The sequence below is a fragment of the Watersipora subatra genome, chromosome 8, assembly GCF_963576615.1.
Source record: "Watersipora subatra chromosome 8, tzWatSuba1.1, whole genome shotgun sequence".
Classification (NCBI taxonomy): domain Eukaryota; kingdom Metazoa; phylum Bryozoa; class Gymnolaemata; order Cheilostomatida; family Watersiporidae; genus Watersipora; species Watersipora subatra.
In genome coordinates, this window is record NC_088715.1 from 23338753 (window position 1) to 23407050 (window position 68298).

A 68298-nucleotide genomic window follows, 5' to 3' on the forward strand; every position below is an offset into this window, starting at 1 on the left:
TTGAGGGAGCACGACTCTAAAAAGGCGCAACAGAAATGTAACAGAAATAAATATTAATAAAATAAATAATTAACCATTTCAAACTTATGTTTTACAATAATAAAATAAATATTAATTCAAGCTGTAGACTCAAACTACTGTACGTAATTTAAATAACAACAGCAATAATGATATATGTTTATTATATCTCTTATTATATTGAAATGCAATATTAAAAGTAAATGGCAAGCTGCCGTGTAATATACAATTTGAAAGTTGTTTGGTGGTTAAAATAAATATTAATTCAAGCTGTAGACCTAAATTACTGTAAGTAATTAAACTAACAACAGCAATAATCAAATATGTTTATTACATATCTGAAATGCAATGTTAAAAGTAAAATATATTGTAATATACAGTTTGAAAGTTGGTTGTGTTGAATGTAGAACGGTTTTGACAGCGATATGTAACAGAAATAAATATTAATAAAATAAATATTTAACTATCTCAAACTTATGTTTTACAATCATAAAATAAACATTAATTCAAGCCGTAGACCTAACCTACTGTACGTAATTTAACTAACAACAATGCCAACAATAAAGAAATATGTTTATTATATCTCTGCAAATGTAAATCTAAATCCAATATTAAACGGCAAACTGATGTGTAATATACAGTTTGAAAGTTGGTTGTGTTGCGATGAATGTAGAATGGTTTTGACAGCGATATGTAACAGAGAGCAAGCGTTGGCATTTACGCGTCTGGAAGTTTTATGCAAACTGGAGTGAAATAAAGAAATATTCTTGTCATCAAAGGGCGTTGTAGTAACGCCCTACCTTTTAGATAAGATGTAAAGAAATCTGGCGGATGTTCTAAATAATTTGAAAAACCTTCGGTAATTGGACAAAACCGTAGGCTGATAAACGGTGTACCACATTTTCGTACCTGTAAATCGGTCTACGCCTCTAACAGTAGACAAACAGTACACAGTAAACAGTTCTACTATCTGTCGCACGGCTTTTTTGGCGTTTCGTAGGTCGGTCGAAACTATTAATAAACCAAGCTGTTCAAGCGTTTTGTGGCGATTTGTGGCAAGACTTTATCGTTCTATTCTCTGTCGCTCGGCATTTCAATTTCCGGTCTTAACTTTTATTAAACGAAGATTTTCAAGCGTTTTGTGACGATTTTCGTCCTAATAAATCTGTCTATTTATGTATAATCCGATCAGATGGGTTAGTTTTAGGTATTTGCGTCAACCTTTCAAAGGCTTGGTAACATATTTAAATAGGTTTATATGCGTTTTGTATCATTATTATACTTAAACGACTTTACTGAAAAATAGGTAAATTTGTTGATAGGATTTCGTTGCAAGGGTTTGGTGACGGCCGTTAACGGATAATTTTTTGGGAGTTGTGTGCACATGTGCATTTATCATAATTCTCCCAATCAATCGTTTCACTCTTGTTTGGTCGTGGGATAATTATAGATTGGAATTTGAACCGAGTACTTACCGTGCTCAAAATGAGAATCATATCCTACAACAGCAAGCTATCAAATAATGCTAACAAGACTTCACTTTTTAATGATAGCTCCGAAGCATCAATGTGTGTATTAAAACACACTTTCATATTTTTGTTTAAAAAGGTTGGTAGGCCAAACAGAATTTGAACCCAGAAACACTTGCACCCTAAATGAAAAAAACAAATATTTAGACCGTCATACCAGTAATGATGTAGTCAAACAGCTGTTTCTTTGTTCTTTCAATGAAGCTGCAAGCATTTTTTTAAATTGTTTCATAATTTTTGCTGTAGAAAGTACTAAAGCCTACATCAAAATTATTTTTGAAACCGCAAATAGATGATGAACCTGTATGTGTTGTGACTTGTAATGTAAATTCAGTTTATACGCAAGTGTTACCTACAGCATTGCTATTAGGTCATTATTAATGCTTGTTGTTTGAAACAAATTAACCAATAAAGTGTATTAGTATGGAAACATACTCCAATCTGCAACTACATTGTATTTTAACAAGTAGTTTAACTTCTGCACAAATTACCTTCATAAATAAAAGTTGGGTTATGCATGTAGACCATGTAGACCAGCCCATAAAAGCGAGCAAGTTCTAGTTTATAGGCTAAAGAGAAAAAACTGTACGCCAGTCGACCATTTTTTTACAAAAAGTACCAAAAGTTTAGAAGAACTTAAAAATACGAAAAAACTCAGTAAAACTAATAACAAAATACATAACAAAATCAACAAAATAATTAAATTTTACACTTACAAAATGGAAAAAAATATTTTTTCATTTATTTTATTCTAAAGTACATACATTATGAGTTTTGCTCATGAAACCTGCTGTCGGATTCCACGCACATTTGTGTATACGTTTAGAATTCAGTGACATATATTTCACATTTACAGGAGGAACGCAGTAGCTTAACCCTGTCTGTGTTTTGCAGTGATAAATGTTGAGCAACAAAGATGAGCTAGGTAGGATATTAAAATCACTTATGTATGACATGTGTAATTGATTTCAAATTTGGACTAAATGTTGCAAGTTCAAACCCTGTGGCGGACAATCTTTTTTCACTCTGTTCCAGTTGCTTCACACAGACGGACAGATGCGGCTCTTGTTATAGTAAAAACCAGCTAAAATATGTCATATGGTGATGTTAAACTTTATAACATCTGAACTGGTTAATTCAAGTAACAAGACTGGTACTTAAAGATGAACTCACACAAAATTTTAGTAAATTTTATAAGAAAGTATCAGTCATTTTCTATTGCTTGCAATTGTTTTAATGTTTGAAACCAGCTAAAATATGTCATATGGTTATGCTATATTTTATAACATCAAAAGTTGCAGCCGACAAAAAACGATTGAATGAAAAGAAGTGGAGAATTTCAAGAATGATTAATTCATACAGGAAGTCAGCATAAAGAACTGCCACTTAACCTACTCAATTGTCAGCCTGGCACCTGCTTTTCTATAAAAAATACTAGCACATGCCTATCTTAAAAATATTGTAAATTAGTAAGCTGTTTGTAAAACGACAAGCCTGTTTTCTCACTCACATAGTGAATGACAAGTGTGAAAATTTCTAGCACAGGTGGTGACAACTTCTGAAAGTATAATCTTTCAGATCTATACAGGCAACAGACATTTACTAAAGTTACTACTTAATATGCCAATTGATTTCCATATCAGTTATTAAAGTAATTTGTAGATAAACAGATGAAACCATTTGGTTAAAATTCCAGAACATTCTTTGGTGAGTTGAAAAGTCGTTGCTCATTGATGCAGATGACCATGAGCGAGAGTACATTGAAATCAAACAACAAATTATTGCTTGCCTTCAGGATAGCTTCAGCACTATAACATAATTACTTCAAAAAAGTATTACCAGCATTTAATTTGTAGGAAACTTGTGATATTTGGTTAGCAGTTGATATTGAGTCAGCCATCAATTGTATGAATTATAATTTTAACTCACAAATAAAACAATGACGTTCGATGAGATTGGAGATATGAAGAATTAAAAGTTACATCGTGACTCCCTAACACTAAGTTTGATCAATAGCCACAAGTCACTAAAAATTCTCTATATATGTATTGGACATAATATGCCCAGTACATATATTACGAGTTTTGCTCATAAACCTGCTGTCGGATTCCACGCACATTTGTGTATACGTTTAGAATTCAGTGACATATATTTGACATTTACAGGAGGAACGCAGTAGCTTAACCCTGTCTGTGTTTTGCAGTGATAAATGTTGAGCAACAAAGATGAGCTAGGTAAGATAATAAAATCAATAATGTATGACATGTTGTGTAATTAATTTCAAAAGTTACTTTTAATAATTATTACGAGCAATATTTTTTGGTGAGCTTTCATGCCCCACCGGTATCTAATTTCATTTATAAAAGGAATGCCATTATAAAAAAAAACTGTGCATGTGTAATACGCCTACCAAAGTGAAATGCCTAAGTGAGCTACAAAAATTTTCCTACTGAATCAATTATATTAGGAGATAATGCCTGATTACTAAATCAATTATATTAGGAGATCATGCCTGATTACTAAATCAATTATATTAGGAGATCATGCCTGATTACTAAATCAATTATATTAGGAGATCATGCCTGATTACTAAATCAATTATATTAGGAGATCATGCCTGACTACTGAATCAATTATATTAGGAGATCATGCCTGATTACTAAATCAATTATATTAGGAGATCATGCCTGATTACTAAATCAATTATATTAGGAGATCATGCCTGATTACTAAATCAGTTATATTAGGAGATCATGCCTGATTACTAAATCAATTATATTAGGAGATCATGCCTGATTACTAAATCAATTATATTAGGAGATCATGCCTGATTACTAAATCAGTTATATTAGGAGATCATGCCTGATTACTAAATCAATTATATTAAGAGATCATGCCTGATTACTAAATCAATTATATTAGGAGATCATGCCTGATTACTAAATCAATTATATTAGGAGATCATGCCTGATTACTAAATCAATTATATTAGGAGATCATGCCTGATTACTAAATCAATTATATTAGGAGATCATGCCTGATTACTAAATCAATTATATTAGGAGATCATGCCTGATTACTAAATCAATTATATTAGGAGATCATGCCTGATTACTAAATCAATTATATTAGGAGATCATGCCTGATTACTAAATCAATTATATTAGGAGATCATGCCTGATTACTAAATCAATTATATTAGGAGGTCATGCCTGATTACTAAATCAATTATATTAGGAGATCATGCCTGATTACTAAATCAATTATATTAGGAGATCATGCCTGATTACTAAATCAATTATATTAGGAGGTCATGCCTGATTACTAAATCAATTATATTAGGAGGTCATGCCTGATTACTAAATCAATTATATTAGGAGGTCATGCCTGATTACTAAATCAATTATATTAGGAGGTCATGCCTGATTACTAAATCAATTATATTAGGAGATCATGCCTGATTACTAAATCAATTATATTAGGAGATCATGCCTGATTACTAAATCAATTATATTAGGAGATCATGCCTGATTACTAAATCAATTATATTAGGAGATCATGCCTGATTACTAAATCAATTATATTAGGAGGTCATGCCTGATTACTAAATCAATTATATTAGGAGATCATGCCTGATTACTAAATCAATTATATTAGGAGATCATGCCTGATTACTAAATCAATTATATTAGGAGATCATGCCTGATTACTAAATCAATTATATTAGGAGATCATGCCTGATTACTAAATCAATTATATTAGGAGATCATGCCTGATTACTAAATCAATTATATTAGGAGGTCATGCCTGATTACAATATAATGTAGCAACATATTTCATAGAAATTCCTTTCTGACGTGAGGAAATCTACTTTATTGAAGAAGGTGGTAATGAGGAAACAAGCATAGGAAAAGCAAATTTTTGTTTGCACTTTTACCAAATAACAACATAGGCATAGATTTAGAATAGCTTCAAAGACTATAACATAATTGCTTCAAAGGAAACATTAACAAACTATAGCATCGATAACAAGTAGTGATGTCCTTTCGCACTCGTTATATTTTTAATGTTTTAACCGAGATCAAGTTTTGTCTACAACGCATCTTGAAACATCCTGGCAGTCAGATCACCTCAAATATCAAAACAAACACAAAGGGTAGAAAAATACTGCTACTTTCTGATAAAAGTTACTAAAATTTTGTGTGAGTTCATGTTAAGTACCAGTCTTGTTACTTGGATTAACATCAGTTTCAGGTGCTGAATGTCTTAATGATGAACTTTTACACAATTTCAATAAAGTTTGTCAGAAAAAATGTCGGTATTCTTTTATTATTTGCGATTGTTTTTTAAAAATACAATCAACCAAATTTGATCATGGTAAAAATGCCCAAAAACAATCGCAAAGGGTAGACAACTACCGATACTTTCAGATAAAATCTAATCAAGTAGGTGCAAGTTCAGCTCTAAGTACCAGTTTTGTTACTTGGATTAACCAGCTCAGATGTTATAAAGTTTAACATCACCATATGATATATTTTAGCTGGTTTTTGCTATAACAAGTGATGTGTCCGTTCGGCTGTCTCAAGCAACAGAAAGAGAGTGCAAAAAAGATTGCACGACGCAGGATTTCAACTTCCAACAATTAGTTTACACAATTACCTCGGCTAAACACTCACCTTGCAGAATTTTGGAATACTTATGACTTGCATATTCGTTGAGCTTTATCGACACACTTGACAATCTGTTATGGCACACTGGACTGCCAGGGTATTAGTCTTTACTATAATAAGAGTCATGGCCGTCTTTTGAAATCATGTTTTGAGGCTGCGCAGAAGATTGCTTTGTTCAGGAATAAAACCAGCGACATTTGGCATATCCACCTGTCATACTCTTGTCTGCCGTAATCATTCACTTACCATATTTATAATTACTAAATCCACTAGGAGTCTGGTGTGCCACAAGTTATCAACAGGTGTAATAATTAAATGTACAACTATTATGGAATGCCAGCGGGTTGTCGATTTGCTCAGCTGTTAGTGTCAGTCTTCCATGCTGAAAATTACATGTTTGATTCCTGCACAATGCTACGTTTTTCCTAACCTCCTTCAGCGGCAGACTTCAACTTCTAGACAGTAGCTTTGGATAGAGGTTGGAGAAATCGGTGAAGTGGTTAGTATGTCTAACTACAAAGCTGATGGCTGGGAGTTCAAGGCCCCATTCCAACATATTTTAGCATCAGAATCATGAGCCAAGATGTTCTCAAAGCCTTCATAGCATCCCCGCGTGTGATCTCCACATACTGTGTGTCTATGGGACAGATTAGAAGTCTATTATTAAACTGAGTCTATTTCAGCAATCAATCAATTTTGGCCGATGTATAAAAACATCAAGCCATTGGATAATTGAGCTTGCGATGGCCAGTTGTTTATACCGAATGAAATATTTGGTATTTCAAAAAATCAGTTATTTAATACTAACATTAAGCTGGCGTTGTCTAGAATAGTTTTCATTTTTAATCTGACAAACTGCAGCACGCAACTAGATTTAAAAAACAAACAGATATGCTGCTTTCAGGACAACAATCCATGAATGCCTCCCTTGGGATCAATTGTCCTTAATGCATGTAAATACACATTCTTGAATTTATAATCAGGTGGGTGCTTAAGAAGCTGGTTTTCAGAAACCAGGCAAAGTTTTACAATCAAATATAAATCTTTGGACCCGATAGAAGGCACAGACCACAAATATAAAGATTAGATAAAATTGGCCAAAAGTGTGGAAATGCACAGATTAATACACACGCTACATAGATTATGTAAAAAAATAGTTCATAAAATTGATCATTTCAAAGTTGTTTACTCTTGAAAGATTGACAAAATATAACAACATGCAAGAATCATTAAAAAAAAGGAATGTTAATGTGAAAGGCAGACCCAGATGTATTTTGAGCCTGTTATGTGAACTTAGGAGCTAACGGGTGCTACACATCACTTGACATCTCTAACAGGTATAAAAAATTAGATCAATCAAAGATATACCAGGATGTCATGATGAAAGCCGTTAGGGTAAAATATTTAATGGATTTCTCTGGTGACATCATAAATCGATGCTACCGATGTATACATCAATGTCTGTGGTATTGTCATCTATTGACTTCCCAGTAGTAACATTAATTAATCGCTAGAACCTGCTTTTAACACTTGCTAAATACTTTCTATTACAAATAATATAATTAGTATTTATAATAATACATGTAATTTTATATTGATATAATTAATATAAATATTGTAATAATTATCTGCGTAGTGGTTCCAGCAAAGAGCAAAACCAACGATTAGCACATATGATAGCATGGCGGCTTACGAACCCAGATGTCACGAGTTTGAATCCCAGACAATGAAATTATTTTTCAACTATCTAACCACAGTTTTTATTGAAGTAAAGATTCAGTATAATAAGGTATTTATTCTCAAAATATTATTTATGATAGAGTTGGTTGGCTACATTGATTTCCTACAACAAAATCTTCATGTCCTCGAGTAAAATTACAAAATAACTATTATTACTAATTTTGTAAAACAATTTTATTTTATTTGTCTATTTTTTTCTAAATTTATTTATCAATTTTTTTTATGTTGTAACCAAATTTAGAGTTGCTGCCCTTGCTCCTAAAAACCTTTTGGCTTCCGCCTTGCTCTTAAAAACAACTTTATTCAACATGTTTTTTTTACGTAGAACCCAGCATTTTATAGCGAGCAACGATGTCAACATAACATATATTAGTAATAAACAAAACGATAATAATATATATTTTGCTGAGAGTGGTATGCTGGCATCAGACTAATCAGAAAGATTTTTACTTATCTATGTATATAAAATGCTAGTCTTTTTGGTAAACCCAGTCTCCAAGTGTAGCAAGTAAAATCTAGCAATTAAAATTTACATGGCGCTATATTTCATCTCGGGACCTCCAGATGGCAAACTTAATCATTAAGCAACACGGAATACAATGGAGTCATTGGGCAAATAGTCATTACATTGGTTAAGATACTCACGCTTAAAGCGCTTGCTTGGAGTTAATAACTAGCTATGTTGACCATTACACGTAATGTTTGTTAAGGCGGCCCAGAATGCAGGTATTGTTTTAGTGAAGATTTTAGTAAAGATCTAGTTTTCTAGGTAAGTTACTAAAATTTGTTAGGTAATTGTTCTATTACCTGTGCAATGCCGGGCATTCACTTATTTACCTATAAATAATACATGTACAGCAAAAACAGATCAATGTGTATAAATTACACGCATAAATCATTGTTTAATGAAAGATTAAATCTTAAACCTTTAAAGTGATATTCAAAAACCCTCAAAAGTTGCAAAAAGCTTGACAAAATTTAAACGTGTCTGATGCTGCAGACATTGATACAGGTTTTTGTAACTATCATTTGTTAAATAGAGACACAACTCCGAGAAGACTTGATATTTTTAATATTTTTGTAAAAAAATCATTTCTCACTTTGTTTCAGACAAACGACACACAACTCTTCATAATAAATCCTAAATCTAAAGCTATAAAAAAGGCAACTCAGAAAATGTAGGTTCTAGAAATGTACCCATAAAATTATTTATTTTAAAATTTCAATAGAATGCTTTGACAACACAGGGTGGTTGGTTGCAAAAACATCCGAGGCAAGCAATAATCTCAAGCAATGAATGGTGATACGAAAGAAACATATGGGTGAACTGAGTTGAGATAAGTGTTCCATCTTGAATAGAAATTGATATTTGAGTTGCCGAAAAAGAAATAGTAACTCCCCCTGCATAAGACGAGTTTCCTTCGAGTTTGACCAGTAATCCAAGCTACTACAACTTTTCTAACGCCTAAGGGAAAAGTTACATAGTAAACAATTAAAGAAGCATGGCTTATACTTGCATATTTTAGCGCAAGTAAAATTAAACTTTTTGAGAGCACTCTTGTGCAACTAATTTGGCAGCCTACGAAAACCAGCAGACAAAAGATTAAATAAAAAGCCACAGAGCAAACTTTGCAGAATAATCACAGTAACAGTGAAATAATAATTTTATTTATAATTTTTCTTTAGTATAATAAAGGACTATTATAAACAGTTCTAACTAGAAACAAGTTAAGCAGCCCCAAGTCTATCAGGGGTGTAGATTAACTCGTTGCGAATATAAAAGGTGGTCAGCTGAATGTGATCAAAAAACTTTAGTCTAGCGGCAGGACTAATTTTAATAACTTTGTGATTTGACAATTTATGATATCTTTAAATTTACTTTGAGAACAAAATTGGACTTGTCTTCCCTTGGTTTGCTCGCATTTGATAACATTACATAACATTACATAACATTTGCTTGTTTTGCTATTAGCGTTATACTTGCTCTTTTGTGTTTTAGCATTATTGTATTTCATAAATTATGCTGATAGAAATTCTCACTGGATAGCAAGAATAGCACGAGTAATTCTTAGCCTGAGATCCCTGCCATGAGCAACAAGAGCTAATGAACAAGAATGGCCATTAGGCAGTGGCTGCTCTCTGTTCGCTACGATTTCTCTATACGCTCTGCTTTCCTAAGTTTTACACATTTCTCACATACAATGGTAGCGTCCTATTGAGAAATTTATATTGACACCATGAAAACTTCTGAGTGAACACAGTACAGTCAGACCTCAACACGCTAGCATCCTGTGTTCTGATACTGACCTCGTATGTCAGTTCTCTTCTATCTCAAAGCAATTCGTACTAGGTAAAATATATAAATTTTAATTATATTATTGAAACTGTTATTATTTTAAAATTATCGTTACTGTGAATTCATATAATGAAATCAGTCCGTTCCTACCCACTGAACAAAACCATCTATAATAATACTATGCGAGTTGTAAAAAGTGCCGGCTTTCAGCACACATACGACATACCCGTGGCCTTGCCTCTTTTTGCGTTGCTTTTGATTTCCTTTTGTTTTCATTTTTAGCCTGTCTATAACTCTTCAAACTGGCTCAGCAAGAAAACCGAACGATGCTATTTTTGCAAGTGGCTTCTCCTTTGATAAGTGGCCAACTAGAAGCCACGTAGAGAACCACCTCGTCCGCTCGTATTTCACATTTGTATCATATCTATTATCAAATATTTGTTAGAAATCTTTGTCATGCCTCAATATTCTCGTATGTTGGGAGACTCATATGACGAGGTATAACTGTAGCATTACACATGAGAAAACCATAGAGCATCCCTTAACATATACATCTATGAATATTTGCATGTCACAATGAGACTAAAACTTAAAAACAGGGGCATAAGTTTAAGAAAGTTCAAAAATTCGAGAGTTCTAATCAATTTTTATATATTGAATGATTGATGATTTCCCTGCAAAATAGGTTGAAAATTGCATGAACCTATTAGATATTGTGACGCACTTACACGTTCCATGTATCTGTGTGTCTTGTTACTTTCTGGATGGTTAGTCACCCTCCGCTTGTCCAGCCACTGTCTCCTTGGCTAGCCATCTTGTTCATGTTCAGCAACTTGTTTAACCAGTTTGACTTCTTCTTAACAATTCATTTGCAGTACTAAACACTAACTTGGACAACCTATATCAATAAGACAACATGGCCTTAGCCAAGGAGACAAAGGATTAAATGTTGAGTATTTAATTAGCAGCCATTATGCCGGGCTACACACTCCAATCAAATGCATATTAAACCTTAAGTGTTAGATAGCTGCAGTCAGGACACACCAATGCTAGTAAGCACAGCATCGCACCAAAGAATCAAATACAAAAGATGTATAGGCCTTTTTTGCTAAATTGGCCATTTTTATTGAAGGCCAGTAGTATGTAATATGGGGGTTCTGGCTCAGAATTTTCGCCCTGGCATTTTTTGTCTAAAGATGTCTAAAAATCCTAGAATTTTAGAAAGTTTTCAAAATCCTTGGGATTTTAAAAAAATGGATATTAGAAATTTGTACGGAGAGAAGGTACGGCTGCCAAAGAGCACGCGACTGCAGGACCTAAGTGCTGGTCACGCTTGCCATTTGTACCTCCTTTATTATACAAAATTCTTTAAACCTACATAAATCGATTTGACTAACGTTTAAAGCTTTGTAATAATAAATGGATATTAGAAATTTGTATGGAGAGGGGAGTATGAGCTGGCTTCGACAGGATGCCAAGCGAAGCGGTATTAAAGGATACAGCAAAATGAGCAAAGCGGAGCTAGCGTATCGTGCTGGTGATCGATCCAAAGTGATTGGTAAAACTAGTAAGGGTATACCAATAGTGGTAGACGGTACTTACAAAAAGCCACACCCGGATGATGCCCTCCGCAATGTGAGAAACCTGTATGGAGACTCTACCTCCAGTCAGATGAGGGAGGAGGCGAAGCGTATGGGGTTTGGGAATACAGCAAAGCTGAGAAAAGCCGAGTTAAAGGATATTGTCGATGGCAAGAAACGTCTTACAGTGGATGACTTGAGTATGAAAGATCTAAAATCTTTAGCTCGAGCCAGAGATATAACAGTTGGGCCGCGTATGAAAAAAGCGGACTTGGTGGACGCATTGAGAGGTGTTGACAGAGCGCCACGGGTGGAGATAAGAACCACTTTTGTAGACGAGGTCACCAACAAATCTACTATAGATGTATCCAGTTATCAATCAGCCAACATAGACTTTGTATGGAATCACGCCAAACCCGTCATTATAGGTAGGATTAATGATGCGTTTAACCGAACTAAAAAACTTCGCGTAAGTGCTGAAGTTGCATTCTCCCATCTGGAGCGTGGTACTATAATCACTCGATTCTGGGGTACCCCTAGAGAAGGCGCCGTACCAATCCTAGCATCAACCAATCTGGATGAAGAATTAAACAGACAGCTAGCGAATATAATCAGAAAAATTGATGAATTTACGAACAACGGTTCGGGGTGGATTTTGGAGCGAGTATCTAGATTTTATTTGGAAATTTATCGGTGGAAACCTCTAAGAGGTGGAACGTACAAACCAACCCCTAAAGCTTTAGCGAACAAAAATGCCGTCATAAACGTCAACAATGGAGGTGCCAAAACGATGGTATATATAAAACGGATTGCAAAATCTCTGGACATTGCTTTTACTACCAAAACAAAAAAGTCAGAATTTGTTAAAAAAATAAAAGAAATAGATCCAGAGGCTTTGGATGACAACAAGTGCTTCTTGTGGGCGATACTCTCATGCCTATACCCACCAAGCGACAATGCTGACAGGTTATCAAATTACACGCCGTATCAATACAGCCTGAATACTAAAATGTTAAAGTACCCGGTCACCATAGACCAGATTCAAAAGTTTGCTAACAAGAACAAACTTGTGATTAATGTGTTTGAGTGGAAAGACGGTGGGTTGGAGATTATCCACACGGATGATCGGTTGTATACAGATGGTGCAAAAGGTTTACCAGAGGTGAATTTAATTCTTTATAAAGATCACTACATGTGGATCAAGAGTATGTCAGCGCTAATGTATGCCCAGACAGAGCACAAGGAGTCTAAGTATACCTGCCTACGCTGCCTTCATCATTCCACTTGTGAGAGAACATTTAAGGACCACATCAAAGGGTGCCTAGCCGCTCACGATGGTACTTGCGTCGTCAAGATGCCTGAACCTGGCTCGGTCATGAAGTTTAAGAACATTAAAAATATGGAAAAGGTCTCGATCCGTGTCACTACATCTCAGCACCCTCATTGTCATGGGATGCATTGCTTAAAATAACAAAACAAGAACTGGAGCTCATCAGTGATGTAGACATGTACAATTTTGTAGAGAGTGGTATAAGAGGTGGTGTGTCTACATGCGGAGGCTTGCGATACGCCAAGGCCAACAATCCTTATGTGGAAGGGTATGATAAAAAGAAACCAGCTACCTACCTGATGTACTTGGATGAGAATAACCTGTACGGGTGGGCCATGTCGCAAAAGCTACCGACTGGTGGTTTCGAATGGGTGAAATCGAAAGGGCTGCCAGACATTAATGATGATGAGGGCTACATGGCGGAGGTAGATCTAGAATACCCAAACAAGCTCCACGACGAACACAATGATTATCCGCTGGCACCCGAATCAATGAAACCTGATCAGTGGTCAGAGTATATGCGCGATGTGGGAGAGCTTGGCAAGCTTCGAGAGCCGTGCTATGCAAAAGTTCCTAAGCTGGTGCCAAACCTTCGAGATAAGCGCAAGTACGTCGTACATCACAGTATCTTAAAGTATTATTTGAAAAAGGGTCTGCATTTGACTAAAGTACACCGAGTTCTCAAGTTTAAAGAAAGTGCATGGATGGAGCCGTACATTCGACTAAACACCGATCTTCGAAAGCAAGCTAAGACTGATTTTGAGAAAGATTTTTTCAAGCTCATGAACAATGCGGTATTCGGGAAATCGATGGAGAATGTTCGCAAACGGATAGATGTAGAGTTGACTACTAAAATGAATCGCAAACAAAAGCTCATAAATAAGCCGCGATTCAAGTGTAAGAAAGAGTTTAATGACAACTTGGCGGCCATTCTCATGAGCAAATCTACAGTGGCCCTAAGCAAACCTATTTACGTCGGTCAGGCCATTTTAGATCTGTCCAAACTGCTCATGTACGAATTCTTTTACGATGACATACGACAGCGATACCCCGATGCTAGAATGATGTACACTGACACGGACAGCTTAGTGTTATTAATCGAGACAGAAGATTTTTATAAGGAAATGCCGCTCGAAAAGTATGATACGAGCAACTACCCTAAAGATCATCCGTGCTACAGCGAGAAAAACAAGAAAGTGATAGGTCTGCCCAAGGATGAAGGTGGTGGCAAACCGATAGTGGAGTTTGTGGCTTTGCGAGCCAAGTCATACTGCACCGAGGGTGAGGGTTGGGGGCTGACAAAATGCAAAGGAGTGAAAAAGTGTATAACCAAAAACCTAAAGATTGATACCTACAAACAATGCCTGGATAGTGGAGATCCGGCTCCGAATGCCACCATGACGACACTCCAGTCCAAACTACACGAGATAAAAAATTGGACATTCAGCAAAAAGACTCTGTCGGCCTTTGACGACAAACGCTATTACCTAGATTCAATAAATAGCTTGGCACACGGACATTACAGAATAAATGACATTAACAATGCCGCACTTCTTGAATAGTAAACCAAAAGAAAGTTTGAGTCAAAGATGGATCAATTCGATGGAGTTGTTTGATCTCGTCCGACCCCCTGTGTATGACGAATATAAGGAGTCAACGGAAAGATATACAGTTCGAGGTAGACCCATACCTAGGTATGAGAATAGAATGCCACCAGAACTGTGCGTTAACTTACCCGAACTCAAAAAGCTGGCCAAGGCAAAAGATATACCCGGGTACAAAACGATGAAAAAGGCGGCTCTACAAGCCGCATTGTCATAATTTTATACGACTGTATAAAATTACATCATGGAATAAGCTATACCCACGATGACTATAGTGCCGCCAATTAACAATTTATTTCCTTCGTGAACGTTGCCCTCGGGCGGTGACAATTCTGTTGATGGCTTTACAGAAGGGGCAGGTTTTGGTGAAAATAATTCTGTAGGAAATATAGATGGCTTTACAGAAGGAGTTGATTTTAGTGTCGGTGCTGGAGGCTGCTTTAGTGGTGCAGGTTTCGGTGGCTGTTGTAGTGGCACAGGTTGCGCAGGTTTTGGCTGTTGCGCGGGTTTTGGTGCAGGTTGCGCAGGTTTTGGCTGTTGCGCGGGTTTTGATGAAGGCTTTAGCGGTGTGGGTTTTGGTTTCGGTGGTGGAGGTTTTATTCCTACGCTATCAAACGCTTGGGCTATTTTAATTTTATCGTTAAATCCTTTTACGCTTTGTCCTAAAGCGTTCAAGTTCAAGTCTGACGGTATCATGTACAGACCTTTGGCTATAACATAATTTGTTTGCCCGCGAGTTTTAGTGAGGGCGTCCTCAAAGTTTGATATAGAATCTTGGAGAGATTGCTTTTTCATGATCAAGTCATTGACCAGAACTAAAAATTCTTGTTGAGACTCGAGGGAGGAACCCGCTTGTCTAGCTTGCACCTGAGCTCCCAGTAAACAGTAGACGTAAGCTCTAATACTATCATTAAGTCTAACTATTCCGGGGGATGTGAATGACTTACTATGATCGGGTACTACCCTTTTATAGTCAAATGGGTCTTGAGTTACCGAAACCATTTTAGTACCCACACTCGAATTCCTCTCCGGAAACTGGTAATAAGTACCCCAACCATTGGCACCATTCCGATGCACATCCATATCCGTCTTATCTTTACTGCTTGATGGATATTTTGGATACGGTTTGTGATGCCTGCCTAGATCAGCCATCTGTTTTTCTAAAGAACCTACTTTACTACCACCGTCTTGTATGATAAATCCGAGACCTCTGGCTGGTTGATCAATCTCAGGAATATCTTTAGCGGTTACTCTAAACTCATTGAGCAATTTGCAGTACTCGGTTTTGTTGTAAGGATTGTTGTACGGATCAAAATCTCGATCTCCGGGATTTCTAATCTCCATTTGCGCCAACATCTTTTTAGTTTGGTACATAACGTGAAAGTTTAAAATAGCTTTTGTAAGAGGTCGACCTCGTGTCAGCTGATCTTTACTGACACCGCACAAAGCAGTCGCGCAGTATAAGGCAAACTTATATTGCTGAAAATAATATAACATGGGGTCATCATACCATCGATTGACATCATCAAAGCTTTTAACCACTACCGGTGCTGGTGAGATATCGACAAACTTTTTGACAAAGCTATACGATATTTTGTTATGTTCGTCTATCGCTACGACGACAGTTAAGTTGTAAAAATCTATGGGATAACCGCTAGATAGTTGTCCAGTCATTTATTAATAAATGACCTCTTTGACAATAAACAAAACCGGTCGCATTGAGCTCGATCGATCCATGAAGGCAACTGGTATTAGCCTTAAGACAATTACGTTATATTTATCTTTTTACAATTTGACCGAGGTGACCAGTTACACGTACAACGGTAGAACGACTACTATTCAGCCGGGGTATTACACGTATGAGCAGCTCCTTTCCAAATTACCAGGCTCATTTAAAGTTCATCAAAACACTTTAAAGGTTAGTACTGATGCGACGATTACGGGTGGACTAGCCAAACTGATAGAGAATGAATATTTATATCTGACCCCATTGTGTTTGTATTTATACATCGATGGAATAGACACGTCTAAAAATTTATGGAACGGTAAACGATCAAATCTCCTTTCAATTATTCCCATAGGCAGAACTGATGTGGGAGAAATAATACAACACCATCCTACTAATAATTACAAATCCATGCTCATTGGCGAGCTCAACAGCTTAAACGTGTCAATCTCGGATGAACGAGGTAACGCTTATCCCGGAAAATTTATTGCGGAGCTCGAGTTATCGTAGAATAAATGTATGGCAGTAAATCAAAATCTGTAAATGTGCATCAAGTCAAGCTAGATCGGGCGAGGCTTCATGATGGTAAATCCTTGTTTATGTCAGTTATTCCTCGAGGTGGAACTATTAAGGATATTATTCTCTACCGGCCGTACACACCCGGAGTGGAATTGGATATACAATTTTTTAATGACGAGTCCGAGGATGTAGGAACGTATTCCGGGTTGTTAACTAATAAACTTCACGCGATCAATCTTCGGGTAGAGGGAATTGTGACCTGTCTCATATCCAGTCCTAATATAAAAGAGCTTATAGTATTTTATGAGATATAATAAATGGCTAGTATCGCGATTATGGTAGTGGGAGCCGTCGTAAACTCTTTAGCGTTCGCCGGTGGAAATTATCTTTTTTCAAAGATTGATAAAAATGGAGCTCAGGAAGAAGCCAAGAGACATAATGCGGCGTTAGAAAAGCTAAACGCTGAACAAGCGGATTACAACATTAAAAGAGCCAAAAACCAAGATTGGCTAAACGAGCAAAATGCTCGAAAGCAGGAGGCTACCGATGAAATATACTCGGTAAATTCGGCCTTTGATACTTATGAAAAGCTCTACGGTAAAAAGCCTACACTACCTCACCCTGATATAAAAGCGCCTTCTTTAGATTACACCCCTAGCTCTGAACAAAAAAAATATGAGCGAGTTTTTGTAGGCGCTGCCACGGCTGCGAGTTGAGGAGGTTTTGCGCTAATACAATAAGGTAAAAATCTTCGCAAACCTAAACAACAATTTTTGTAAACATTTTTGTAACAATCTTTGTAACAATCTTCGCAAACCTAAACAACAATCTTCGCAAACCTAAACAACAATCTTTGTAACAATCTTTTATTTAAGTGCACGGGTTGCACGGCCGGCACGGGTGGCACGGGCGACACGGGTAAAAAAGACTACTCTCAGGATTTTTATTTACAAATTTTATACCAATCGGCACAGATAATGGCTATATTTCTTTTTGTTTAAATAAAGCTGAGGTAATTTTATACTAGGCAGTATAAAATTTGTAAATAAAAATCCTGAGAGTAGTCTTTTTTACCCGTGTCGCCCGTGCCACCCGTGCCGACCGTGCACTTAAATAAAAGATTTATCTGTGCTTATTTATTTCATACGCTAACAAAGTTAATGCCGCGGCGATGATTATCCACAAGTTGCTTTCGAGATAATCTACAGCATTTTCCATCATGTGCCAAAATGCTTGTACTGCGCCGGAAGTGTTTAGATATCTGTCATGAAAGTACGCGGCCAAGTCTTCCAGATTTTTCTTGATAATTTTGCCAATGCCGCTTTCGATAATATCCTTCGGATCGGTAGATTTAGGAATAAGATCTTTTACCGCATCAGATCCCAACGCATTCGCTACCGCTTCGAATATGGCCGTTAAAATTCCTCCAGCGGCTAACCCACCACCAATACCTAAAATTAGGTTGCGCTGCTTTCGCATCTTTGCTGTATTATCCGAAAGGTCACCTTTTAGATCACTGATTAAACCGTTTTGCGCATCCAACTCTTCTTTTAGTTGTTGCAACTTTGCGAGTTCATTAGGAGATTTGTCCTCTTTAGCATCGAGTTGTTGTATCTGCTCTGTCAGGTTCGCAGCTTTTGACACAGCCACTGATATTTGTCCTTCTATAGTTTGAAATCTCTGATCAATAGCTACTAACTCTCGTTCCGGTAACCTTCCCCCTATATCACTCATATCACTCATATCAAATTCTTCGCGATAATTAAACTCTGATGTTTTTCTGTTACTTTTGAGCCGATCTATGAAATTTTTTGCTCGGTCTTTCACCGTGTCTCCCTGTTTAGATAGCCATGACTTGAAGTCAGTCAAATTGCCTTGATCCGCATCCACTTCTTCATCCACCGGAGCGATGGTTCTAGCATTGGCTTTTTCTACTCTTTTCGTGTATTCATCTTTGTTCAAGCCAAAAAGTCCTTGATATTCCACGGTTGGGATCTTTGGATTCTTGACAAAAAGCTCAGGGTTACGCACATAAGTCAACATTTGCGAGCCTTGGCTCGTTTTTATCGCGAGGCCACCGTCATCCATCAGAACAAACTTGGAATGATCTATACCAGAGTATATATCCAGCTTGGATAGTTTTACACCGATTGTATTTTGCGTGTGTGTGTCTACACCAGGCGTATTAACGGGAGGATTAGGTACACTATCTATAGAAGAGGCGAGATAGCTATCAATTTCTTCTCGCGTAAGAAACCTTTTACTAACAAAGTCATCATAAGTACCTCCGCGTCGCGAGTATTCGTCATAAATATTTATAGCCGCATTTATTCCATCAACATCTCGGGGTTTTACGACTTCAACAATAGCCGAAAACAATCGTTTATCTACAACCCTACCTTTCCCCTTTTTTAAAATTATTTCATCAATGCTGGGCAAGTCAGCTTGAGCGAGCCAATTATTCGCCTTGGATATCGCATCATTTTGTTCATGAATGCGCGGCTCGGTAAATGATGATGCGGGCTCGATAAATGATGGTTCTCCCGGGATTTCATCGATATCGGGGTTAAAGTCTTTACCTTCCAATTCCATATTTATTTATTATAATAAATGTATACAGGAGAATTAAACCATAACCTGTCCGCGAGAGACAGGCAGGGTCTAAAAGAGCACAAGATGCGCGCGCGAGTCGTGCACAATCCATCTACAGCGAGTCCTAGCGATGAGCTAGTAATTAAAATGCCCCAGCTAACGCCCAATGCAGTTCTTTACCCCAAATCGCTTAATCTAACCTACAATTTCAAACTAGCCAGCGATGGAACTGAAGCGGACATTCCCGATCACCTTACATCGGCGATCGTAAAAAAGTTTAAGATGACCATAAATGGTCAAACTATATCCGACATATCCAATTACGCTCATCTAGCGATATATAGAGAGTTTTGGCATTCGAAGCAAAAGTATACTTACGATCTTACGCATAGAGGTATTCAGTCTACAGCGACTAAAAAGAAACGACATTCAATAAACGGCGCGGCTGAAGACATTCTCGCAAAGATTCACGGTGAGAGATATTCTTTTCACCTAGGATCATTTTTGACTTACGCCGCCTTTACTCCGCAGGCGATCCAAAACAATGTAGAGTTTCATATCAAATTCGCCGCGGGTAAGTATACGCTGACCAACCTCTGCTTAGAATATGACTACATTTTAGAACCCAGTTTGGCTGAAGATATTAAACAAAAATATTCTAATCATAGTCACATTATCAACGATTACAAATCTCACACGATCAAGGATATACAAAAAGAAGAGTCCGAGTTTGAAATAAACATAAACGCGAGCTATGAAAGTCTTCGAGCGATCTTGGTGTTTTTCAAGAAGGATAACTCTGTTGACACTACATTTTGGAATCCGATGCTAAAAGATGTCGGACTAGATATAGACGGCGCAACAAACCAGCAATTTACATCAAATTACTTAGCTCCCTACTCGTATGAGAACGCGGTCAAGTACTTTGGTGATGGAGAAGCGTTCATCAACCAAGAAAAATTTTACACGGACAAGTTTTGTTTAATTATAGATATGAGGACTTTGAATGATGAAAGATCGAGTGGGACGGGTCGACAGATCAAAGACTATGTCAAGCTTAAGCTATCAAAAGATGTAACGCAAGACGATGGCAAAGCGTTTGTATTTCTAGTGACTGACAAACGCGTATCTTTTGTAAATAACCAACTGAGTAATATTGAACAATAAATAGACAATCAGAGGTTTAAATAATTTTGTATAATAAATGGACAATTTACTTCCAAAGCATCCACACAACGCAATCATTTGCGGACGAACAAACTCGGGTAAGACTTATCACGCGCTAAATGTAATTGAAAGGTATTACTTTCATGCTTTTGGTCACATTTTTATCATCTGTCCCACATTCCATGACAACAAGACTTACAATCGTCCTTGGCTGAATAGGTGCATAGTTTTGTGCAACGGTAACTTGGTTGACAACCTAGAAAGCCTAATCAAGCGACACTCCAAAGGCGGCCAACTGTCGGGTAAAAAGTCGCTCATCATCATTGACGACTGCAGCGCGGAAAAGGACCTTGAAAAACACCGCACATCACTCAGCAAGATCGCTTTTAGCGGGCGCCATTCCAACCTAACCACTTGGTTCATAACGCAGCGCTACCTTTCGGCTCCCAAAGATTTTAGAGAAAATATTGATTGGGTCTTGGTAACCAAAAACACTTGTAAAAAGTCTTTTGAGACTCTTACCAGCGAGAATGACTTTATCCCGTCAAAGCGCCACGCTGAAATAAAGGCTGGACTAGTAAATACTTTTATGCTGTTTATCAACACTGACGTTGCACAGTATTTGATCCTTAGCAAATGATTGAACAAATATTCTACGCGACGGGTTCACTCTTCTTTTCTCTGGGAAGCTTTGTAATCATCAAGTGCTACCTGACATGGAAACGGTTGTATAATAAAATGGAACCAACAATTTCACTACCGGAGCAGGCTGAAGAGACATCAGTACATGATGTCAACTATCGAAAAAGGCTGGTAAAGGCACGCGTCAAGACGGAAGAAGACCTTGCCAAAATGTCAGAGAATGAAGTTAAAAAGTTATATCTCAAACACGAGCAGAGCATCATTGACAACGTTGCCGGTAACGTATCCCAGGTGTTCGCCAAACTCTGGACAAAATCTGTGTCTAGAGTCGTGTCTGTAGATGAGGTGGAACTGGAAGCTGAACTAAAAAAAGACGTCTTTGTCGAGGCATTCCTCAAAGAATATTTCCCGCCATTCTACTACGACTACGGAATGTATTTGGCCCCGTTCTCAGTACTGCTCACTACTGCCAACCACATCGACTACAAGTGGGTAGGAAATTCTCTAGAAATAAATGACAACGGTCAAGAAGAACCCCAAGAGGATGACGCCGATGCAGACTCCTCTAGAACCTCTGAGTGACATTAACGATGAGCTCTCCGCGATAACCCAGCAAACTGAACATCCCGAAGAAACTGAACATCCCAAAGAAACTGAACACGCGTGGATAACCGTCGGTCTCGGTATAGCTCTACTGTTGATAGGTTGGCAATGGTACACAAAGCCACTAGCACTAACGTCTACACCAACTCCCACACCAAAGCCTACACCAACTCCCACACCAAAGCCTACACCAACGCCCGCTGTAAAAGCGAGAATATTCTAGTATAATAAATGGCGCAGATGAACAACACTCTCAAGGATATTGGTAACGCGCTGTACCAAGGCGCTTTGTTAGCTACAGGGTTAGTAGTCACTAGAAAAGCGGTTAAGGAACTGGGTTTCAAGGACAGACCCGTCGAAATGAAGGTCAAGAGTCTTGGCATGTTGTCCGCAGAAATTGCAACGGCTAGCTTTGTTCTGAAGAAACTACAGGACGCCGGACTGCCCGCAAACGTATTTAAATAAAAATTTTATACTCTCGAGTATAAAATTTTGCGAGGTTTACTGTGCAGTTTCTTTTGTGCCAGGCATACGCTGAAGCAGCTGCTGAGTTAGCTCTTCTTTAGCCTCCGCTCTTATTTTGTCAACGTCAAAAGACTCGAGCTCGCGACGTCCGGCATTGTATTCATTCACAATGTCCTCAAACTCCGCGTCATTAATAAAGTTATCATCCAGCACGCGTGAGATCTTTTTGTTTAGCACAGATATGCCAGTGCACAGAATGGCGTGCTTCTTGGCATGCTTGACCTTTTTCTTGGCGCAGTGCTTCGCTATGGGTGTCAGTACCGCAGCCATCAGCCCTGACGCAACACCTAGACCCGTTAGTACCACACCAATGGGCAGCCCTACTATAGTAAGGGATGTAGCGATACCAGCTGTCGATTCCACGGCGGCCAGTGACGATAGAGTTATTTGAGCATTCTGTAGACCACTTACCGCCTTGCTGTATTTCTTGTAATAACCATTCCGATTGTCTCTCAGAACCTGCAGCTCATTGCGAATGTCGCGCACTCTGTTGTACCGCTCAAAACCTCCATCCGGAGGCGCTGTCGGCAGTTTGGGATATATTTTTTCCGTCATTTATTGTATATCTAATCCCTCCAAATCGGGTGGTACAACTTGCAGCTGCTCTGCAGTAAACGTTCGGTCATCAATGCCTTGGAGCGCGTACACGGATGGTTGATTCTCAGCTGAACGAATCTCATCTATGGTGTATACATCTACTGACCAAATGGCATCAGTGGCTCTGTACCGCGTGTCATTGTGCTCTTCTCCGGGTTTGTACAAATACCGCACCAATGAGTCTATCGGCAAGTCTTCAGTGACCTCGTCATACTCGGGTTGTGTTACACTGTCAAGTTTTATAGCATCCACCGGTTTCATATTTATCATACTAGTTTCTTCATCATTTATCGCAGCCACTACACTCGGCAACCTCTTTACCCACTCTCGGTTGGTCTTATCAGTTTTAATTTCCTCAGCGTACTGGTGAGCAAACAACCTTTCAGACAACGTTCTATTAAAACGCTCTACAAACACTACCTTTTTCTTATTAAGGCTTCTAGATATTTTTATGCCTTTCTCGTTCATCAGCTCTGTGAAAGTTCCCATAAACTCACGCCCCTTGTCAGACATTATTTCTTTTGGATATTCCAGTGGTGACCTATTATATATACGTTTAATAGCCTCAACCGTATCAGCCGCTGTTTTCTTTTTGAGTGGCTCCGCCTCTTTGTACCTAGAAGCGATGTCCACCACTGTGAGCGCGTACTTGTACCCCTTGTCAGTGGGAAGGCTCAGCAGATCAATTTGGTGAGTATGGTTTGGTTTGTCTTGGCTGTAGTGGGGAAATTTTATACGCTTTGGCTTTGCCTTGTAAATCTGGTAGATGGGTTGACGGTCAAGCCAGTTTTGAATCTGACTTCGTTTCAACTCAGGGATTTTTTCATGCAGCTTCCTAGCAGCTGTCTTACCACGCTGATAGCCAGACGGTGAATAATATAGTTTCTTTAGCTTGTCCATTTATTTAACGTTGACGGATTATTTTTTATGTCGACAGATTTTATTTTATGTCGACGGATTTTATTTTATGTCGACGGATTTTAAAATTGGTTGACGGATTTTATTTTATGTCGACGGATTTTATTTTATGTCGACGGATTTTAAAATTGGTTGACGGATTTTATTTTATGTCGACGGATTTTATTTTATGTCGACGAAAATTTGAATGATTAAGGGTTAAACATTTTGTATAATAAATGGAAAGGAGAAATAGACAACAACAAATAGAGCAGAAAGCAAGAGAATTGACTATAGAAGGCTATCAGGGTATGAGCAACAATGAGCTAGGAAAATCAATACAGCGAGCTCACTGTGAAGGTCAAGCGAGAAAGTTTGAAATAGAAGGCTATCAGCAAATGGATAAAAAAGAGCTAAGAAATGCTACAAAAAAAGCTAAGAAAAAAGCTAGAAAAGCAAGAAGATTGCGAGCACAGTTTGAGAGTGATATGGAAGAATTGAATTTACAAGACTACCAACAAATGAGCATTGATGATATAAGAAATATTTACATAAGAGCATGGCGTGATTATTGGCAGTATTATGGAAAATATGCACTAAGACCTGTGATATTATCTCATCCAAGCTTGCGAGTGTACTGTGAACAGCAAGCACAGAGACTAAACATACTAGACTATCAAAATATAAGCGATGAAACTCTAGGAAGTGTTATATCGCAAGCACTGCTTCAAGAAGAAAGAGGAATAGCATACCGTAATTTTTTAGATGCCGTAACTTACCGTGTACGGAATGAGCGTGCAATAGAACCTATAGTACTTACCTCTGCAGAAGCAAAAGATCCATGCTCTATATGCTTAGCTGATATTTCAGAAGCGGTGGGTACACTTTGCAAGCATATATTTCATAAAGAATGCATAGAGGAATGGGCTAAAAACTCAAGCATATGTCCAATGTGTAGACAATCATTGCATTAGTTTTTATATGCAAGAATTGTCAGTCGCACTGGTTTTGCAAGCATGCAAAACATCTAAGCGCATAAGAAATCAATCACCCTTTCTTTATTCATCGTAACCGAATCTTTACTAAACTCTAACCCATTAGATTTCATACCATCCAGCTTATGAAATGAATTGATGTAGGCTTAAAGAATTTTGTATAATAAATAGGCGCAAAAAGCAAGCGTGACCAGCACCGAAAGGTCCTGCAGTCGCGTGTCACCTAGGTGACAGCCGTGCCTGTTTCTAACTCTATTTTCCATTTTATTTTTGAATTTCTAATATCCATTTTTCAAAATCATTGCTGATTTTGAAAACTTTGTAAAATTCTAGGATTTTTAGACATCTTTAGACAAAAAATGCCAGGGCGAAAATTCTGAGCCAGAACCCCCATATTACATACTACTAAGGCCAATTAAGCCATTAACTGGGGAAACGACCAAAATGTCATTTAACTGTTGCGAGGGGAAACAACTTTTATGTAGTTTTCGGTAGACATTGATAAAGCTGTCGCCAGTAACATTAATTGAACAAAATATATGAACGCTAATAAAATTTTAAAATATCATCAACAGGATATTAAGCGATGAATTACAAGATGAAACGATTATCTGAGAGACGTTGCCTCGTGCTAAAAGCCATAGAAATCACAAATTCGTTGCCAAAATGGAAGTTGAAAAAACCAGTCAACATACGGCTCGAAATTCAAAGCGATAAAATAAAAAAATTATTTGATCTTGCGATGGTTTGTGATCTTTTTTCTGATCAGTACAAAAAATAATTCAGATGATGGATAGGATATAAACTTTTCAAACTTTGGAATATACAGAGAAAATTTATCGTTATGGTTGCTCGCAAGGTTACGCTGTAGTGTTGGAGTCTACCGAAAAGAATGCTGCTAAGCATTTCATAGAGGGACAATTGTACATATTTGTAGCTTTTTGTAGTAGTACATAGTATGTAAATGAATGTTTACGACCAAAATATTTTTTAATAAAAATAAATTTCAGTTTGATCTATGCATGTTCATAGAATAAAGATTTTATTGAATTTTCAGAAATAAATTACAGGATTTTCTGCTGATTTGCAGGGCTTTAACCTAGCCAAAAGCTTAAATCTTAACCGGGTCTGCCTCAACAAAGGTATATTTATTACGCACACAGTGGTAAAAATTAAGGTGCTGGTGTTTTTGTTGACATGTGTCATAAGTGTCCCCAACAACATCGCCCCAACTTTGCTAACTAACAAATTCTTTGCTAACTAGCGAATTCTTTGCAAACTAGCAAATTCTTTGCAAACTAGCAAATTCTCTGCTAACTAGCAAATTCTTTGCAAACTAGCAAATTCTCTGCTAACTAGCAAAGTTGCCAACTAGAAGTGGCTAACTAGCAAATTCTTTGCTAGTTAGCAACTTCTTCGTTAGCTAGCAAATAATTTGCTAATTAGCAAAAACATTGCTAATTAGCAAAGGGGTTGCTAATTCGCAAGTCATTTGCTGACTTAACTTCTACTACTACAGGGATTTTAACCAACAACCCAGAGGTTGTGGGTTCAAATCCCTAGCGAGTCAATTTTTTTTTACCTTCCAACCATGACATTGAACAGGCACGGCTTATATTGTAGTAATGAAGATTATAGAAAATATTCAGCTAAATAGGAGTTGCTCTCACATGACTATTCATGATTGAATTTCCTTTTATTCCCACAACAAAGAATTCATGTCGTTAAGTTTACAGAATACCCATTTTAACGAATTTTACTTGGTTAAAGAAAGCTGGGATAGTTATGAGTTACTCGCCGGCAACTGGAAAAATTCAAATCAAGGCAAATCACTAGCGAGAAAGTTTAATTATTTTTAATGTTTAATAAACTTCATTTAATTCAATAGGTGAAACTTTCCTTTTAAACTAGGTTGAAAATTACATAAACCTATCAGATATTGAGAAGCACTCACACGCCCCATGTCTCTGTGTGTCTTGTTACTTTCTGGATGGCTAGTCACCCTCCGCTTGTCCAGCCACTGTCTCCTTGACTAGCCATATTGTTCATGTTCAGCTACTTGTTGTTCAACCAGTTTCACGTCTTCTTGACATGCCTAATCACCTTCTACCAATCCGTTAGCACTATTAAACACTAACTTAACACTAACTAAACCAGGAACCAGTCTTAACTTAAGCCTGGTTCCTGGTTTATCGATTGCGAGACTCCGGCGGTAACTTGCGCAGCAAAACTCTAGGCTCGGCGGCATATGTTAACATATAAGCTGCATCGCTTAACATAATCGCGTAATCAAATAAAATGTTCGCTCGTCATGCCGTTTCTATAATGGTGACCTTCACCCGTACAGTGCATTTTGGAAAGGTTTTGCCTCCAACCTTTTGCAAAAAATTGAACAGTGCTAAACTGTTGCATTGCCGCCGGTAGTTGACAACTACCGGCGGTCCTCGGCGTGTAGGTTCCCATTTCATTGCAAATAGCCTGCGGTGCTGTCACCGGTGCTTTGCGACGTATATGAGAACCAGGCTTAAAACAATCTATTTCAGCAAGTCAGCATAGCCTTAGCTGTCAAGCAAACGGATTAAATGTTGAGTATTAAAATAGCGGCCATTAGGCCAGGCTACACACTCCAATCAAATGCATAGTGAAGCTGAAGGGGTAGACAGCTGCAGCCAGGACACACCAATGCTAGCAAGCACAGCACTGCGCCAAAGAACCGAAAGGAAACTGAGCGATGACTTTGACCTTACAAAGATCCTGACACTTTGGTTGGTTCTAGTCTAGCAAAGGTCTATTTATACTGACGCGCACAGTGCTACAAATCTTTGTGCTGGTGTTTTTGATGCCCTGTCATAAGTGTGACCAACAGCAGCACTCTTCATGTTAGCAGCATGCGCAGTACTGTAGGTGTTTAAATACATGATATGAAACAGTATGCTATTTTTAGAGTCTAAATGTAATTTGGCAGCCAATCAGAACTTCTACTACAAAAGAGCGGATAATGACATTCGTTATATTAGTCCATACAACTTGTTCCCTTTTCAACGTGAGCAGTTCTCAAAAACATATTCATTTTAATTATTTATTGCATATTATAAGAATGACAAAACGATAAGGCAGTTTTTAATGAGACGAGTATGCTCGAGAGAATACAAATAAGCACCTTCCTGACGTGTCACAGTATTCCAAAAGACAAGTTACCGGCTGACAGAAATAAATATAATCTTTCACACAGCCACATATGGCCAGACTTCACTACTGAGAGAACTGCAGTTGAAGAGCTACCCTGAATATCAACTGATTTCCTGTTGGCTAATGTGAAACAACTGCTCAAAAACTTTAACGTATTTAGCAAAACCTAATATATTTGCTTTTTGTTAATGCATTTTTGTCAGCATGGATTCGCTTGTTTGCAAATGATTTGCTGAAGAAGACATTTCTTGATACGCAATGCATTTGCATGTTTGCGAATGATCGACTGAAAAGGACATCATTTGCTAATACGCAATGGAATCGCTTGTTTGGATGTTATTTATTCTTATTAGAAAATGTTGTTTTCAACAACCTGACATTCCATAAGCAATAGAAAGTAGGTTTATAATTTCGAAAGTTAATCCAAAGGAAAATTTAGGTCAAATTTTGGTCTTTTTAAACTATGGAGTATTTATGACTCGCTGTCGATGGTAGGGCTATGTTTTCAACTGTTTTTAATGTTTGTATTTATGCTAGGCTTTTTCACTCATCTCTAACTCCCCGTATCTCACATGATGATGGGCTGAGACGTCACGCAAATGCTCCATAAAATCATTATATAAGTCCTGATGATAACATGATTATTTACCTCGTTATACACGCAACATCAAGCCATGCCATTTTTATTTCATCTAGTTTTTTTTCTCAACGTTGGAATGCCGTATCTGGGTTATAATTAGAGAAAAACTGGTATTATTGAGAAGACGTCAATGCATGCTAACTCTAAGAAAGATGGCTTCAATTTTTTCTATTGTCATGGAAAAGACTCGCTTACAATTTACGAGTGGCTCTCACCATCACAGAGACTTGTATTTTGTGGTTAGGCTCAAAGACTTCAAGATGGTACACTCTCGATGCTGCGATGGTTAGTATGATCTCTGACAATAATGTTTATCCATCCACCTATTGGATATACATTTGACAAAAAAGAGATCAAGGAGGTAAGCCGCTAACATCAGAGTATATTTAATAGTCATAGACCTGTATTTCTCTATAATATCAATATTCATTGTAAACTACAGTCAGTTTCCTATTATTCCTGCATACTATTGACATTGAGTAAATTCTATTGAAATATATCAATAGAGTGAAGCGGCTTCATGGTAGTTTTATGAAATTACTCATCACGTGTCTACTTATATGAGCATGTAGCAAAGACTCTGGCAGAAATGCAAAAACAGCAAATTTGTTGTCAAAACAAAATTTTTTCAAATGACAAATATCATATAAAAATTTAACAAGTCCGAGTGTATAAACCGGCCATTTGTAAGCGTCAAAACTAGCCAGAACTAATATTGGAGAGGAAATGAGGCTATAGATGAATATGAAGTCTATGCGTCTATGAGTTGATCCTATAGTAATACATGGATAAAATGTCATTTAACGAACTGTAATTTGACCTGCCTTCGGAGAGGCAATCTCTTTGTTACATCTACTCTGTCAGTTTTTCTCTTCGAGTACTGAGCGATAAGGGTTTGATTTTTATGTCAGCCATAGGAACGCGACTCTAAAAAAGGAATGAAATGGTTCTGAGATTATAAACTGACAATGGATAAATAGAATAGGTCTATAAGACACTAGAGGGGGTCCTCCCATGTTTTGTGACGATTCTGACAATCCGACGACAGGGATATTTAAAAAGTGACAGACGAGACGACCATTTATCAATGTAGGTGACGAGGATTGCGTAAGTAGGATTACTAAAGGTATGGCTGCACGTAACAAATTTTTCATTGGTTCTGAGTTCTGGCCGAAATCACGAAAAACGCAGAATTAATCGGTCAAAATTCACAGAATTATTTGAGCTGTGCATGCCGACCGAGTTCGTCGACAAAACGCTTTTAACAGATTAAACAAATTATTAGCGAGCATGATTCTAGCAGCTTTACCAATTAGTATAGTCCAAGACATGTATCGCGACACACAATAAAAATATGAAAGCATTTCAACATAGAACACGCGATGTAACTGTTTAAGTTGCGCTATTGTTGGTTAGTGAACACGACTCTAGCAAATTTTAAGATATATGTAGTCCGAAAACATAATGCGACACACAAGAAAAATATTACAGAAAGTCACCATAGTAAATACGATGCAACTGACTTGTTTGCGCTGTCAATGCTGTTTGCGCTGTCAGATGTCAACATTCTCTACCACAAAAACTTTTGCTGCTAAAAAGGAATTATAATTAAAAAATAAACAAATTGTAGCTATAGCGTCCAAACAATAAATACCTTCAATAACGCAATCTAAGCAGTTGCATCGTGTGTACTATGTTGATTTGCACTTATACTTTTATTGTGTGTCATACGTCTCTTGGACCATACTAATTGCAAAGCTGCTGAGATCGTGCTTGCTAGCACGATTCTAGCGGCACAGAATAATTCTGTGTGTTTCAATCACTTCGTGGTTTTGGTTAGAACCAACGGAAATTTTGTTTTGATTTTTGATTTGATTAGATTTTTATTGCGTAATAATAACATGACAGTATGAGTAAAAAAATACACAGAGTAGCAATAGGACATGCCAGATAGCCAGAGGCTAGAGTCAAGGCAGCCCCAGCAAGCAGTAGGAAAAGAAACAGAATCAGCGATAAACGCACACTCCGGAGCACCAGAGTCAGGAAGGACAGTCCCAGGACGCCCACAGGCGCTCTACCAACTTCGCCTTCAGCTGACCCGGAGCAGAGCCCGCACAATCACTCAAAAATTTATTATATAATTTCATTGCACTAAAAAATATCGATCTCTGTCCCTTAGAAGACAAACACTTTTTCAACTTTAATTGATTTTTACTCTTTAAACGGGTATCTTGACAATGATCTATCATAAAATCTTGCAACTCTTCCATGGGGAAAGAATTTGTTAAAAACATTAGCAGGCGATACTGGAATAAAATTTCAATTGGCATTATTTTTAAAATTTTAAAATTTTTAGAAACTGTTTGATTTGGTTTAAAATTGAGTATTATTCTGATTGCCTTTTTTTGCAAGATCAAAAGTTTGTTTAAATCAGTTTTGTTGCCGTGGCCCCAAAACTCGATTCCATAAATTAAAAGAGAATAGAAAAAACTGTAGTACAAATTGATCATGGTTGATTTGTCTAGGTAGGGGCGAATGAAACGTAATATTAGTAATATGTAATTAAGTTTTTTGATGAGACTTTGGATGTGTTTTTTAAAAGTCAAGTTGTTGTCTAACGTGATACCTAAAAATTGAGTCGAATCTTTGATTTGTAGTTGAGAATTGTTTAAAGAAAGGCTTAGATTATAATTTTGAGTGTTTTTAGACGGATTTTTGAAAACTACTTGAAATGTTTTACTGTTGTTTAAAATGAGTCTGTTTGATAGGCACCATTCATTAATAATATTTAATTCCTCTTGGAGTTTAGAATTATCTGTTGAAAATATATTGGTGTCATCTGCGAATAAAATACAATCCAAAGCAGGTGCAGCATTTACTAAGTCATTTATAAAAATTAAAAATAAGAGGGGTCCTAAAATTGATCCTTGTGGAACACCAATCGTAATTGCCCTCATTTGCGAACAATCAGTATCTGTTTTGGTAAATTGAAATCTATTTTGGAGATAACTTTGAATAAGAGAGGAAGACTTTACACTAAAATTGTAGTAAAAAAGTTTGTCAATTAAAATTTTGTGATTAATCGTATCGAATGCCTTTGAAAAATCTAAAAATACGCCCTGAGTTATATTACTTTGATCTAAATTAGTATATAAAAATTCCATTAGACTGTTTATTGCTGTAGTGGTGCTTTTACCTTTTCTAAAACCAAATTGTTTAGGCGACAAGATGTTATTGGTTTCTAAAAAATCACGTATTTGCAAAGACAAACATTTCTCTAAAATTTTTGATAAAGCAGGAAGAATGGAAATGGGCCGGTAATTAGATGGATCTGTTCTATTTCCTTTTTTAAATAATGGAGTTACGCGAGCTATTTTTAAACAATTTGGGAAATTAGATTGTTGTATAACAAGATTTATAAGATGTGTTAAAACTGGAATTAGGACTAGTTTATTTTCTTTTATTGCACGGAGAGAAATTTTATCATAGCCGGTTGCTTTAGGAAGACTGAAAGAATCAATTATTTGCAGTGTTTGGTAGGGGTCAATTATCTGGAAGCTAAAATCAATATCATTTACACAGTTGTCCATAAATTTAGAAAAGTGAATATCGGAAAGTGGCAACTCATTGGCCAGTTTATTACCAACATTTACGAAATGATCATTTAAAGGTTGACTTGCAACAAAATTCACATTACAGTTATTTGGTATCAAAAGATTCGCCATGTTTTACTCTGTTGTGTGGTAGGTGCCAAATATGTGGAAATGTGATTAAAAGCTCTTAAAAGCTCAAAAACAAAAAGCCGCCTTAGATTGGAATCTCTTGATTTCGATGACGTATCCGCGCTGTATGGTTATTGTCTTGTCACGTGATGTTCTCGCGTGAATTGAAAGGCCAATAAAAAGCTCAATATCAAACTTATCGTAGCAATAGTTTATGATAATCACTTCGGGTTTTACCTAAGACCCCGTATCAAATATAGATGCTCGCTACTTTACAGTTTCGGCTTGGCCATTCCGTTCGACTATTCATGTCTGAGTTGCGATCATAAAAAATGTCAAATTCTGAAGAGTTAAGACCCTGGCGTTTCGAGCCTGACGCTCTATCTGAAGAAAATCCTCAACAGAATAAAACCTCCCAGCAAGTAAGCACCGCCACTAGCCAGCTCTTATGTGCCAAGCTAGCTAGTAGTAATAGTTTTAGCTTGAGAGTGATAGAACGAATATTATTATATATGATTTTAATGATGATAATTATCGCTTCAATATTGCGAAAAAATAATTACAGATTTTTCTCGAATGACAACATTAACAATTTTAATATTTAAATCTAGTGCTGCACTGATATACTGTTGGATAACATCGACCTGATGTATTAGCTATGGTTGCATAGACATATCTGTTCATTTCTTTAGGAGCTAATACCACCGGCTACAGAGTGGTGTGCCTGCGAGCGTTGTCAAGACATGCCATCTCTTCCTGAATGTTTGTGCTGCCATTATGCTGAGTTTGCGCATTGTCTCCTTCACCGAGGGGAGCATGAATGCCTGCGTATGCATCCTGGTGTAAACGAATTTGTGGCGTCTGCACCCCTTGAGTTGAGGTGGAATAATTACCTGCGATATCATAGCGAGTTGGATATTCATTTAATGCCAACAACACCAAGGTTATGCTAATGTGTCAAGCATTATCTACAATTCTTGTGTTACACATTTAATGCATCAGTTGAACACACATATTCTGAACTCGTGGAACACAAGGAGAACTGGTATATTTGGCTTGTACACTTACTACAGTAGGGAGTGTATTAGTTTTATGATTTTATTATATAAAGATCGAGATTATTTTGATGATCAGCAATTATTGTTTTTCAATAGTTGTTTTGGTAGATAATCTATTCCCATTTGGAGAGCCATCGCCAAATGCTCGGAAAAGGTTGTGTGCATACCGCAATCTTGTTTTGGTTTATGCCGCAAATCTTGTTTGCAAGTCTGCAAACTCTTCTTCATCATTCGTTGGTGGGAAAAGAGCCCGAATCTTAGACACCAAGCATGCAGGTAGAGGCCGTCGCTCACGGCGACAAATTTGCGGCATAAGCCAAAACACAAGCTTGCAGTATGCACACAACCTTTGTAACAACATCCGTTGTAATGGACCTCACTCTCAGGCCGTGGGAAATTAGATCGGACTGGCATCGCTTGAAGCCTTCCAGCTCCATGGTGTTAGAGCTGGTGGTCTCTGTTGACTGCAATGTAAAGAAAGTTACGACCAACAATTACTTTCACATTATTTGAATGAACTATTTAGCTAGATGAGCAACTTCATGTTTATGTATTGATAACTACTAAAAAATTTGGGTTTTTGTCAGGCTGTGAAGTAAAAACTGTCAAAGTTTTACCTTGACAAGATGGCTGCTGACTATTAAACCGCAGCTCTGATCCATCATAGTGTAGGCTCTGTATAGTGCGCAATGCCCCGGACTATCGCATCTACCGTCACCTGCCAAATCAAGCTCCCAATCGATTGCTGCCATCAATCCCTCGTTATGCAGGGTGCACTGCTCAGCAATACACTGTAAAATATTGTAAAACTTCATTATACAAGATTAATTTGTATCATTATCATTAGTCTAAGAATGTAGAATCCTCTTCCCCCTTTTTGTGCTATATTATGATGAATCGGAATTTTGAATTATAATATATTTTGCTTGAAGGATGACATATTTTCATTTCAAAAAAAAATTGTTTCTAAATGTTGTTATTCAATTAGTGTGCCAAGCTTTTACTCACATTTTCCAAGTTTATGAGTAAATATTAACACTCACACCATGTAAGTATTCTCTTTGTTGGTAGAGGCAAACGCTGTGGCTTGGTATTGCGATGTTCAGGAGCGACAGAAAACGGAGGTTCTGCGTAAGGCATCCGCCAGAAAAGAGTGATGCAGCTGCCAGCAGGGGGTTGATGACGTGAGCTCTGTTCACCCTGGCAGTTGTTTCCCAAGTGTACGATCGGTGACAGGAGGCACATGTAACCTTGAACTCTACCCATCCGCCTTCTCGCACCATCGTGAATGAGCAGGGGAGGGCGCAGGTGTGACAGTGAAATAGTCGCTGGAGTGCTGTCACACTTACTATTATTTTCTCCTCTTTGAAGGAGGATTCGGTTCTGAAATCACAACACAATAGTTGACTTGCAATAAGATTTGTACAACATCATTTCCTGTTATTATATCATATTTGCTTGATCAGAAAAAGAATAAATATATAGCCATGCAATCATGACACAGATTTTACAAAACCCTATCAGAATCCATGATATTGTAAACATAAAATGTGAGTAATAACTCTATGGATATTTTTTATATTTTGTCAAGTTTGGTTTAGTTCAGCTCTATCTTACATGTAATTGGAGAGCGTTTGACGCTGGCCAACATAGCGCTCAAACTCTTCCCAGTCTTCAGTGGTTGGCACAAACTCTTCATCTAATAACAATCAACTAATAATATTAATATGCTATTAACGATGATACCAGAAAATGACAATAACTATTTTATATAACATATCTATAAGTGAGTGGGGTTAAGAAATTTGGCGAAATTAATCGTGAAACAACATTATTTTATCAATTATATATTAATATATTACGTTTTACAGATAGATATGCAGTATGAATTAGTTTTGTTATTATAATAAAAATAATACACGTAATTAAAAAAATAAAATACTAATAATATATTACAATTAAATGACATTAATATTGTTATATTAAATATAGATTAATACAGTACTATTAGGAGAATACTAGATAATAACCCGAGTTACAACTACTAATACAAGTAGTTCATAAAATAAATTACTCACGTGCTTTGGTGATATGTGGAGTATGCAAACAGGTTAGAAAACATGTCGTCTTTGAACTGGCGAAAACAAAGGTAAGAGTAAGCAGACGAATAAATAAAGTTTGTCACATCCAGCTTCACCCAGTTGCTCCACGCCCGGTGAAGGTCTAGTCTTTTCTCAGCTCTTGGCCAAAAAAAGGTGCTTCTCAGTTTGGCAGCTGCACAAACACTATGTGGCGCGTTAGACATTATGACGAATTGAAATAAACAAGTTTAGTATGAGATAGCGTGTTTGCCATTTGCGATAGATCAAACTTGAACTGAAACTAACATTATCTGATCATGTGACTTACAATTCCCGCTATATGGCGCGAAAAGTTTCTACAGCATTTTTCAACCATCATAGCGGACCAAAAAGCTCATCATTTTTATCAGAGAATGATATGCAATCGTTCAAGCTAAGCTTAAAAAATTAAACATATTTTTATGCTATGTTTTGAGATATCAGTGCTCAAAGTTGCAGCATTACGATGCCGATAAAATAGACGCGTAAGAACAATAGACATGGTTTTAATCGCAAGCGTGAAGTATATTTGTGAAAATAGTTCGACGAATAAGGATGCATGAAAGTGTAAACATAAACTATCTCGCACACATTTTAGCCGTTTTAGCACACATACGTCACATTTTAGCCGTTTTGGAAAACGAATCCAAACTAGGGCGGTCTCGTGTGGCTGCGATTTTCTGTTCGTTTTTGAGCTTTTAAGAGCTTGTAATCCCATTCCCACATATTTGGCACTTACAACACAATAGAGTAAGACATGACGAATCTTTTGATACCAAATAACTGTAATGTGAATTTTGTTGCAAGTCAACCTTTAAGGTCTCAGCTATATCTTGCGAGTCTGTTAGGAGTTTTCCATCTTTGTTTATGCTCGTTGGGCTATCTGAATTTTTAGAGTCTCTATTTAACAATCTGTTTATGAATTTCCACTTTTCGTTTTGATTATTTTTACATTTATCAAATTCTTTTTTATAGAATTTAGTCTTCGCAGTTTTAATTTCATTTGTGACTAAATTTCTGAAACTGTGGTAAAAGGTGTGGAGCGAAGTATTGAAAGGTTCTTTTTTGCATTTAATGTGCAATTTTCTTCGCTTATTTATCTGTTTAAGTAGATGGTGATTCATCCAAGGTTTTAAAAAGTTGAGCTTTTTCTGATTTGTGGAAATTAATTTTTTCTTCCCAGCTATTTTTATTAAATTTTGGAACGACAAAGAAAAGGACTCAAAGCTTTTGTTAACATCAGAACAATCCATTATCGCCCGCCAATCTTGTTCAGCAAGCTTGATTGCTAGCTGATCATAGTCAATAATAAAAATGGATAATTTTGAACGCTTGGGAATTTTGATTTTAAACTCAATTGATGCAAAAACTGGTTGATGGTCAGAAATATTAAAATCTATTGTTGCAGAGTTTATGTTAGAGTCAACCCGGTTAGTTGCTATGTGGTCTATAAGGCTATTTTTGGTACTACCTAGTCTTGTCGCAGTTAAAATTGTGTTGCAAAAACCATATGATGTTAACAAATTTTCATAATTGAATGAGTTTATGTCAAGAATATTTTCGGGACCGAGATCGATATTAATGTCACCTACAATTATTGTGTCCGGTGGTAATGTGGGGATCAAAGCTCCGAGATCCTCCAGAAAAGACGGCAGAGCGCCCGAGGGCGCCCTGTAGACTGCCAACACCGAGAAAATCCGGCGCCCCGAAGAATGCACCGACGCGAACACCGCCTCCGCCCCAGCCAGTGTAGCTGCCAAAACTCTAGTCTCAAAACCATCTGCCACATACACGCAAACTCCTCCACCTCCTTCATTTGGCCGTGAACTGCAAAGCAATCGATAATTTTTTAAAATAAATTTGTTAATATATGAATGTTCACCAAGCCAAGATTCTGATATAACGATAAGAGAAAAGTTAACATTCAGATGAGCCAAAAAAAGTTCAAATTCAGAAAACTTGTTATGAATGCTGCGAATGTTTATATGCAAAATGTTTATAGAATTTTTTAGTACTATGCTCTTCAATGCATTAGGTTTGATCAAAGCGCTATGATGAATATTTAGTAAATCAGGTGTATCGTCGAAGCCTGGTATAGTTGCGCTAGTAATAGAAAAACCACATTAAATTATGGAAATGATTAGTTCAAGTCTATCAGGTCTTTGTCGGAAGAAATTTTAATTGCTTCTGAAGTTTTTTCTTTACGCATGAAAATGTTTCCATGATAGGTCCAGGCATATTTATAATTTAAGTCTCTTTTTTTACATCTGACTTTATAAAACAGCTCCTGTGTTGTTTTAGGCAGCTGTTCATTGATGAAGATTTTGTCTGAGTTTTCATATCCCAGAGACTTCGTAGTAATTGATTTTTTTACCATACTCTTTCTTCCATCATAGAACGCATCTCTTGCAGACATCTTGTTGAATTTTATAATAATTGCTCTCTTAGGATTTTCACCAGACTGTTTGGTTCGGAAAATTCCGTCAATGTCTTGTTCATTATAGCTAAGGTCAAGGCTGTCAGAAAGTTTCTCAATAATAGCGTGAAGATTTTCCTTATTTGTTACTGGAATTCCGTCTAGAATAAGTGATTTGTTGAATTTTTCTTGTTCTATGAGTTGAATGGATTTAGAAAGCTTTGTCAACGAGCTAGTAGATGGTTGCAGGTCAGAGTAATCTTTCTGCAAGTCGCACAATGATTTTTTAATGCTTTCAATCTCTTCGCCATAGTACGTCAAGGCTTTAGCTTGCTGCCTTTGTTCATCTTCCAGGACGGTGACACGATTACCAATACGATCCAGATGTTGACATATGCCGTTAAATTTATCCTCCATCCATTCTTTTGTTAGATCAAGTTTACTGTTGATGTCGCTAAGGGTAATGCTATCTTCAGTGATACTTGATGTTTGTCGCGTAATGTGCTTTTTGTTCGACATTTTGAAGCGAAAACTTACCCAATTTGGGGGCGGTTCATATAGATGTTACCACCCCCAAAGCTTTTCCAGGCTTTCTTCCAGATAGTCTAGCAGCTTTGTTAGTTAAAGAATTTTAAAGAGCCACTATCCAGCTTGAAGTTGGTTGTAATCCTCTGAAATTGCGAGTAATCCTCAATTAAAGAATTTAAGCGTTGATAAGTGCAATAGTAAGAGAGAGAGTGTAAAACACGACTGCTCTCTACGAAAGCCAACTGCCAACTGCCAATTGTTACGTGTAGCCGTACCTTTACTGACTTATTATTTGTTCATAAATCACCACGGTCAACCGAAACTCCACTAGTTTTGGTTTCAAGCATCTGGCCCAGCATTTATAGACTGCCAAATAATTAAAGCAATGAAATGCCACGACATTAACAGCAAATCCGTTTCCAAGTCTGTGACTGACAGTGATTATTAAAGACAATCTCGGTCTATTTTCACTACAAGAAATATAGCTCTAAAAACCTAAGACGGCTGTCACTCTTCGCGGAGTAATCAGCAACGCTCCCAAACATCATTAATATGTTTGTGAAGGTCGCTGGTTGAGCCATGCTTTTGGTTAGCATAAGTTCAAACTGAGCGAGTTTCAGATTTTTAACACAACCCAGTGCCACCAGTATAGATATTTGTATTAAAATAACGAATGTGAAGAAAGAGGTTGTTTTGGTTACCAACTTGAAAAAGGTGACAGTGATTTTAAAAGTGACGACAGTGATTTTAAAAGTGACGACAGTGATTGTAAAAGTGATGACATTGATTTTAAAAGTGACTATTCTGACAACAGCTTTGTGTGGTAGGACCCCACTAGACATATACAATTAAAATGAACAAGATGGGTACAGAAAAAATTCTAACAATTGACCAATCAGGGGTCATTTTACAGAGCCATGAAAACAATCAACCAACGAATACCTCTATGACGGAATATATAAAGCTAAGGGTGACTAAATATTAATTCTAAAATGATGTAAATAATTCTATGACTAAAAACTGAATGCTACACGCCTACGAATAGGTATTGGATTAACAACCTTAACCATTTGAACTCTAGATGACCTTGCCAATGCGTGTCAGTACCCCTGGGCAATTTGTCTAACGAGCTAAAGTTTTGAAACTTTTTTTTAAATATATCTAAATGTGTTCATAATGCAATGATATTCGGTAAAACAAAAGTAAAAAAAGACGGGCAACTTAGAGCAAATGTCATCAAACAGCAAAAAACAGTCTTTCACCGTTGTGGGTTAAAACCATAAAATTTGTACAATTTTAAAAACTCATAAAAACAATTACATTAGCATCATTTCCATCGAACACATGATCATCATTGTTTCATGAATCAAAGTGAACTGGATAATTGTAGTTTAGTATCATCAAGTCCTGTATTTGCATCACAATCATTCATGACCTATCACCAAACAAGTCGTATCGGTTTGTTCACGACAGCGTTTTAATAAAAATTGTTATTGAAACAAAGAGAGTAAAGATATTTGAAATCTGTTACAAATGGAAGCAAAATTTCTGGTCTAACCTAGTTTGCAAGAATTCATTTGGTTGGTTAGGCTGTTACCTAAAACAGCTTTAGTAAACAGAGCCATGTGAATGCCAGTATTACGGCTGCTAGGGTTTCTGACACCTAGCAGCCGGCATACTGGCAAGCTAAAAGCCTTTAGCCTTTTAGCTTAACCCATAGGAGTTAAAGGTTAAAGCTACAAGGCTTAACATAAAATGTATAGGTCTATGGTTGAAACCCTGAGGCTACAAAAATATGAATAGATTCAAGTGTGCAGTACAAGCAAATGTTAACAACAGGTAATAATACTGTGACTAATACAGGCAACCATACTTACTGTGAGTAGTAGTAGTAGTAGTGGTGGACAGAAGCGAGTCTTCAAATGGATTAACTAGTGCTAGTCATATCTAAAATTAGTACAGAGAACAACTGTTAAAATCCAATGTTCCAACACGCTAAATAATGGCACAAGGTAACAGGTGACACCTGGCATTGTCCACATGTTAACACTAACTGCCAATCACCAAGAGAAGACAACGGCAACTCAAATAATGGCTCAAAAATACATGGACACAGACCCTTCATAGGTGCATACCATAGTTGGTAGCATACCATATATTAACTCACACCATACATGTGCGCACACCATAAACACGTGTATACCATACATGCATGCACACCATGCACGGGAGCATAGTATACACGAGAGCATAGCATACACAGACGCATACCATTCACGGGTGCATAGCATAGACAAGCGTGTACCATGAACGAGTGAGTACATACCAAACATAGGCTCATACACAGGCTCATATACAGGTACATACCATACATGGGTACCTACCGTATACTAGTGCTGCACGATATCTTTGCATGTATATTTGATTATTTGGTCTCTAAATATATCAAGTATCGAAAATAATCGAACATTGGAGTTGTCTTCTATCGATATAAAATGTTAGGCTTTAACATAAACGATATGAAAGGATACTGGTCAATATCAATTAAAAAAAAGAAATTGTCCCCTCTTTCAATTAGAAGAGTGGACAACTCAAGTTTTGCAAAATAAACTACGCCGATATCTTAATAAAATATCGGTTTTGATATTTATATCGACTTGAAAACTGACAAAATATAAAATCATCCACGGAAATAAATTGTCACATCGAATGATATCGGTTTATCGTGCAGCTCTACCGTATACAGGTATATACCATACCCATATGTAGGCCTATCCCGCTCAAGTATATTACAGTCATACCTCGATATAGGTGCTAAATACATTCCGGGACAGAGTTCGTATGACAATTTATTCGTGTCTCAAGGAAGGCAATATTTCCTATTAAAAATATCAAACTACAAATTTATCTATAAGTATGCCGTGAAAAAACACTTGAACATGATATTATGAGTAACATGGTGTATTTAATTGTTACCATTCCGAACATGCGCTCTAAAATTAACAAATACATGTACCTATTCAGTCTTTATGATCTGCAATACAATTTAACATCATTATGTACACTAATTTATGGAGATTTCACCTTCAAGACAGACATTGTGGATAACTTTTAGCCAACCATTTGAAAAGTGTTTTTTAAATGGATTCGAGGAGAAATACTGAAGGATCATGTGGTCAAAAGCGGCCTTTGCATACTTGGCCATATAGTGGCTATATAGTGGCCATCGAGAACCAGCTCGTATCTCAATGGTTACTCGTATCTCAAGGAAGGAACTTGCTAAAAAGTCAGCTTGTATCTTGAATATCTCGCATGTTGAAGTACTCACATATAGAGGTATGTCTGTAACTAATATAGTAGAGTATAGACATTGCATACACATATAGTACTGTGTATACAGTGTCACAAATATATACTTTAAATACAAGTAACCAAATACAAGTTACAAAAACCTTTTTTTCCTCATCAAAAAGAAAAACCTTGATAAAAGAAAACTGGTTCAGCAGGATTCCCTGAAATCAAAAACTAGTCATACTTGTACGTGCACAAATGTCTTGTTTATTTGTTACTTCATGCAGACACGGATTACTATGAGGTGTTACACACCCATTACTCTACTACAGCCCTATGAAAACATATCTACTTGTCAGCACAACATAGCCTTCTGCACTGACTCAACCAGGTGTCCTACACTATACCTGTACAGAGACTTAGTAAATTACTCATCCTATGCTATTTATGGAAGGCTGGCACACTATGTTTGGACTAGTGCCAAATTCAGTAGCCTTATTTAGATGAAAAGGCAATTACTGGTGAGATGATAGCCTGTCTTGACAAGCTGTTGTTGTTGCGGAGTTGTTCCCCTGTCGAGCGAGCAACACGACAGCTTGTCACAAGACGTACTGCACCTGATGCATCAGCTACACTTCTAGGGAGTTGTTCTCTTCCGTCTTAGCGACTTGGTTGCGATGTTATGTCGGTCGCTCCATCAGTAATCATAATGAAATTCGCGCAAAAATTTATGTAGAAAAAATAAGATTACAGCGTTTAACACTTTCAAGACTGACATCGAATTATTTCGATTGGAGTTGCCCTCTCCAAGTGGCTGACATCGAAATAATTCGATCGTGGTTATGCTAGTTCATGGTACTAGTTCTTGACCTTGGATCGGCTAATGTTGCCGATAATCTGATAGCCGTGAGTTTTAGCTTTGTGTACAAAAAGATTTTGCCATTAGCTTAAATAAAACTGGAAATATTAGCAAAAACCTCAGGCTATGTCAGAATTGTAACTTTCTCAAGTTTTTTTAAAAGTTTGAGAAAACTGCTAGGATTTTTTTCTACATCAAAGAAATAGCTGCAAATGTTGATGAGTTGGTAAATGAAAGTGATAGTGAAGTAGATGTAGATGACTGTGATGATGAGGAAGGTGAGTAAAATTGAAAATACTCTCAGAATTAGTCACAGTAGATGAAAATCACAGCTTTAGTGAGTAAAAGATGTCGGTGCGGTTTCACTTTATTTAGTGTGTCAAGAAATGGCTTGACTAATGGATGATTTAGAGACACTCATTGATAGACTCCTGATGGTTGTAACTCATCTTGTTAGTCCAATCTTTGGTCACACTCACATCTCATATGATTAGTTGCTTTGGCCAAACTATTATTAGATATGTAAGTGACTACTGGCTAATAGTAGTAGATTACTAGACTAGTTCTAAAACTGCTTCTATAGGGTATACTGCTGCAAAGTAGGATATTTTACATTCTACATGCAAATATTTCCCACCCTTTCTCTCTGTTGGGGAGAGGAAGTCAGGGGTATGGAGGGATAGGAAGGGTGGGGTGTGGGGGGATTGAAGGTGTGGGGGGATAATCCTCCTTTTCCAATCCACCTCTGCCCAACCGACCGATTTTGGAAGCAAGCTGTGGGCTATTCATACATTTATAAATAATAGCTACAAAACCATTATAATTGTATTAGATTACTGATGAAGTGGATAGGAGAATTGGTGGTTGATCCAATTCAGATAGTGATATGCCTATGGATATGATGATAATGATGATGATCACCACGAACTGCGAATAAGTGAGAGCAATTTTGAAACAGAATATTATGTGTTGACTGTTTTTTGTCTTATCATAGACTTAATGTGAAATAATATGTCATGTCAGACATAAATAAAAGTAGATATAATACAATCAAAGTATTTACTGCAATGAGCAATACCTTGTACTCTGTTTACGAAAAATATCATTTTTGCTTTGAAAAGGCATTGTTTGTCTTGAAGTTACATAGATTAGATTTGTCAGAATAAACTCATATTTAGTATGATATGAAAGCTCATGTTTTCAGCTCCACAATGGTGTGCTCATACCTAGCTTTACTAGCATTATGGTAGACATATTATATAAATAGAAAACCTCAAAAGCAGCCAGCCACTGGGGGGAGGATTGTACTAAAGCGGCCAGACTTGAAAGTGTTAACCAGCGACCAGTCTCTGCGGTAAATTTTAGAACTTGAGAACTTAAGCAACAACAGCGACTAAACATGTCCTTATTTGTTCACTCAGTCAGTTTTATTTCTATTTTTGTATCAGTCGGTTTTATTTGTTCTTATGGATTTTATTTTCAATTTATTTTATTCTTAAATTCTACTGAAGTTTACCGCAGAGACTGGTCGCTGGTTAAACGTTGTAATCTTATTTTTTCTACATAAATTTTTGTGCAAAATTAGTTATGATTACCAATGGAGCGACCGACATAACATCGCCACTAAGCCGCATCGACGGAAGAGAACAACTCATTATAAGTGCAGCTGATGAATCAGGTGCAGTACGTCTTGTGACAAGCTGTTATGTTGCTCGCTCGACGATGGACAAATCCGCAAAAACAACAATTTGTCAAGACAGGCTAGTGAGATGGAGGAGTATAAAGCCTCCCACTGCTAATATATCCGGCAGATCTTGACTCACCACCAGTCCATGCCAAGACGATCCATAAAAGTAACAGTAGAGATTAAGGTGAATACAACCAGATGTGGAGCAGAGGTAAGACAATCCTATCACTGATCTCAAGTACCTACAAACAATGAACATTAGAAATCACTACACTGTCTTATCATTGAGCAATGCAAAAGAATAATACACATAACTACATTGTTATAGTTTTACAAATATGTAAGGAATTCAACAACAGATAGAATAAGGGTAGTTCTGCTTTGCAAAAACTAACTTTCGTTGTAATTTGTTGTTAGCAATGAACAGACTTATTAGACGCATTACATCTACAAAACTTTATTAATTCTATAGATCTATGAAATTTTGATGAATTTTATTGAGCAATAGTACTAATGAGATTATTAATATTTTATCAATAGTAATAATAATAATGCCGCGAATTCTACTAATATTAATAAATCGTCAGAAGTCGGGAGACACTCGCAGTCCTTTTAGAAACAGTCGGAAAAGTGTTTGTTCTCATTCATTCGTTCTCAACAGCCGATGTAACATTTTATGATTAATTTAATATGAAAATATTTATATAGACCGCGTGGCACAACTGTTATGACGATTTACGCACGTCCATGTGAATTATTAGGTTTTAACAGATACATATGTATGTCCTGTGAAAGAATTTAAGTTGGTAACAAGAGAGTTAATTATGCACACACTGATAACTCATGACGATCTCTCATGGTGAATGGAACTGCCGAGCTTACTAGTGAAGCTAAAATACAATATGTTTATGATTGAAAACCTAAAGCTGAAAGACAATAAATAGATTTATGATTGAAACCCTGAAGCTAAAGGAATTCAGTCTGCTACCGAACCCCTTTAGCTTCAGGATCTAAAGGAATTAAGTCTGTTACTGAATTCCTTTAGCTTCAGGATCTAAATTCTCTTTTCAGCCAACTGATCTACGAGAAGACAATCACCACTATTATCAAATGCAGCCCAATTCCGACTGCTAAAACAAAGACATTGACCTGTTCAAATAATCACGTATTAAAATAATTTAATCTCAAGTTCCCCCTTGAAAGCTTCTGCTGCAATTTGATTGTCATTTTCTTTTCAAACCTTTTATGAGCGCCTCTCCGCTTTTTAGTACATCATCCAATTTAGTTCTCTTTCGAGGCACGTGATATAGAATAAGTTTCCACGACAACGGCGTTTACAACAAAGCTTGTCAATTACAATGGAAACACTATGGAAAGGAGAGCTGCTATGAACAGACTAGACTCTGTACAATTGCTATATGAAATGAGCACAGTTGTCTTTAATATACGCGCTATTATTATAATTATGTATAAAAGTTAGTAATAAAATTATAAATTTATAAAAATTGTAACCATACCGTGATCAGGACGCATCATTACCTAATTACACAATAGAAGGTTCTAGACAAGCTGGCATACGTTGACTTTATAACGGCTCACCTTAAGCATGGTTCCTGGTTTATCGATTGCGAGACTCCGGCGGTAACTTGCGCAGGATAGCGCTTGCGACATTAGGCTCGGCGACATCTGTTCACATATAAATCAGCATCGCTAAACATAATCGCGTAATCAAATAAAATGTTCACTCGCCATTCCGTTGCTATAATGGTGACCTTCACCTGTACCAGTGCATTTCGGGTAGGTTTTCCCTACAGCCTTTAGAACAGCGCTGAACTATTGTGTGACGCTCACAGCTACCGGCGGTACACGGAGCATATATAGATTGCCATTTCACCGCTAATAGCCTGCGGTGCTGTCGCCGGTGCTTTGCGACGTATATGAGAACCAGGCTTAGGTAACTACACAAAAACATTAATCACGGGTCACAGAGTTAACATATTCTACCAAAATTATGCCATCGTATATTTAGGATCTCAGTCTATAATTTAGCACAAACAAAGAACAAGTAAATTTCCATTTTACTCAGAATTCAAAGAATAAGATGTTTTATTTTCATTTTTGGATGAATGATATAGTTTTGTGATTTCGGTCAGAAAGAACGATTAATTGTTACCTGTGGCTGGACCTTTAGTAAATTACTCATCCTGTGCAATTTATAGAAGGCTGGCACAGGATGTTTGGACTAGTGCCAAATTCAGTAGTCTTATTTAGATGAAAAGGCTACTACTAGTGAGATGGGGGAGTGTAAAGCCTGGTTCTCATATCGATTGCGAGACTCCGGCGGTAACATGCGCAGCAAAACGCTTGCGACGCTAAGCTCGCCATGCTGTTCCTATAATGGTGACCTTTACCTGTAAGGATTTGCCTGCGGTCTTTTGCGAAATTTGAGCAGGGCGAAACATTTGCGATGCCACTGGCAACTACCGGCGGTCCTCGGCGCGTAGGTTCCCATTGCACCGCTAGTAGCCTGCGGTGCTGACGCCGGTGCTTTGCGATGTATATGGGAACTAGGCTTCAAGTCTCAAGCTGCTAATATATCCATCAGATATTCACTCACCTCCAGTCCACACCAAAACATCCACAAAAGTAACAGTAGAGATTAAGGTGAATACAGCCAAATGTGGAGCAGAGGTGAGATATTCCTATCACTGTACTTCATGTACCTACAAACAATGAACATAGGAAATCACGACACTGTCTTATCAATGAGCAATACAACAGAATAATTCACAAACTGACATTGTTAAAATTTTACAAATACATGTATGCAAGGAATTCAACAACAAACAGAATCAGCTATGCAATTGAGTCTGCATGACACTACAAAACCTGCAGTTCATGGTTTGGTGACTATTGTGTTTTTGTGGAAATGGCAAAGGCCCTCCCAAATTAACAACTACAAGTTCTACAGATAAATAGTTATGTATAACAGCAAAGATAGATGGCTGGAGAATAACATTTTATACAATTTATCTTAACAAGCCTTTCTGTTAAAACTTACATTCACCAGCAGAATACTACTAGACAAGCTAAATTTATCAAATTTAAAAGTGTTAAATAAATGTTCTACCAGTTTAAAAGGATAGGGCTAGCAAGATAGTATTCTACTAACATCTTGCATTTCACAAATAGAAGTCTTGTGAGTTGAGTATCACAGGAAAATGGAAAGAATTCGCTGACTTTCAATTCACTGCAGCTGACTCTAGTGATAAACACTTGTGTGTATGTACTTGGAGTGCTTAATATTTACTTCTGCTGCTTTGTCATGGCTGGCTAGGAGAGTCCAAGTTAATATTTAAAATTAACACCGAAAGGAACAAAAAAGTACTTTGAATTTTAACCCTTTGAACCATAACGGCCAGCATTCCGTAGGGTATGTCAGAAACCTAACAACTGGAATACCGACATTCACAGGATACTGTTTACATATATGCTGTTTATAAGTGACAGCGTAAACCAATCAAATTAATTGTTGAACAGGCATTAGAAGTAAATATTTTTACGAGTTTTTTAAATCATACAGATTTTTAGTTTTAGTCAGAATACTGGTGAAACACTGTTTTTTTGCTGTTTGATGACATTTGCTGCGGGTTGTCCAACTTTCTTGCTTGTGTTTCACCAAATATCATTGTGTTATGAGCACATTTAGATATATTTAATACAAGTATAAAAACCTCAGATTGTTGGACCAACTGCCCATGGTTACTGACGCATTGACAAGAACGGCCAGGCTTCAAAAGGTTAAGCTGCTACAAATCCATCTTAGTACCTATAAAATCTACCATTCATAATCTTGAACCTGAAATTTAGTGATATAAATGGACATCCACAAGTTTTCTATTTAAAATGTATGCTGTGATCAACAGAATGTTCTGTTACCAGCTGAGACATTGTGTATGACATGACGTCTTCTCAAGCCAGCAAAGGCTACTACAACAGTATCTATTCCTATTGGCTGCTGGCCAACAAGGTCAATTGGCATGCAGCCAAGAGACTCATTGGCTTCTTTAGAGAGCTGTTTACTGTGTGAGTAGAATATAAAATGGCACAATGAATAGCGATCAAATATTAATGCTCAGCAACATCATTTAGTTTTATTAAAACCGTTTACAAGTTTAATAAACCTTAGCAGTAAATATACAATAACAGAAATAAAAAACGTGTGAGATAGATAAATCACTACTTTCTACTGACCCCTTTCTTTGATCAACATCTTCAACCCCTGCAGACGAACTGCGAGTGACTAAACCAGCAGTTCAGTTGGCATGACTAGTGAACATCTAGATACTAATTTTATATATTATTTATTGTTTTGTTATTATTATATATTATTTAACAACTTTATATAGCACAAACAGCGAGCATGGAACAGTCTATGATTTTTTTAATTTTCAACAAAATCCAGCAGTCTTATGGATTTACAACACAAATTTCTGTACAGTGAATGAACCCTTGCCATATGAATTTAATTTGTTTCAGTGCTGGTATTGCAAGGCGAAAATGTTGTATAGCATGATATAGAAAGCCATAGTGATTATTTAATACAAACAGCCCCTTGTGAGAATCATCAGCATTTTAAATACATACTCTACATATTAAAAATTAGTAACAAAATAAAATGTTAATTTTAGCAACTATAGTTACCGACGGTAAGTTTATGTATTTAGTGATTATGAACTGCAATAAAATTTAACGTTAAATGTAAAATGTACCGTAGGGAGTTCTTACCTTCGAGGCAGACGTATATTTAAAAACGCTTTTAAATGAAGATGCTAGATGCGGATATCGAAGATGGGATATCGAAGAAGGGATATCGAAGATGGGATATCGATGAAGCAGATATCAAAGATGGGATATCGAAGATGCGGATATTAAAGATGCAGATATCGAAGATGCGGATATTAAAGATGCAGATATCGAAAATGGGCTAAATATTGCGATGCTAGCGCTAGCCTTTTATTCGAAAACATATTTGAAACGCGAGGAAGCCGATTGCATCCATGGAAAAGTTTAAGTATATTTAAATGCCAATAATAGTCTTGATAAGTCTATGTTACAAATGTCTATATTAGTCAAATATAATATTATCAAAATTAGTATCATTCTATAGTTTTCTACTGATCATTTTCTGATTGGTCAAATACTACCAAACTAACGATTTTTGAGTTATGATCAAAATAGTGAGCTCAAAACGTTACAACTATTTATTTGAAATGAACTCACAGGAAGGGAAACACTTAAAATAACCTTACAAGCCAAAGGTCAAGCTTATCAGAGATAATACCAGTTGCCATGACGCGAATGATGATGATTTGGAGTTGTGCACACGTTGAGCGACCTCTTCGAGTTCTATAATGTCAATTATTAAAAAGTATTTTAATGGACATTTGCGTGATGTGGATTAAAAGGGGCTTTGTTGTGCTAATTAGATTGTGCTAATTATTGACCTACAGGTCAATAATTAGTACAATCTTGTCAGACTTAGCAGCATTCTGAACAAGAGCATATTTAGAACTACTCTAATCAAAATAAAACAACTGAAATGTGAGATTGTTTAGAATGTAATATTCTGCTCGCTATTATCTTATGCATCATTTGTAAGTAGCATTTGTAGCTTAACATAAAATAATGTAAAATAATTTATGTTGCTTAGTGTCACAACATTGCGGCGTACCACACGTGTCGCTGTCATGTCTATTTCTAATGCTATGTACTGCTACTGCTCCATATTATGCTACATAATACTGTTACAGTTTGTTGAAGACCACAACCACAAGTGAACTTTTAGTTAACCAGAACCATTGTGAACTAAATACAGTCAAACATGGATAACTCGAACTTCACGGGACCGAGCGAAAGCGTTTGAATTATCAGAGCGTTCAAGTTTTCCGGGCACTGTCACAGGTCCATGTATTTACTTATTTATTAGTAGATACATGTACATATACAAACTATAATATAAATCAAAAGCACAAATGGCTTGTTTCCAGTTAAATGCTCCTAATGTAAAGTTTAAAACGTTTTTATCAAAAAGTATAGAGATTTTTCTATCACTTGAGATTGGTTTGTTGTTTGAGGTGATGTTATTGCTAGGACGTTTTTTAGATTGACATTGGCAAAACTTGATCGTTGTTGAAATGCTCAAAAGAAAAGACATCTTTTTTAGCGTTTTACCCACGATCAATTTCGCCGATTTTTCTTGAAGTTTATGCAAAGCTTACCTCACTTTACCTGGGATTCGTTAAGAGCAACACTCCGAGGCGGTTCAATTGGAAGTTTTACGAGGTTTTACGGTACGTTGTATGTGCTATGTACTGCTCCATATTATGCTACATAATACTGCTACAGTTTGTTGCAGATCACAACCACAAGTGAACTTTTAGTTAACCAGAACCATTGTGAACTAAATACCTTTTTTAATGTAATATGATTGCTATCATGGTTTTAATGGTATTTGGTTAAAGGTTGAAACATTATTTAGTACTTAACTATGTTATATCAGACATATTTTGATTTGGGATACTAAAAACTGACATACAAGCTCGGTTTTGAAAAGCATTAGGCTCATATGTCGAGTTATTATTGTATATAGCAAAAATTACTTCCATGCAGTGCTGCGCGATATGATACCACGTGCCAAAACGATATATTGACCCTTTGAGCTATCGATATCGTTCAGCATCAAAACTTTGGTGTTATGCTCTCTGGATATAGATTATTGTGACGCTTCACCAAAAACAGCGATCTATACAAAGGAGATAATTCCGTCAAAATACAAAAAGGAGTTGTCTTTTCTCTTTAACATTAATTAGCAAACTTTCATGAGACTTATTTCTACCTTGGCTGTCCGTTTCTAGAGGATACTCAAAGATAGCGAAAGCCAAAAGTCACAAAAGCCGGCCATAGTCCATGTTGGTTCTGCCAATTAGGCACATATTTATCATCCTGACATGACATCTAAAACGTCAATATACCCGATTACAGAATCGAACTACAAAATGCCCTAATAGATTTCGTCCCACACAAAATCAACACCTATGGTAAAATATCGTTTTATCATACATCACTATTCCCATGGAATGCAGCGTGAACTTCTGACCCACCTCTGCTGATGACGTTAGTGTCGACAGGATCAATTAATAATCTACCCCGCCACGAGACACTTCCAATTGAACCACAGTTTCTTGTAGAACTACATTGACCCGTATACATCCAGGAGAACAATATCTGCGGACAAGAGCGCATCTGAAAAAAAAAACAATACAGAAACTACAAACATTATTTTAACATAATACAAATGTAAGATTTAAATATTATACAAACAAAAAGCAATAATACTAGTTATCAAAAATACGCAATTGCAGTCAACTCGAACCCAAAAGCGTGCCATTGATTCGAAGGCGAAAGGGAGCCATCGTCATTGACTTGACGGCGAAAGCGAGCGATCGTCATTGACTTGATCACGAAAGCGAGCCATCGTCATTGACTTGACGGCGAAAGCGAGCCATCGTCATTGACTCGACGGCGAAAGCGAGCCATCATCGTTGACTCCACTGCGATAGCGAGCCATCGTCGTTGACTCGACGGCGAAAGCGAGCCATCGTTGTTGACTCGACGGCAAAAGCGAGCCATCGTCGTTGACTCGACGGCGAAAGCGAGCCATCGTCGTTGACTCGACGGCGAAAGCGAGCCATCATCGTTGACTCCACTGCGATAGCGAGCCATCGTCGTTGACTCGACGGCGAAAGCGAGCCATCATCGTTGACTCCACTGCGATAGCGAGCGGTCGTCGTAGACTCGACGGCGAAAGCGAGCAATCGTCGCTGACTCAACGGCGAAAGCGAGCCATCGTCATTGACTTGACGGCGAAAGCGAGCCATCGTCATTGACTCGACGGCGAAAGCGAGCCATCGTCATTGCCTCGACAGCGAAAGTGAGCCATCGCCATCGACTCGACCGCGCAAGCGAGCCATCGTCGTTGTCTAGACCGCCCAAGCGAGCCATCGTCGTTGACTAGACCGCCCAAGCGAGCCATCATCGTTGACTCGACTGCGATAGCGAGCCATCGTCGTTGACTCGACGGCGAAAGCGAGCCATCATCGTTGACTCAACTGCGATAGCGAGCGGTCGTCATAGACTCGACGGCGAAAGCGAGCAATTGTTGTTGACTCAACGGCGAAAGCGAGCCATCGTAATTGACTTGATGGCGAAAGCGAGCCATCGTCATTGACTCGACGACGAAAGCGAGCCATCGTCATTGACTCGACGACGAAAGCGAGCCATCGTCATCGACTTGATCGCGATAGCGAGCCATCGCCATTGACTTGACCGCGCAAGCGAGCCATCGTCGTGGACTAGACCGCCCAAGCGAGCCATCGTCGTTGACTAGACCGCCCAAGCGAGCCATCATCGTTGACTCGACTGCGATAGCGAGCCATCGTCGTTGACTCGACGGCGAAAGCGAGCCATCATCGTTGACTCAACTGCGATAGCGAGCGGTCGTCATAGACTCGACGGCGAAAGCGAGCAATTGTTGTTGACTCAACGGCGAAAGCGAGCCATCGTAATTGACTTGATGGCGAAAGCGAGCCATCGTCATTGACTCGACGATGAAAGCGAGCCATCGTCATTGACTCGACGACGAAAGCGAGCCATCGTCATTGACTTGATCGCGATAGCGAGCCATCGCCATTGACTTGACCGCGCAAGCGAGCCATCGTCGTGGACTAGACCGCCCAAGCGAGCCATCGTCGTTGACTAGACCGCCCAAGCGAGCCATCATCGTTGACTTGATGGCGAAAGCGAGCGATCGTCATAGACTCGACGGCGAAATCGAGCGATCGTCATTGACCCGGCTGCGAAAGCGAGCGATCGTCATTGACTCGACTGCGAAATCGAGCGATCGTAAGTCTTTAAATCTTTAAGTAAAGATCTTTAAGTAAAAATATTTTGTGGTCGGCTTCCAATACATTTACTTCATTGAATATTAAGTAAATATTCCTCATTTACAATGCTGAATCAACATTCAAAAGTTTTACAGTCGAAGTAGACGAGCACCATCGGATCTTATTATTCAATTTTAAATTTGAAAGCTCAAATTCACAAGTAGCATGGATGGATATTGGAAAAATTGTTAATGTAGCAATATAAAACTTGTTTCAGATATTTTAATATTTGAGAAACGATTATATATATTATATATAAAAGTCTGTCATTCTTGGCACGAACAGCCAACATGTTAGTTAGTTTCAGACTGTTCATAGTTGTGCAGTCTACCATAAATTGTGGAACTAGCAATTCTATTGGATATTTTATTTATGAAAAGAAATTGGTCTAAAGCAGCGTATCTAGTCTATATAATCTCATTTATAATTGCTAAATATAAATGCAACTCCTGCCATTCACCAGGGTATTCTTTAGTTTGATAGTTTGATTTCTAATACATCCTAGGCACTCCATTCAACACTGGTGCAAATTGTGAAATGACAAAATACCCAAACTACCCAAGCATTAAAAAAAACCAGCAACAATAATGCTAACTTTTAGTGACAGACAATAACTACAGGCATATATCGATTAGCAACACCTAGCTTTATGTATAGAATAGGGTTATGCGAGTTACACGAAAAGCCTAAAAACTTTGAGTGGTTCGTAAAATTAGTACACATATCTGGTTCCAAGGTTGTGCAACGCAGGCTGAATTTTTATTTAGTAAACTCACATATTGAAAACAAGGTCAAGTATATCTCATATGATCTCTCACCATTTTAAATAAACAAGACAATTATTATCATTCTTGTTGAGCTTGTGGAGAAGCAAAAGTGTGGTTGACTATTAATAACGGAAGCTAAAGGCGTATCATAAAGCCAGGAATTGTAAGTTAATAATGTTATATTGTATGAACTGTAATGAACTGTATGCATAGGATGTGTGTAAGCAACTGGCAAACATAGCTAGCCCAATCATAGCTAGCATAACTAATCTTATAATAATAGGATAAGCTGACTCGGCTACTGTAGGGCTGGTAGAGTCATTAGCATTCAGTGTGAGCACACACTGTGACATCTTCCTCTTTTAGTTGTTACAATTCAAACTGCTCTAAAATATCACAAGTCAGACACTTACAAAAAAATAACATATCTGCATAACAGTTTAAAATAATAGAAGTTGATTGCAAAACACAATTGTACAAAATCTGATTCTTGGTAGAAATTGACTCTTAGTCCAAAACCACGCCAAAAACAAAACATGATTTATTTTTAACTAAAAAGACACAAAAATCTGGTGGATGTAGCTTACAATAATTGTCCTAATCAAGAGAAACCTAAACGAGTGGGTGGTTTGGACACTCTTCCCGACCTAGTGACAACTGAGGAAAAGCTTGAACTCATTTGAGTAGGATTGGTTGCACCTGTCGATGCAGGAGTGGCGGTGCCACTCTGGTCAACAGAATTGGGAACAACAGCTAACTGACTTTGCTGAGCAGACTGGACCGGAACCAAAGTTTTATCAGAATTAGTATTTTCAACCAGTTTCTGTTGTTTATCAAGGTTGTCATTAATCAAGGTTCTATCAGAATTAGTACTTTCAACGAGCCTCTGTTGTTTATCAATGTGATCATTAATCGAGGTTTTATTAAAAGCATGAGAAGATCGGTTAGGTCTCAGAGATTTTATGTTGCGCCTGAAAACTTTGCCATCCGATAAGTTGATGTAGTAACTTCGAGGCGTTTCCGCGTGTTCAACAATAACACCTTCTGTCCACTTTCTATGGCCTAGTTTACACCTAGCTTTCATTCCTACGCAATACTCAGTGGGAAGGGTAGCTGTGTTGTTCTGAAATATAGCTTGTGATTGTCTTTTAACAAAGCGACTGTGTATTTCCCCTAGATGTAGTCCTTGGGGCTTGAGTTGGTGGGGTAGGCAATGTAATTGTCCTCTTAAATTTCGAGCCTGTAGCAAAACTGCTGGAGATGGGAGTTGGTCACCCAATGGAGTTGACCGTAATGTGGCCAAAACATCACACAATGTCTGACCAGATATCAACGCCTTTCTGAGGCTGTTTTTGATGGTTTGATTCATGCGTTCGGCCAATCCGTTAGAGCGTGAATGATAGGGAGAGGAAGTTATGTGTTTAACGTCATTATCCTCAATGAAGCATTTAAATTCATAAGATGTGAAATATGACGCATTGTCACTGACCAAGGTTTCAGGCCGACCAAAGTCGATGAACTGCCTTTTTAATAAATCTATGACTTCTAAAGACCGAGAAGTTTTTAATTGATAGCAGGCTGGCCACTTCGAGTATCGATCTACTGTTACCAAATAATCATTGCCATCGAGGTGGAAAATGTCCATACTAACCGATTGCATAGGGTATTCTGGGATATCATATGGTTCAAGGCTATACTGACTGTTTCAGATTTTGTCGTGCTCGGTTTCAGTCGCTGCATGAATCAACAAATCATCTACGTAGCATTCCACTCCTTCAATGTCTTCAAATAATTCCGACACAGTCCGACAAAATATCTCAGGACTAGAGGATATTCCATAAGGCAATCTAAGAAATCGATATCTACCGAATGGAGTGGCAAAAGTCGTCAACAAACTGCTAGCCTCATCTAATTCAATCTGCAAAAATCCTGAGGTTGCATCTAACGTAGTGAATACTCGAGACTTCGAAAGTTTAGCAAATATTTCACTAGCTGTTGGTAATGCGAAATGTTCGCGTTTTAGATTTTTATTTAACTGTGTAGGGTCTAGACAAATCCTGAGTGACCCGTCAGGTTTCAGTATGTTTACTATAGGGTGCACCCAGTCAGTTGCTTGTCTTACTTTAGCTATTGTGCCCTCACTTTCCATAGATTGTAACGTGAACTTTAGTTTATCCCTTAGTCTAAATGGGACCCTCCTAGCACTTTGTATAACAGGCTGAGCGTTTTCTTTTAGTTGCAAAGCATGCTTACATGGCAACCTGCCAAGACCATTGAACACATCAGTGAATTTTTTAGCTACCTTATCTGTGACGGAATCAGCCCTATCAACCAAACCAAGCTCAATGCAACTGGGCAGCCCCAATAAAGTTGCCATGTTTGTATCAGTTTTTACGACTATAAACTCCACTGTATGATACTTATTGCTAACATCCACCAGTAACATAACCTTGCCTAATACATCAAGTGCATGTCCACTAAAAGACACTAATGATCTAGCATGCTTGACAATTGTCACCTGACTATTTACACTGGCTAGTACAGTCTGTGAAATTACATTACATGATGCTCCCGTATCCACTTTTAATCGTAATGGCTTACCATTGCACTTAGCATTGATTGTCCATTCTCTTCCGTCATTGATGGCAAATGCAATGTCTCCGGTATTAACGTTGTCAGGTTCCGATACCTCATTGGCAGTGTTGTTGCTGTTATCTCGTGAAGATAAGCATGCAGTGGAAAAGTGATTTTTACGGGAACATTTCCTGCACACCTTTCCGTAAGCTGGGCACCTCCCTCGTTGATGTTCCATAGCACAGTATTTACAGTTCTTTATCGTTTGTAACGGTCCAGTTCTATATTTTCTATCCGATTGTAGGTTTGGGCTCTTGCTCTCTGACATGGATACTTTCTGTTGTGGGGGTACGACACTTTGTATGGCATTAACACCATCTGTCGTGTGGTTCATTTCTCTGAGGTATTGCGTGGTAGCCTCTTTACGTTGGCATACTGAGATAACCTCCTGTAATGTAGGATTGCCTGGCAAGTTGAATATATCCTCACGAACCAACTTGGACGATATACCTGCTACAATTCGGTCCACTAGCGCTTTGTCTTTCTCATCAGCATGGAATTCACAAGTTGTGATGAGGTCTCGAAGTGCTGTCACAAAGCTTTCGAATGGCTCGCCTTGCTTCTGAACTCTGCTGTGAAATTTGAATCGCTCAAAGACTGTCTTTACCTGCGGGTTGAAGTGTTCAGTGAACGCATTCTTTACTTCTGCAATGTCTTTTCGATCGGCTATGTTCAGTGTTCGAAATATTTCTTGGCCTTGTGCGCCAAGCAGTGTCAATAAAGTCGCTACTTGTATTTCTCCATCCTTTTTAGTCTTTTCTGTTGCTATCATGTAAAAATCATATTGCTCGAGCCATGCTTTCCAACTTCTACTAGTCTCGCTGGGATTGTCTGTAGAATTTACAAAACTTGCCGGCGGCTTGAGCCCTCCTTCTGCCATGTTTTCTTTTCGTTCTCCTCAAAAATCCCGTACTGACACCATATCATAAAGCCAGGAATTGTAAGTTAATAATGTTATATTGTATGAACTGTAATGAACTGTATGCATAGGATGTGTGTAAGCAACTGGCAAACATAGCTAGCCCAAACATAGCTAGCATAACTAATCTTATAATAATAGGATAAGCTGACTCGGCTACTGTAGGGCTGGTAGAGTCATTAGCATTCAGTGTGAGCACACACTGTGACAAGGCGTGAGAAACGCATGAGTGACGCAAACATGTTCTACCACCGGATTGCATTGGCACATAACAACATTTCTAGCGAAACCAGGAGAAGAGAATATCTGACAGTTTCATTCAAAATAAAACCATAATTTAGTTACCATTGTGAATTCTAATATATACAACAACCGATGAGAATTCTTTTTTAGATGCCGATTGCTGTAAATCGTGTTGCTCGGAGTTACTAGTTACCTAGTGCACATAGCAATCCTCCGGACATTTTTGCATGTTATTTTTAAACAATATGGATGCTTTTTAGTAATGTGTGAAGCTTTTAGATCACCACTAGTTCGTGTGTATACTGCTTATTAGCAACCCAAATCAAGCACTAAATACAACAGAATAAAAATGCTACTTTGTTGAATCTTACCTTTACACGCAGCTGTTACTCCAAGCCGATAAATTTCTACATCAGTAACTACGTGCGCTCGCCAAACAGCAAGAGCTGGCTACCGCCTTTAAATCAGTGAGAAAGCCTCAGCCAATCACAGCTTCCAACAGCCAGTCGCGCTCTCCTCAGTTCATAGGAGGCGGAGATAATTCATCCCTTGTATGTGAACCGACGTACTGAATAGATTTGAAGGTCGCATTACCCAGCGCCACGTCTCATACACGGCACTGAGCCCTGCTGTGTCCTGATTGGTTCAAAACGTGTGATTACGGTTAGAACTTTCGCAAGAGCTGGCTAGGGACCCACGAGGGAGAGTCAGTGATGCTTTGACCCAGCTACAACCTGCAGCAAAGTGGTTGACACACTGACTTGTTGATGCTGCCAATCTTGAAATAGACTTTTGCTTAGTAACTAATATTTCAGGGGTACAAAAATGAATGCAGAATACTTTTACCTACCGTCACAAAAACACGAACGGTTCTTGTTAAGCTACTGCCACTGTATCACATTTGTCTAACTGTGAGCCCATGTGAGCAGAGAAAATAGCTACTAAATTCTAACATTTCTGTATTCTGTAATTTTTTATAAATAGTCTTATTATTATGAAAGTTTTGAGCATTTTAATCGCGATCAACTTGCATTAATTTTAATCTTGAAACATTTTGATAATCACATCATCTTATGCATCAACAACAGTTGCACATGATAGAAAAATACTGTTTTATTCTGATGAACCCTGAAATAATTATGTAAGTTCATTTTCATTGCCAATGTAGTCATGGCCAAGTTTACATCTAACTAACTCATTGTTGAGTGCAGACGACTCCAAAATGAGCAATTTTAAAGATTTTCAGTAGCACAATTTAGACTAAATTTAGACAATTAATAATACAGTTCAATAATAATTAAATGGAACCAATCATTGTCTTTCTCTTATTTAACCTATTTCCAACAATTTCACAAAACCTAATATAAATATTTGCAGAGTGTTATGCCCTTATTATTATCAGTAACATATTCAAAATATTAGGTTGATAGCATTGTACAATTAAAAAAAAGGTAAGACCCTCTGAAGTAAATTGAGTTCCTCATGTGGCCCTTGATAACAAATAATCGCCATAGACCATCAAGACTTAATTAATCAGATATCTGAAAATTGTAAACAAACTTCAAATGTTTGGTTGTGTTTCCATAGCAACAACAAAAGATTAATGTATATTGAAACGTACTTTTACATCGTTCTTATAAAAAAATTTTGGTTTCATCAGGATTGGAACTCGGGACCTTTTGTACCCACAGAAAGAATAATACCCTTAAACTGCCTAGCTGCAAATTCCTTCAAGGAAAACTCATTTTTCGGCAATGCCTCCCAAGTAACAGCAGAGCATATATCAAAACACATCTTTAAATCATTCTTAACAAATTTGTTGCGTTGACCTGAATTTGAACTCGAAACTTCTCGCATTCAAAACAAAAATCCTACTCTACACTATCAAGCTACAAATAACATAAACAAACAGTTTGCTTTAAAATCTCACCCAAGCAACAACAAAGCATTGACACACGCTTTCAGATAATTCTTTGAAAATTATTTACCCAAAAAAGGATTTGAACCTGGGACCTGTCGCACCAAAAGGCGAGAATAGTACCGCTACACAATCAAACCATGAGTAATGTATACTGAATCTGACTTCTTGGTACAGTCAAAACATCAATAAACAATTCAAATCATGATATCTCAGGATTGGACGCTTTGTCGCCATATCTTATGGTAGTCTGTCATGTCAAGAAATTTCATGAAATTATGGTTGGTCACAATTTCTTATTAAAATATGTCAGATCATGATATTTCATGAATATCCATTGCGATGCCAAATCTTATGGCAATTTAATAAGTAAAAAAATTTGATGAACATATGGTTGGTCATGAAGTCTTATTAAAATATTTCAGATCATGATATTTCATGACTCTACGCTCTGCTGTCAAATCTTATGGCAATCTGACACCTCAAAAAACTTCATGGAATTAGCATTGCCCGCGAATTATTTTTAGAATATGTCATATCATGATATTTCATGATTCTACGCTCCGCTGTCAAATCTTATGGCAATCTGACGTGGTAAGATAAGGGCCAAAGCTTATATATATTCTATATATTTTATTAATATATTTTGTTGAAAAGACAAAATTTCAAAGGGCTGCAGACTGATTTTGTACCATGATTTTAATATAGTGTTCACGGTTTAAACATCGCTAAGTTTCAACCTTTAAAAAATGTTATTAACACTTAAACATTTCTATTAAGCAAATAAAAAATTATTAATTATGTAACTGAATAAATTCAGGCAAACTCGGCTAACTCGACCTTCAAGAAAGTGTTCGATTTATCAGAATGCATTATTATTTGTATCATGTTATAAGAACACTGTCACAAGTGCATGTGTTTATCAGATCATACCGGTAGCCAAACAATATATAAATTAAAAGCATAAATTGCTTGTTGCAAGTTAAGGGGCCTCTCATGTAATTTTTTAACAATTTTTATCAGAGAGAACAAATGTTTTCCTATTACTTGAGATTTGTTTGTTTGTTTTAGGTAATGTGACTGCCAGGCCATATGCAGATTAAAATAGGCAAAACTTAATTTTTTCAATTTCGAAAAATTTAAAAATTTCCAAAATTTTAAAACCCTAAAAATTGCTTAGAATCGTACTAAATCGCAAGGATTATCTTTGTTAAAATAAAGAAGTGTAACAATAGATGGAAACAAACTTTTACATTAAAATTTGGATTCCGATTGTGTTTTTCACACATTCTAAAAAAAAATACTTTAGATAAATTTTGACTGGATTAACAATGGTACATGACGAATAAAAAGGTTCAGCCATATAAAACATTAAAACCAATTTTTATGAAATTTTATGTTACAACATTTTAAGGCAGTATTTTGCAGTGAGCTTTGTGCCACCAGAACTTACTGTCATCTGACGAAAGGTTGGTATTATGAGAAAACAAAGAGAAAACAAACAGTGCTTGTTAGCAAGTGTAAAGGGAACATGTGCTGAAGTATCGTTAAAATCATTAGCCTGATATCATAATAAACAATTAATACTTGACGGCCACTATAATTAGGCGCTTGCTGTATAACAGGGAATTGAGTTTGGTAGAATAAAGGTTTTTATCGCATTGGTACAAAGATTCCCATAAAACCAATCGAGCAACTACTCTGCAAGTCGCATACTAACGACAGCGTTATGAAAAGATAACTCCAAGTTTAACAACAAAATTTTATGGTGTACCGCACAAAAATAAGGAATATATAGCTTTAAAAATCTTATCATGCGTAAACGTGACAAACTACAAAATCCTTTCAAGACAGCCAGTGTGAGGTAACAAATAACGTATGAACCCATTGAGTTATTTTTAAAGGAAAGTATCATTTTTTGTATGAAAAATTTGGAAACTATGCAATCGGAACCTAAATGCCTCACAGGCACTGAATAGTGTACGACTTACATACACAATGTGAAATCTCCTTAAATGTAGTCATTGGGTGCCAACATCAAGGCATCTCTTAGACAAGCGAAAATGATACAATTCAATGCTAGCATCAGCTGCAGCAGCCAAACCAGTAGATTTTTCGAAAAATGAACTCCATCGTACTTCATTGTGTTGCAGCTATCTTGTAAGCATTACCACAGCCTGTGAATAATAAAGCTGATGCAGTCAAATCTATACTTACATCCATTTCATCAGACAAACTTTCTAACATACAACGACTGCGGTGCATACAATGACTCCATAATAGAAAGAATTTGTAACATTCAACTCGCAAGATTTTCAAATAATCAAGATTTTTTGGCAGAAAATGATGACGCTAGTGAAAACTGAAAAGTAAATGTAAAAAGATATATTTAATTCAAATATATTTTTTAACTTGAACTAACTTATTGTGAAATTATAAAGCAGAGTAAGTTGCAAGAATAATTATATACAAAAGTAACAGGTTGCAAAGTAATGCTAGGTATTTGTCTGTACTTAGTTGAAGCAATCAAACATAATATTATCTTCAAAGAAAGTCGATAAATAAATTTTGTAAACCAAATTCTGCACCCAAAACATGAATCATGTCCTAAACCATCAAGCTTTGCATTAATCATTTTAATTAAACAAAATTTGGACTTTTTGGAAGTGTCTTCCAAACAACAACAAAACATATACTGAAACAAATCGTAGACAATTTCTCAAAGTTTTTTTGGTTTCACCGTGATTTGAACCCAGGACCTCTTGCAACGAAAACAGAAACTATGCCCAAAGTCATCAAAATCTGCCTTCTTAGTAGTGTCTTTCCGCAACTAAAAATCATGGGTTGAAGCTCTCTCTCAGAATGCTCTCTAAAAGCTAAAAGGTCGTGACCGAGGTTCGAACCCAGGCTCAGTAGAAGGAGCTTACGGTTCTATTACTTAATTTTTTCAATTTATACAAATACTTAAATTACACACCAGATACAGAAGCAATAAATATATTCCGTCATGATGACACATTTCTCCCATGAGCGGACACTTAACAAAAATTAATGGATTGAAAGCTCTCCACGGTTAAAAACAAAAAGTGTAAACAACTCCGATTTATAGAATTTTCAGACTAGTCATACCGAATGACACTGACAACTCCCAATAATAATACTTTTCTCGACCAGAAATATTAGTTAATAAATATGTGAGTTATGACTGAAACTGAATGGAGCACTTACCTTGAAAGTCATCATAACTGGTTATCAGGATAAGTTCAGCATGCGAGTAGGGATTCCGTCATAGCGTAGAAATAGAAAAGTACGCTACGACCTCCTTAAGATATCTGTTGAAATTCATGTTAAATTTTTGTAGCTACATTTTCTGGTTAATTATGCTATTTATGTCAAGGTAGAAGAGTGCAAACATCTGAAAAACCTTTTTTATAACAATAGGTTGCCACAGACATAAAGAGTGATTGAATAAAACAGTTGAGAAGATCAAGCACAAGCAATTCGTGTAGATAGTCAGCATAAGGAATTGACACTTTGCCCTACTCAATATCCAGCATGACATGTGCTCTTAGATGAATATCATAGCAAATGCTTATCTTAAAAAGATTGTAAGCTAGAAAACTGTGTGTAGCCTGTTTTCTCATTCACAGAGTACACTGCGGGTGCGACCACCTCTAGCATAAGAAGAGGCAACTTCCAATAGATTAATATTTGTTGTTATGCAGTCGGGCAATGGTCGACAAAGTTACCTTGCACCTTGGTCATTATAACTTTATAGAGAAGTAAAATTTCTTTTCTTTTCGATTATTGAAGTGTCCTAATCCTCAAACATTTTTCAATTCGAAAAAAACAGTTTAATGATATTTAGTGGTTCATATGAATTTTGAATGGTGGAGCAACTCCAAAACAAAAGCATCAAAATTTGTCAGCAGACAGCTGAAAATATAGACACATTGTCTAGTTCAGTTCTCATAGTCTATTGAACAGTTGTTAAGAAAGAATTGATAATCGCTTCAAAGAGTCTAAAGCAATAGTCTCAAATAAGGATAAACAGGATATAATTGGGGTTATGTCTGCCATAATTGAGTTCCAATTCACAGTGAAAACATGTATTAAGTAACTCAGATATATGTAACACTGGTACAAAAAGCCGAAAAAAATCTTTAGCGCTCTGGACAGTTCCATTATAAAAGTTAACATGAAAGATAGAAATATTCTAGTTTATCAGTGGAAAGACTAATAATTAAATAAAGAACATTATTTTGCAATAATTAGTGGTTTGACATCTTTGGACATCGAGTTTTAAGATAACTTGATTGGCTTTGCCGAGATTTAAACCCTGTACCTCCCACACGCACACTTTCACAATACAAAAAGGATGCACAATTAGTCAAATGCCATTGCAACCTGGTGTCTATTTTATGTATAAAAATAACTATTCACTACAATATTTTAAAAATTGCTCTAACTTTTTAAAATACTCGTCGCAAGTAATTGACTTTTCAAACAAGTCGCCAATCAGTTGCTTTTATAAAAGTGCTTTGGATTCTCTATGCAAACTCTAAAAGTGCTCACTAGAGAAAATGTTGAAAAGTAGTTATTACAGAACCATTGTAGGATAAAGCGCCTGATAATCATTTGTTTAGTTCTCTGCATATTTGTTATCTTGGAGTTATATCCTACATGCCACTTTTAGCGACATGCGCTAGAAACCGTTATTGTTTAATAGCTTATCACCTACAGATAAATCTAAAATCATTTTCAATCTAGATACACTGTGTTTAGACATACCTGCAAGTTATTGGGTGCAAACATCAATAAGCTCCCACACGCGTGAACATGGAAGCATTCAAGCTTCTGCATCTGCACCAACAAATTTTTTTAAAAAATATGCAAGATTGCATGTCATTGTGTTGCAGCTTTCCGAACATTACAGTTACTTTCAAACAAAAGATTGGATACAGTTAAACCTTTACTTATGCTCCGTTCAGCAAACAAACAAACAAAGCTTTTAACATACAACGACAAACACCAGCAGGTACTTGACTCTATATATTCTAAGAGTATTGCAATATTCAACGTTCAAAGTTTTAAAAGATTTTACATTTTTTAACAGAAATTAATGAGACTGGTGAAAATCTAATATCAAATGTAAAAGATTACATAAAAAGACAAGTTTAAAATAGCCCTAGTGTGAGGTAGCCTAAGTTTCAAAGACAATTATATACCAAACAAGTTGCAAGGTATTGTTAGCTATTCATCTATACTCAGTTGGAGAAATAAAACAAGGTATCACAGAGGTTCAAAAACTCATCTTTGCAAGAATGACATCAATTAAAACTACCTGGGTATAAATTAAGAGATAAGCAGTTTATTAATTCAATGTAATGCCATTGTAATCATGGCCAAGTTTAAATTAACTCATTTACTTGTGAGAGAACACGACTCTGAAGTGAGTAAATATGGAACTATTTAGTAGTACAATTTGTACCAAATTTGAACCAAAAATATAATAATTTAATAATAAATCAATCATACAATTCAATGTTTATTTCTTATTTAACCAATACAACCCAATTGTGCTTTGCCTGATATAAATATGTACAGAAGGCTACATACACCCTTGTTATTTGCGATAGCAGACCCAAAATATTTAATTTAGATTAATGTGCAATTAAAATAGTTCATGGGCTTCCAGAAAGCCAAACAGCGAACAACTGCAAGTTGTTCGCAATTATATAAAGACTGATTTACGTATGAGACTGACCCCTCCTTATAATAGTTTTTGGAACAGAAATATTAGTCACTATATACGTGGGTTATGACTAAAAATGTGATTGAAGCACTTACCCTGCATGTCATTATAGCTGCCTAGCATGATAAGTTCGGCATGCAAGTGGACATTTGGGAATTATGTTGAAGCAGAAAAGTACACCATAGGATAACTGTCTAAATTCATTGTTGTCTTGCGCAGCTGTGTTTCTTGAGTTGTTAGGGTCTGCGTGACAAGGTAACAAATTTTAAAGATGTGGGAAACCTGTGAGTTTCAAAAGATATAGATGAGAATGAGGTCACCTAAGATGAGCAAGGCCTGAAAGTATGTTTATTGCATCATTAGGCTGCAGGAGCCATAAAGAATGATTGAATGAAATAGCGAAGAAAGTCAAGCATTAGCAACTTAAGCCAATAATCTGCATAAAGAGTTGACGATTTGCCCTGCTCAACTTCCATTGGAGCACAGGCTCTTCAATAAATGTAGTAGCACTTGTTTATCTTAACTTTGGTAAACCAGTAACCTGTCTGTAGCCCATATTGTCATGAATCATTATTATGCAGAGTGAGCTGTGATCAGCCTGAGCATAAGAGGAGACAACTCATAATAGATCAACGTTTTGCTGCTATACAGTCAAGCAATGTGTGATCAGCCTGAGCATAAGAGGAGACAACTCATAATAGATCAACGTTTGCTGCTATACAGTCAAGCAATGTGTGATCACCCTGAGCATAAGAGGAGACAACTCATAATAGATCAACGTTTTGCTGCTATACAGTCAAGCAATGTGTGATCACCCTGAGCATAAGAGGAGACAACTCATAATAGATCAACGTTTTGCTGCTATACAGTCAAGCAATGTCGGCTAAAGTTATTTTTGCTCCATAAATAAGCAACTTTTATTTCTTATTTGTAATTGAATAAAATAGAATTTTTTGATGTTAAAAAACTAATTTTATGATTTTAGTGGTTGATATAGTTTTGAATGGCTGAGCAGCTCCAAGAGTAACAAAGCATTAAAGGATTGCAGTAGCGGGTAGAGAGGGATGGACACACTGTTTAGTTCAGTTCTCATAGTTTACTGAGTGTCTGATAAGAGATACTTAAGGTTGACTTTAAAGGACATAAAGGAATGGCTTCAACAGAAAGACTAACAGTATATAATTAGTATTATGCCTGCAATAATTGAGTCCCAGTTCACAATGAGAACATGTATTAGTTAATGAAACAGTTTAAAATTTTACCTCCAAAACAAAAGAATGACATCCGAAAGCAGGTAGGATCAAAAGAAACAAGCTAAACCTAACCTAGCATTGCAATTTTTGAGATATCCGTTTGAGATAGGAGTTGCTTGCGAATCGCGCTTAAAAGTATGCAAAACCGAGAAAATCCGTGACAAGGCCTGTTGTTCTCCGACTAGTTTTGATTTTAATCATAAATTAAACATGTGGAAATTCTTTTTATTAGTACAAAATTGTTCAACTAAATAAAAAGAATTATATCGAAATTACTACTTGCTTGGCATTTTAGATACCCGAGTCCTTATAAAACAGAACTGACTTGACTAGGGTTTGAACCCAGGACCTTTAGCACCAAACCAATAATAATACTAAAGACAATCAAGCCATAAATAATGTAAAGAAAATCTGATAAGGCAACAACAAGGCATTTTTAAAGCACACTTTCATTGTCAACCTGGACAATTTTATTGTGTTTCATCAGAATCTAACCCGACACCCAAAATGAGAAACAAGACCCTTGCAAATCAATCGGGAGCCGGCAAAAAGCAAAATATGAATTTTTTTAGTAATTCAAGTGCTGAAGGCTCAAATCAGAGCTACAAAAATCTCAGAAGAAATTGTTTCTTTGGTACAGCAAATAGACAATAAAATAATAAGTGGAGCCCTTCTTATGAGTAAATTTATAAAACAAATATCTTCAAGAACAGATAAACAAACTCAAAAAACAAATTCAAGTTATAACTTATAATTTATAAAATAAATGCGTAAATTTTTGAGAAACTGTAGATTGATTATGTCTCTACATAATCGGGTAACACCGAACAAAGATCAAATTTATGAGCACAGAAATGGGGGGGGACAACTCCAACTTTTACTTTTATTCAGGCTGATTATATCAGTTAGACCAGGGATTTTCAACCATTTTCAGTCAGTTCCCCCTTTATGCCTTTTCATAAATTTGATTCGCGATGAACTTCTAACTCGCTTAACTAAAATCAACTGATACAAATCATAATCCCATTTATATATGTAAACTTATAACAACATATTATTAATTTTTTTACAGCACACATACAAGGCACAACAATACACGACTTTTGGCATTGCTGTGAATTGGTTTATGACTAGGTTCACTTACTATCCAATCAGAACTGGATGAATGTGTTCACATATAATTATCTGGGTTCTGATTAGTGGCTTATTATTAGCAACTAGTGTTATAGATAAAATAAAAATGCTGAATGATGAAACCAAAACT

General features: G+C 37.0%; 4 protein-coding genes and 1 long non-coding RNA gene across 5 annotated transcripts; 2 read left to right on the top strand and 3 right to left on the bottom strand.

Moving 5' to 3' along the window:
* Nucleotides 1-13339: 13339 nt before the first annotated feature.
* LOC137402378 (uncharacterized) lies at nt 13340-14725 on the top strand. The gene has a single exon (XM_068088879.1). The coding sequence runs from the start codon at nt 13340-13342 to the stop codon at nt 14723-14725; it is 1386 nt and encodes a 461-aa protein (XP_067944980.1).
* A 14531-nt stretch (nt 14726-29256) lies between these two features.
* Nucleotides 29257-58569, bottom strand: LOC137401989 (uncharacterized). Its single transcript, XR_010979414.1, has 6 exons — nt 58480-58569; nt 51704-51845; nt 47158-47263; nt 44677-44782; nt 40581-40650; nt 29257-29786 (listed from the first exon to the last, which is right to left on the bottom strand). It is a non-coding gene; the product is annotated as an uncharacterized lncRNA (long non-coding RNA).
* Nucleotides 33710-35941, bottom strand: LOC137401718 (uncharacterized). The gene is made up of 5 exons (XM_068088175.1): nt 35718-35941; nt 35257-35338; nt 34683-35022; nt 34257-34430; nt 33710-34103 (listed from the first exon to the last, which is right to left on the bottom strand). Exons 3-5 carry the CDS (start codon nt 34920-34922, stop codon nt 33930-33932), a joined length of 588 nt encoding a protein of 195 aa, XP_067944276.1. The 5' UTR covers nt 34923-35022; nt 35257-35338; nt 35718-35941; the 3' UTR covers nt 33710-33929.
* On the top strand, nt 52242-52799 carry LOC137401846 (uncharacterized; the record flags this gene model as incomplete). The annotated part of the gene is made up of 5 exons (XM_068088317.1): nt 52242-52310; nt 52396-52440; nt 52529-52533; nt 52659-52701; nt 52737-52799. Coding segments are annotated over 5 exons (225 nt in total), but the record flags the coding sequence as incomplete, so codon positions are not given.
* On the bottom strand, nt 54914-57826 carry LOC137401847 (uncharacterized). The gene is made up of 2 exons (XM_068088318.1): nt 56112-57826; nt 54914-56012 (listed from the first exon to the last, which is right to left on the bottom strand). The coding sequence occupies exons 1-2, from the start codon at nt 57824-57826 to the stop codon at nt 54914-54916; spliced, it is 2814 nt and encodes a 937-aa protein (XP_067944419.1).
* Nucleotides 58570-68298: the final 9729 nt, after the last annotated feature.

Excerpts from the sequence above, each read along its gene's own strand:
- LOC137401718 (XM_068088175.1), bottom strand. The coding sequence starts at position 34,922 with ATGGTGCGAGAAGGCGGATGGGTAGAGTTCAAGGTTACATGTGCCTCC. Across the intron at positions 34,431-34,682 it reads AAAGAGAATACTTACATGGT|TGTATTGCTGAGCAGTGCAC; the intron begins GTGAGTGTTAAT and ends AATATTTTACAG. Across the intron at positions 34,104-34,256 it reads TCAGCAGCCATCTTGTCAAG|TCAACAGAGACCACCAGCTC; the intron begins GTAAAACTTTGA and ends TTTACATTGCAG.
- LOC137401847 (XM_068088318.1), bottom strand. The coding sequence starts at position 57,826 with ATGGCAGAAGGAGGGCTCAAGCCGCCGGCAAGTTTTGTAAATTCTACA. Across the intron at positions 56,013-56,111 it reads GAGATATTTTGTCGGACTGT|TCAGTATAGCCTTGAACCAT; the intron begins GTCGGAATTATT and ends AATCTGAAACAG.
- LOC137402378 (XM_068088879.1), top strand. The coding sequence starts at position 13,340 with ATGTACAATTTTGTAGAGAGTGGTATAAGAGGTGGTGTGTCTACATGC.